The sequence below is a fragment of the Oryctolagus cuniculus genome, chromosome 2 (assembly GCF_964237555.1).
Source record: "Oryctolagus cuniculus chromosome 2, mOryCun1.1, whole genome shotgun sequence".
Classification (NCBI taxonomy): Eukaryota; Metazoa; Chordata; class Mammalia; order Lagomorpha; family Leporidae; genus Oryctolagus; species Oryctolagus cuniculus.
The window spans coordinates 182941659-183013747 of record NC_091433.1 but is presented as its reverse complement, the minus strand read 5'-3'; the positions used below and the strand labels follow the sequence as shown (position 1 = coordinate 183013747).

The window sequence follows — 72089 nt, the reverse complement described above, 5'->3', positions numbered from 1 at the left end:
CAAACCATCCCACTCTTCATTAAGATTAATTTTTAATTATCTTTATATACAGAAGATCTACTTAGTATATACTAAGTAAAGATTTCAACAGATTGCACCCATATAGACACACAAAGTATAAAGTACTGTTTGAATACTAGAGAAACTTTTTTAAAACAAGAATTTGTAGCTGAGTCTGTCTGTGTTGGGATCATCTATATAACTGGGAGTTTCCCAAGTTAACTTCTCTGTAGAATCCAGCATTTGTTAGAGAATTAGTATAAAAATGAGCTTATTTGAACATATGTATGTATTATTAAAACTCTACAGTAACCAAAGAAATCACATAGAAGTTAGAGTTTTAAAAAACATGTTTTTGAAGTAGGGAGCAATTTAACACTGACCTTGGTAATCATAAAAAGCAGACTTGCTCTCAATTGGTTTTTATTATTTTCTTAGATTTTCTACCAGTAACACATCTGCCTATTATTTACTCCCAGAGTGGAGCTCTGCAATTGCCCCCCATCTTAGTCTGTCAGTGCAGTGGGGTAGACAAGAACATAAATCCATAGACAGCACCCAGAATGGGAGGAATCACCTTTTTTAAAAAAACAAAAAAGTTCTGGGAGTGAGAATTTGGTGCAGTGGTTAAGACACCACTTGGGACACCAACATTCCACATTAGGGTGTCTAGGTTCAAGTCCTGGCTCTGTTCCGCATTCCAGCCCCTCTCTAATGCACCCTCTGGGAGACAGTAGGTGATAGTTTGGGAGCCTGAGTCCCTGTCATCCATATGGAAGAGCTGGATTCAGTTCCAGGTTCCCAGCTTCAGCCTTCAGTTGCAGGCCATAGGGGAGTGAACCAGCGATGGATGATCTCTTCTCTCCTGCATCTCAAATATAAATAAATAAATATCTTTCAAAATCCTGGACAGTAGGTCAAGGAATACATAGGAAGATGGTTGTCACAGGAGTAAGTGTTCAACTTAAATTTTTTTAGAATGAACAGTGTAGACACGTGGAAAAGAGACAGTAGTTGAGATGACAAATCAATGACAATGTGCAGAATTTTGCTGGGTAAGTTCACACAACCCTTCTGCTCTTACCTGCCCCAGGCAGCAGCAGTGTCTTCCCTAGAGAAAGATCCAGGGATGCACCTAAAAGAATTAGATGACATGCCTGTTAGAAATGTGTAGCCTACATGAGAGCTGATACCCCAAGGGGGGCTGTCTTCATTCCAGTCCAGCAAAGCTAGGGGTAAAAAACAGCCTGACTGAGATGAATTCTGGCACTCAATTTATCTGGTTATTATAGAGTTTTAAAAATACATGTGTACATTTCAAATACTACTCATTTTCTAAGAAATGTATTCTATAAGGAAGTTGATCCCAAATTCCAACTGTCATCTCCTGCAAGTGTGGGACTGGGGTAGAGCGGGAAGTGGAGACTGCGTGATCTGCCATTAGCAGTCAACATAGTCTTTCCTTCTTAAACGTGAATTCCTACTAAGGCTTCTGGGAAACTTGCAGAGAATTAGCTATTCGAAAAACAAAGGAATAGAATGGAAAAAAAGAACTGAGATGCAAACAGCAGATACCTGAAAAAGAGAATTCATCAAGAGAATTCTAATGAATGGACTCCGAGAGGTGTAAAAAGAGTGGTTGCCCATGAAAGAACAGGTGGCTGTACAAGATGCAATGACAGAAAAAGAAAGAGCTCATGGAAATAAAAACAGTTTTAGATGCTACTTTTAAAAATTATTATTAATTTTATTTGAAAAGTAGATAGAGAAAGACAGCTGTGACAGGCTAGTTCACTGCTCAAATGCTCATAACAGCTGGAGCTGGGTCAGGCCAAAGTCAGGGACCAGGAACTCAGTCTATGGGTGGCAGAGACTCAAGTACTTGAGCCATCACCTACTTCTTCCCAGGGTATGTGTTGGCAGGAGGCAGAAATGGAAGCTGGAACTTTGATATGGGATACAGGCATCCCAAGCAGCATCTTAACCACTGTTCCAAACACATGACAGGAAAAATGTTCATAAAAATTTTCAAGATATAAAGACAGAAACTATATAAGGGAAAATTATACATTTGACATGTCAATATTTCCTTTTTCTTGGAATATCCGGTACTCAACTGGCAATTAATAATATTAATATTCATGAATGAGATAAAGTACTAGAATTTGATCCTCCAGAGGTCTATACTTATTATCATAGAATCACAGGACATTTCTGGTACAAAAGAAAGGGGGTGGGGGTGGGAATATGTAGGCCAGCATCTTCGAAAAGCATTCCACTGAAGCCTAGAATCTGACAACATTTTTCCAGCTTTAAAGGGAAGCAGAGGGGGCTAAGTCCCAAGCCCTCACATCTGATTTAATCAGGTCGACTTTTTTATGTACTTATACTGGACTTCTGTGGAAAACTTCCATCTGCAAAGGAGTTATTTGGTAAAGAACTAGGTGGAGGCCAGCAGAGCTAATACTGCCACATCAGTATCAGACGATACTTGTAAAACGTGTCTTCATTGTCTAGGCAGAAATGCTGAGCCCTACATGAAAGGGGTGGAAACATCGGGCTGCCAGTGTGAGCTCCAGCCCCTCCTCTGTGGTCCCAGGCATCTTGGAGGGGACCCAAACTTGCAGTTTCACAGAACAAAAGCTCTGTGGTGAACCAGAGTCCCTCTCTTGAGAAGGGTTTATCCTCCATCTGTTGTATCTTAAGCATGCTCCTTGGAAATCTCACCCAATATCCCGAAGAGCTTTTGCTAAGATCACATCTGGTACTCTTCCTGCAAGAGGCGCAGATAAATTCCATTTTTCTTCATCTTATTATATTTCCATTGCTGTTTTAACACCTCATCTAGATGGATATCCTGGGCTGCTACTCAGCTGGCCAACCCTATCATCTGGCCCAGGATGTGTAACAGAAATGTTTGATAATCATGAATCGAAATCAAACCTCTTATTTGCAACTCTGGAAAGCAAGTTATAGAAGACAAAATCACTTCACCAAGGCTATGTACTTTCACTATACTATCATGCTCTCTGGTAGTTTCACGTGGGTATATTGTTTCTTCTCAAACTGATGTCAGCTACCTTGGTTAAAGGATCATTGGTTGGATCCTTTTTCTAATTCCTGCAGCACAATGTTAATGGAATGTGTGTTCAATAAATACTTGTTGGCAAATTCATTTAAAATACTTTTTTGAAAGAAAATAGACCTCCACTTTCATATGCTATTGGATACAGTATTCCAACCTTAAGTTCACATTTTATTAATTATTTCTGAGATAACATATTTTGAATTTAATTATAGTCTAGGCTTGACTATAATTAAGGAGTTCAACAAATGAATAAGGAGCTCAACAAATAAAAAGTAAAAAGACCATAGTTCAGCAGGAATATATGCAAGTACTGTACATAGTAATCAAATGAAAAGAGGTTCAGCTTCATTCATCTACAGTAAATTTTAAAATAGTCATATATTATTAAAACTATATTAGTACATAATTCTCAACAATTTGGCAAAGATTTCAAACAAAGTTTGGCAAAACACTATTTCCAGTGAAATTCAAGGAAAAATAGAAAATTAGTTTTAAAGGCATCGGACAATAATGGAAGCAAAAATGGCTACATCATCAAAAATTTCTGGGAAGGAAATGTCCTTCTTGGGCAAGTTGACCAATGCTGATCATTATCTATCTTAGTGGTTTTTGCCTGTCATGGATGATTGCCAGGGTACAGGAAATTTACTCAGGAACCAGTAGAGTTTTAATCTACCAACAATGTAGAAAGATTGAGCCAGTCAAGCCCCAAACTTACAACCCATTTTCACCATGGAACATCTACTGAGGTTTGGGGGACTTCAAATGACTGGTCATGGGAATCAAAACTTTAGCAGGTATCATGGGAGAGCAATGACAACAAAGGGGCGTGAGCCAAATTTGAGTGGTGAAGAACATGTTCTATATCTTGTTTTGAGTGGTGGTTGCTGAGATGTGTCTAATTTCCAAAACTTATCCACCTGATCATTTGAGATCTGTGCACTTTACTGTGTATAAGCTATTTCTATTAAACATAAAAAGGAGTTGCTTGGGCCAGCAATTGCAGAATTGTCTTTATAGCCCTGATTAAGGAGCCAAATCTGAGAAAAACTTTGGCTCCTTAATTCCTGTCCCATCATCCATTCATCTTGTAACACTTCGCATTTTAAATGATTTTTTGTGTATTAATCCTATCTTCCTAAATAAATTACAAATTCCTTGCAGCTAAAACCGTTTAATAGTTTCAAGTGTTGGTGAAACAACTGGAACTCTCATCACTGTTGGTAGGAATTCAGATTTGTACAGTCACTTTGGAAAACTTTTATAGTATTAACTACAACTGAATACATGACTACCCTGTAACCTAGAAAGTACAATCTCTCTCTCTCTCTCTCTCTCTCTCTCTCTCTCTGTATATATGTATTTATACACACACAAAATGCACAAGAGAAATAAGTATGTACTACTACCAAAAGTCATGGACTAGAATGTCCTTAGGATATCTATTTATAATAACTAAAAGTAGAAATAATTTATATTGAACATGAGCATGTTCCATTGAACATGAACAAATTCATATGATTGCATCGGAGGGATAACAGTACAAAGAACAAGCCATACATCACAACATGGATTAATCTTAAAGGCCCAGGTTTAGCAAGGGAATAAAACAAAATAGAAGAGAGATATTGACATCAGAAGGGCACAAGAGAGTTTCCCAGGGTCTGAAATACTCTGTGTCTTGAACTGAATGAAACATGTATCTCCATTAAGTGAACCTAGATGATAGGTTAATTATACTGAATGTGTGTTATCCCTTAATAAAAAGTCATTTTAATAAAGGCAAAAAAGGATAAAATAATTGTAACATGTTTATTGTGGAGAATTTGATGCCTCATTCGAGGAGGCTAGAATTTGTCTCAGGATAATGAAGTGACAAGGTCTATTCAAAATCCTAGAGTTTTAGTAGATAGCAGATAATCAATTATATAATAAGAAAATATGCCTTAGGTAATTGTCATATTGTTACAATAAGCATAGAGTTCAGTAAAAAGGAAACCATCTAAATAACAATGTTAATATACCATCTAGTTGCCTAAAATAGTAGTCCATACTTTAATCTTACATTCTCACTTCCATTCATTCTCCTACCCATTTTATTCTATTGCCAATTGCACCATTAGCTTGATTATGTTAATTAATAAACCTCATCATTTCCAGTGATTATGAACTTTTCAGTCTTACATTCTCTGATTGTCAATACACTTTTATGAATCTCTACTATGTATTAAACACTGTGGGAGACCTGGGAACAAGACAGACAGGTCCCTGTGGTCATGCAACCTGTGTCTTGGAGGCATTGACACGTGACTGAGTGCAAACCTCAGCAGCCAGAATGGCTTTTCCTTACTAGCTACATGAAAATTGCATGATCATTGTTTTCCTTAGCCTCTTCTGATGAATAATGGGAATAATAATATGGCACTTCCTTGCTTGTTGCTAGTTTGGCACCATAGCCACCAACTCTTTTGAGGCTGAGAACTGATTTTCCAAGAATCTCCATCATCAGATGGTTACATGTTAGAATTTTCCATTGAGAGAAACTCATGTGAATTTTGGAAACAGAAGTGAAGAAAAAGGCATTATTTTCAGAAGCTCAAGATATCTCTTCACAAGCTCTCCCTCTGTGATAAAATGTTTTTTTCTCAAATGTGGTCATAATAAGTGAATTTCCCTCTGCATGCCAATGCTTCTGCCTTCAAATCTTCACTCTGGGCTGTTAGCCATTAAGACACCAGTTAAGACGCCTGCATCCCATATAGGAGTACTTGGGTCTGATATCCAATTCTGGTTCCTCAATCCAGATTCCCACTACTGCAGATCCTGGAAGGCAGCAGGTAATTGTTCAAGTTATTGGACTCCTGAATAGACTTCCCTGCTTCTAGCTTCAGCCTAGCCCTTTCTCGGCCATTCTGGATATTTGGGAAGTAAAAGGGGGAATGAGAGTGCTCTCTCTCTCTCCCCCCAGCTCCATTTCCCCACACAACTTTAGCAGCTTCACTTTCCTGAAAGAATCCAGACTGACACAGAGACCTAACTTATAGTATCACCAAGATGAGTGAGATAGTACATTAGGTAGTACTTACATCTGCTTGTTACACAGCAAAGGCTATTCTTATTATGAAGTAAATGAAATACAAAGGAATAAAGTGACTAAAACCGCGTAATGGAGTAGATTGGTTGAGGAAGATTATGCTGAACATGTGACATTTGAGTAGGATAATGAAAGAGAAGAATGGACGACCGAAATGTTAAGGGAAAGCAAAGAGCAAGGAAAAACTTGCTGCATTTTAGGAACAGAATGGAGGGGAATGGAGACCAAAGGAGGAAGTAGAATGAGATTGGTTACAGAGATCAGCAGGGGACAGTTTGCAGGTTCGTACAGGCCAGGATAGAGGACAAATTGAATGTTTTAACTTTACCTCCTTAATATCTCCTTCATCATTTCATCTGCCTTGTTACTTCCTTAAATTCACAAACTTCTGTTACATAGATTGAAATAGTCCAATGATTTTCTTTCTCTGAGCTCTGTCTCCTCAAATCCAGTCTCTACCTTGCCTCTTGTCTATACATATTACTTAACCCAATCTTATTTTTCCTCTGTTTAAAACCTCTATGTAAATAGAATCTTATTTTAAAAATTAACCCAATGTCTTTACAATGTATGTTTAATGGTATATTGAGCTAGTATGTTGCTTCTGATAGATTATCCATAACCAAGGTAATCACACCCACTACATTTTATCGACATGTGCTCTAAGTGATACAAACCAGAATGCCTTATGCTTCCTGCCACCACAGTTAAGGTGGCAATGGACACACTCATCAATGTCTCTCTCTTCTGTAAATTGTAATTTGGTCTACTGAGAGTACCTGTAGGTTAGTAAGGCTGAACAAAAAAAATGAGCCTAGTTTTCAGATCAAATATACCATCGTTTTCTTTGCAATGATTAACAAACTCAAGTCTTTGCACCTGTGGAACAGTGCCCCTGTGAAGCATCTGTTCTCTGTTTGACATCTCTTTAATTTTATTGGTGGCTTATGGACAAAATCACTTGACTTAAACTTTTTCAACTGTAAGTTACTTGGATTCACATGAGCATTTTTCTCCATGTTATAAATCAATGAACTCCGTTAAGATTAACTGCCTACACGTGAGCTTCAAAAGACCCTCTGTGGCCAGACAGAGTTGAAAGAAACACGTAATTCCATAACACACTAAATACAAGCTGATCAAAGTTATTGGAACTGGTTACTTAATGCTGTACTTCCTCATTGTCATAGAATCTGATTTCAAGTAGTTTGTGTCTAAACCATACATTACTAGGTCTAAAACAGTCTGTCTTTAGGGGAAAGGAAAAAACATTTGTGTGTCCTGACTAGTCAAAATGTGTGTTTAGACAAATTTAAACTAAATTTGGAGCTAAAAATTTCTGAACTTTATTTATGAAATCCCATATGTTTTATGAATTAAAGAACACAGAAAGGAAACATAGCTAATATCCATTCCAAACAAGCACAATTCCTACCCAGAATAATCATGGAATCCTGGAAGCCAAAGGAATCATAAATCCTTTGATGTTATGTAGTGAGAATAGCGGTGTTCAAGCCTTTGGAATTCTAAGAAGGTGCCATAGGGCATTCACTGGGGGAGTTGAGGATACCAAGAGATTGGGGCTTGACCAAAACACCTCTTTTTATCACATATATTATTATTTATCTATAGATATACTTCATGTTTTTTATAAGAAATAATTTGAAAAAAAGTTCCACTTCTTGAAAATAAATCGGAAATCTCAAATCTTGTCCAATCTTTCATACAAATCAGTCCCTGGTTCCATGACCTCCTTAGGCAGTGATCCAATGTCTGCTTGAACATGGCTCTCATTGTGAGTTCACTCTCCTGAAGCAGCTCATTTCCATGTCAGAGATCTCAAGTTCTTGGGAAGCTCTTCCTTTCTGGAATGCCAAGTTTTACCTCCCCATAACTTCTAAGCCCTTGTTCTGTCCTCTGGGAGAATACATAATTTATATCTATTACCTCCCTCCTGCATGTGACCCTTCAGGACTTGATGCAAACTGAATGTGCCTGTTCTGTGCATATTAACTAGGCTCAAACTCTTAAAAGATACAGCTTTTGAAATCAACAGTGGAATATTTTCTTCTTTACAGAGTAGTTGCTCCATTACCTTAGAATGCATCATTTTTTCTCTGCCTCCTCTACAGAACAACGTATGACTTGAGGGCCTAGACCAAGTCTCTTTTTTTTTTTTTTTCTCATGTTGGTATCCTCAGGGCATGAGCCCAACAGAGACTTAGTACTCACTCTACATTGGTTGATAATCAAATTCAAAGCTAAATATCTTTTTCCAGTCTAGAAGATTAACTCCTTTATGTCCCTTGAAGTAGAGATGAAAGGCAGTAAGAAACAGCTCCTGAAGTCTGAGTCCATCAGATGGATAAGCCCAGTAGCCACAACGGACACCCTCATTTATCCAAAGTTCACATCCTGGTCCATGCAAAACTCTACCTTTTCCTCAAGACATGTACAGAAATCAGAAAGTTCTCTTGACTAATATCATGTGGAAAGCATGTTTAAAGTGTGTTCTCCATTAACACAATCCAAACCAAGGGAGTTGTTAGCAATTAAAATGCAGCCCTACAATTCCCCTGCACAGATCTCAACCTCTGATAGTGGCTTCTCGAAGGAACAGAATGTTTGGGCACCTGTGGGGCTGGAGTGCCAGCACCACGTAGTGCTGTAACCCATAAGCTCATTTTGGGAATCAGAATCATATGCCAAGGCAGGTGGGAAAATAGAGTAGGTATTCAACTCCTAGTAAACGTCGTTGCTGGAAGCAAAAGCACAGCTATCCAGTTGGTTGTGGGTGGTGAATGTATGAGGAAATTAGAAATAAAATCAGACTATTTTTAAAGTCCCAGAAGTAGAGACCTTGGAGAAAGAAAGTGTAGGCTTTGGAAAAATCCAAGGGTAAAGAAACAGCTTACACCCCCAGGAAAAGTCACTGAGTGCCCTACATTTTAAAAGCCTTGGTGGATAAGAGTGTCAGAAAATGAAGTCCAGACTCAACCTGTGATAACTTTTCAATTCTGGTTCTGTAGGACAAACCTTACCAGTACGAGCATATACACTGGAACATACACACACACACACACACAAACACACTCAGATGCTTCTGTCTAATTCTTGCCAAGACTGAGTTAAAAACATCTTCAGTGTCCTGAGGAAGCAGCTGTCTTTGAGTGGCTTGGAGAATATAGCTTGGTAATTGGAGTAGAGCAAAACAATCAGCAGAATATCCCTCTTCTCCTCATTCAGTTTCATTCATGTCCATGGTTTCAGCTGTACAGAAATGACTACCTAGTTTACATGTCCAGCCCTCACCTTTTCTCTGAGCTTTAGCTCCATGTATCCAACTGCCCATTCTGTGTCTACTCATAGATGACCCAAGGGCACATCACCACTATCATGTGCAAGATGAGTCCATGGTTTCTCTTATCTAGCATTCCTTATCTCAGGAAATGGCACCATCACCTGGGCACCCTGTTCAAACCAAAACGTAGGGTCATGATGCATGTATCATCTACTGCCAGTTGGGTCAGTCCTTACCAACTTCTCCGTTCTGTGCACCTGCCTTCATTTTTCCTGCCACTGCCTTGGTCTTGCTCAGCATACCATCTTGTCTCCCCGTGACTACAGTACCTGCCTCCTAACAGGTGTCCCACATTCACTCTTACCACTCCTTCTGTACAAAGCTTTCCAAGCCTTTCATGTTTTCCCACTGTTCTTAGGCTAAAGGCCAGAATTCTCATCCTGACCACAAAAGCTTTTAATGTCTGGCACTCTACCTTCCCAGACTCAGCAGGCATCTCCTTACTCCTTAATCTAACTTTACAAGACAATATTTCTTTACATCCTTCAGAGCACCTTGCTGCTTCTTATAATAGAGTCTTTGCTGGAGTAACCATTTCTGCCTGGAATTCTCTCCTGAGCTGACTCAATGTTGCTCTTTGGATCTCAGCTCAACTGTCACTTGCTCAGAGAAGCCTTCCTGAAACTCAGGTTGATCTTGGAGCTCTCCTGGCCACTGTTTCTTTTTCCTAACTAGCACTTATTGCTGTGGTCTTCTATTTGAATATGTATCTTTCTGGTGCAAGTCTCTCCTTTCTAGACTATAAGTCCCATGGGTTCCAGGAATTGTTGCTAGTCTTGTCACCATCGTGACCTCATGATGCTTATATTTCCCAACCCACAGGCATTCCATCAATACTTTTATTGTGTGAATGAATGAATGAAAACTGACATCCAAAGGCTCCATGTGTGAGAAAGTTAGTGTGCAGCTATCTACTCATTCCTTTGTGTAGCATCCAGTGTTTTCATACTGAGAACTGACTGACTAGTTGATTATTTGTAAAGTGAGACTCCCCTGGAGGGCTGAGCAGCAATTCCACATGCCACCCTTGAAGCCTGCAGTGCACTGGCTAGGTGGTTAATAATGTAACTGGTGTCTGTATCCTCTTCTTGAAGGGCCAGCTGAGTCAATGGAGGCAAGCTGCAGAGGGGGAGCTTCAGCTGACCTTGCTGCTCCTGGCTTAGCTTAGGGAAGTCATAGTGGCCTTGACCTGAAGGAAAGAAAGGGAGGACACTAAGAACATCTCCCTACCCCAACCTCACCATCTGCCTCAAAAGCCAAGGATGAAGACATCTAAACCTCAGAAGGGGTACACCTTGCAAAGAAGCAATGGAGAGACCTGGTCATGCTGGTCAGAGGTCAGCCTTGAAGGGCACAGGTGTTGGTTGGGCTCATTCTGGTGGGACTCCTGACTTTTCACTTGGCATTCTGCTTGTTGAGTTACCCCTCAGTGACTCCTGGCCACACCATGATGGGAAATTAGCAGAACAATGTCCAGTGGAAAGGAGTTTGGCTAGTACGATCTCAACAACTTCTTAATTAAGCTGAATATCGAATAGATTCACCTGATAACTACGAACATGAGGAATATTTAAAGTCTCAAGTGTCTAGGCTGGACTGAGATAAGAACTCATAAAATGCACAGAAAGATCCAAATGACTCGTGTCTACAAATATATCCCAAAATATTTTTTATGCTTTTTTGGTATGTCTAGCTCTGATAGAACCAGGAAAACCAGATGTTAATAGAAAAAAAATACCGCAAAACATTTTGTCTGACAATTTTTTACAAAAACAAAAGAGATTACATCATTCATTTTTCAAAATTCCAGAGTGCCTACTCCGATCTAAGTGGGGCTGCTTATCTGAAATTGTACAACAAGCATGGTTAATGCCAAATCCCCTTTCCACAAAAGATACGGGGAGCTTTGTCTCATCTCTGCAATAATATTAACTAATATGGTGAAGTACTTCACAATTTATAAATCATTGCTACATCGTTATATCACTGGAGTTCTTCAAAACCCTGCAAGCCCAGGAGGGCATATTTTATGACCATATTTATACGGTAATTGAGGAAGCTGGGACTCAGAGACGTTCACTAGAGATAGTATATTATTTTCATACTAAAGAATTAAAAGTCATGTCCACTCCTCTTTCCATTACTTCACAACACTTCTCCACTATAGCTTTCTTCCCTGATTTTTTAATTGTACCATTTTTTATTTTTATTAGTATAAACAGGAAAGATTTCATGTATTTCATAGGAACACTTCAAAGAAGATAACCATACTTCTCTCCCTCCTTCAATCCCCTTCCTGCCTTCCTTTTTTCCTTTTAATTTTGCCAAGACTTACTCTCAGTCCCCTTTATAAATATAGGCTTAATTCACCACTAACCATAATATTCAACAAGCAAAGAGTAGGAAGACCACAATTCCAGAGGAGTATAAATAAGGACTAAAACCAACAATCCTATCATAAGATGTAATTGTATCATTTTAAAATAGCAATTTATTCGTAGACTATATCTGAGTATATATCCAATGAAGATACAACCACTACTTTGAAGAGATAATTGCGACATGTTCAATGCAGCATTATTCACAATAGCAAAACAGAAAAATAACCTAACTGTCCATCAATGACAGATGAAGAAAATGTAGTAGATGCACACAATGGAATATTATTCAGTGCTAAAAAGGGAGCAAATCCTGTCATTTGGGACAAAGATGAACTGGGAGGCTATTATGCTAAGTCAAGCAAGCTAGACACTGAAACAAAAATACTACATGATCTCATTTATGCGTGAATACTAAAAAAAAAAATCAAACTCATAGACAGAGTCAAATGGAGGTGGCAGGGGGAAGCAAATATGTTGATGAAAGGGTAGATACCTTCAACTTCAGGATGAATACGTTTTGAATACTTGTGACTACAGTTATAACGGTGTACGTATGCTTGGTATTTGCTAAGGGAATAGATCTCAAGTGCCCTCACTAGAAAAGAAAGAAATCTGATGATGACTATGTGACATGATAGATGTATTAATTAGCTTGATAATGGTAATCATTTCACAAACTACACATACATAAAAAACACAGTGTACACCCTACAAATATACCATGTTTATTTGTACTAATACAGCTGGAAAAAACAGCAACTTACTAAAAGGGAAAAAATATGTCAAATAGGAACTTTATGTTGTGAAGATAAACAGGTTATTGACTTTTAAGTATATTTAAGTTTTTTAATTTTAAAAATTATCTTACAGATTTATTTATTTTAGGTCTATGCAGATCTCACAGGAAAAGTGGCAACTCCTGCTAGTTTAATATGAGCTATTTCTTTTTTTAAAAAAGATTATTTATTTGAAACTAAGAGTTACACAGAGAGAGGAGAGGCAGAGACAGAGAGAGAGAGGTCTTCCATCCAGTGGTTCACTCCCTAGTTGGCCACAACAGCCAGAGCTACACGGATCCAAAGCCAGGAGCCAGGAGCTTCTTCCAGGTCTCCCACGTAGGTGCAGGGGCCCAAGGACTTGGACCATCCTATACTGCTTTCTCTGGCCATAGCGGAGAGCTGGATCAGAAGTGCAGCAGCCAGGACTTGAACCAGTGCCCATATGGGATGCCAGCGCTTCAAGCCAGGGCGTTAACCCGCTGAGCCACAGCGCCGGCCCCGAGCTATTTATTTCTATCTCAGTCTGGCCTATTTCTACCTCTGTGTGATTGGGAGGTTGGCTAAAAGTTCTGGATCAGGGCCTGACCTTGTGGTGTAGTGGTTAAAGCTGCCACCTACAACATCCGTACCCATATGGGTTCAGGTTCAAGTCCTGGTTGCTCTACTTCTGATCCAACTCCCTGCTAGTGGCCCGGAAAAAGCAGCAAAAGATGGCCTGGGTTCTTGGGCCCCTACCACCTCACATAGGAGACCTCAAAGAAGCTCCTGGCTTCTGACCCAACCCTGGCCATCGCAGCCATCTGGGGAGTGAAACATCAATTGGAAAATCTATCTTCATCTCTCCCTCTTATTCTGTAGTGCTGACTTTCAAATAAATTTTTATAAAGAGTCCTGGGTCAGTAAGGTCCTATTTACATTTGTATAGCTCATGCTTAGCTCTCCTTTCAGCTGAGTGTTTGTAATCAAGCTTTTTAAAGTATTTAATTCATCAAGCAATTGGTTAAAATATATTTAGTCTCCACCCCATGCTGGAATCTGAGATAGACAGTGGTGTATGAGACTCAGTCTACTCCATGGTTGTTTAGAATTCACAGGGGGAGGCAGATGTATCAGGAGCCAGCACAAGGCACAGGTGCCAGGAATGACACATTTCAGGCATGGGAACTGAGCACAGGGGAAGGGAAGGCAGCCTGGGCCAGGACAGTCAGCAAAAGCTTGTCTGAGAGGGGAAGGTGGATTAGGGCTGTTTGTGGAGACCAGAATCTCAGTCACTCGCTGACAGAGAGCATTAGTACACATCAAAAACCTCAGAGCCATGAACCTGGCATTGGGACTCTGGTCATCCAATTGGTTTTGTTGTTTTCCCATCTGGAAAACAGCTAAGATCCAGAAAAGGACCTTGCATGGGATGTTTTTAATTGGCTGGCTATAACACATTTTATTCTACAGCACCTCTGCTTCTAAAATATGTAGATAGAGATCTCATTCATGTTTCCTGCCATGCCCCAAAGTGTCAAGGCAGGCATGGTGCGCTCTCTCTTCAGAAGGGACAGCCATATGGGGGGGGGGGGGGCTGTGCCTTTGCACACTGCTCACTGTGGGGACAAGCCCTTTCCTTCTTTCTGCTCTTGGCTGCAGACTGATTACCCAAGGGTATGTGTGAGAGAGAGAGAGTATGTGCACACGTTGCATGCTTTGCTTGGGTTTGATTTTTTTTTTTTTTTTAGTATAATCTTCTGTCACTCTTCTCATGCAGACTTCCACAGGATGGAGTTAGAAGACAGGGACTTGGATAAACCTCACAGAAAATCGACCTTAGAATCTTGATACTCAGCATGAAAGCCTAACAGTTTCCTCCAAGTTCACATGAAAAATTAGCCATCTTTGTTTCTACCTCATGACCATCTTATCAAAAATCTTGCTTCAAGAACAGGTCCAGCACAGCTGGGCTATTTCAGGACTGCAGAGAATTCCTGATAGCGCCTGTCATGGTTAGATTCGGGTCATCTCTTTGGAGTAGAGTAAGTGCAAGTTGACATCTGAGGTGGGGAGCGTCCCTCAGAGCCATGGAGTTCAACGGGCTATTTAGATCGCAATTTACGGTTTACGTCAAGCCTAAATCCCTGCAGTGTCTGTTATTCTCTTCTTTGCTCTACACAAATAAAAACAACCAATACAAATACCTTAAACTTGTGCAATACATTTTCATTGTCATGGATGCCCTTACACTTGGACGACTACAGAAGTCTGAATTAAATTTGCTGTTTTGGGGTCTGGGATTGTAGCACAGCAGTCGGTGGCACAGTGCCTTAAGACTCAGCCTATGCTGCCATCATCCATATTGGAGCACCGGTTCAAGTCTCAGTTGCTCTGCTTTCAACCCAATTCCCCTAATATTCCTGGGAAAGCAGCTGAAGATATGTTCTTGGGCCCCTGCCATAAATTGGGAGACTCCATTGGAATTCTAGACTGCTATATTCAGCCTAGCCCAGCTCCAGCCAATGTAGCCATATGGAAAGTGAACCAGCAAATGGGAAATTCTTTCTCTCTCTCTCTCTTTTCCCCTCCCTTCCCATCACTCTGTCTTTCAAATCAATCAATCTTTAAAAAAGGATTGATGTTTTGAATTTAAAAATATCAATCCTCAAAGATATTATACTTAAATTGCATTGTAGTTGAATTGAACTTTCTTACCTGAATTTGTGCTTCCTGGGCAACAGTTGTTACAAACATTAATATTACTTTTATCAAACTCCTTTTTAGCAAGACTCCTTAAGGGAGGGATCATGGCTCCCATTTTGCCATTGGAGCATTTGACACTCAATGAACTCTATTTGCTCCCAGTTCTCAGCGACTGAGGTCGCCCCATTCTGTGTAACTTCCCTCTCATGAAGCGGAGTGGGGTCCTAATTGGGCTAAGGACCTCCTCTCGGAGTGAGAATGGATTGGGATGGGTTGTGAGCATCGAAGGCTTTTGAAAGCATAGGGTGGGAGGTAGGTGTCTGAGTGTGCAGTTCTCTAGAGCACAGAGCTGCCAAACTTGCACAAAGAGCATTGATTGGTTGGCTCTGTGGCCCGCAGAGAGACACTTGCATGCCACTCTTCTTGTTCCAGCTGTCACTTAATCGACCCTTAGAGAAGGAGAGGGAGCTTGCTCTCCCAACAGGACAGCCCTTCCCATAGGGATGCCTGCATTCCCCACAGCCAGTTACACAGAATGCTTGTTCCTGCTCACAAGGTCCCACTCGCCCACCTCTGCACTTCAGCTGGGTTTCAGATTGGCTTTGTTGCAGCTGCCTGCTCAATTCCCTCCTGTGAATAATCGGGGGAGGTCTTTTAATACAGCAAACACTTTCCAGGGTCGTGGATGAGGAAGGAAAGTGTGAACAACACTTCCCACTTGGCCCTCAGGAATTCCACCTAAGAATTGACCCCCCAGTTAAAGGGCAGCCTGAGTCGGAGGGCATGATTTCCTGTCTGGGTTCCCTTTTCTCTCCATCAGACTCATTCATCTGATTCTCTTTTGCTACCACCAGAGGTTTTATTTTGCAGGAAACAGTTCCTGAACCCCCAGGCAATTGAACTCACTTAGGCTCTTAGGGATTTCTGCTTCCAAACCAGCAAACATCATACCATCTCTGCATCGGAGGAAACCCTCCCTGCCTTCCTCTAGACCGTTGAGACGCCAATCTCTCAAGAGAAATCTGTCTTCTGCATCTCTCAAGTGCTGGGGCAAGGTCACCAAAACTTGTGCTGCTTTTGCTCCTTGGTGAAGTGTGGCTGCTCACCCCTTTTCTTGCCATCCCCAAGAGTCCCTGCCACTCACTGGATGACACCAAAACCCATGCTGTTGCAGACTTCTCTTCCCTCCAAGGCGAACCTCACAAAACCACTTTGTGAGTACACTTACCATGGAACTGGCAATTACAAAAACTCAGGTTTCCTCATTTTAAGTCAATGGATTGGACTTGGACCAGCATGCTCACGCCACCATCTCCTCCATGGATGCCCTCTGCTTCAGGGAGCTCACGCCCACAGTCTGGAACACTTATTCTCCTTTTATAGCAGACCCTGACTCCACGTTTCCTCAACCTGCTCCGGAAGCACATGTGTAAATAACCTCCCATTACCCTTTCCTCCCAGATGGCAGACAGAGTCAAATGTGTAGTTTAAACATAATGGGAATAATGAGTTTTGTGTGCTTGAGGAATTATCCGGTTGGAGTCCTGTTGTGATGGGTAACATACCTCCCCTCAATCTGTACATCTGTGCAGGTGCACACTCACTCACACCCTCAGTTCCAAGGCTAGACTCTAAGTGGCTCAGTCTTCTCCATCTGCAAATTCGACCTGTCTTCATCAGCGTTAGTTCATCCTTCAGGGCATAGTCTCTGCTTACCTCCAGGATAATTCACATTCACCCTCTGCAACTCTGATTTATCAATTCCTATCACCAATAGTTTCCTAAAACCTTAAACACGTTAATCCCGCCTACACGGTTTACCTGCCTGGAATACTCTCCAGCCTTGCACACCTTTAAACTCACATAGCTCAGCTGGGAGTCATGGGATTGCTGATTCCTGAGTTTCCCTGATGCTCCTGTAACTCCCAGCCCTGAGTCTTACAGAAGCACTTATCACACTGCACTGAGATGGTGGGCTTGCTTACCTGTCTCCCTGGGAGGAAGGGAATGATGAGCTGCTCTGAAAATACTGTGTCTTGTATAGTGTCTGTCTGGCATGTAGATACTATTCAGTAAATACTTATTAAAATGAAGAATTATTGAACCAATTAATTAATCAACTGTTTTTATTCTGAGAACCTGATCAGAGAGCCCTATTCTTCTTCCTCTGCTATAACGTCTGACTACATTTTACTCCTTGCCGGAGAACATGATGCCTTTACAAGGAATTGAGATCAGAGGTGCTTGCCAGCTCTGTGGTCTAGTGGCTAGGCCTCGCCTGTGGCGCTGGCATCCCATATGGGCACCAGTTCATGTCCTGGCTACTACACTTCTGATCCAGCTCTTTGATATGGTCTGAGAAAGCAGTGGAAGATGGCCCAGGTACTTGGGCCCCTGCACTTGTGTGAGAGACCCAGAAGAAGCTCCGGCTGTTGTAGCCATTTAGGGAGTAAACCAGTGGATGCAAGACCTCTCTCTCTCGCCCTATTTCTGGCTATAACTCTACTTCTTAAATAAATAAATAAAATAAAGTCTTTTTTATAAAAAGATTAGACATGCTTACGAAAGTGTTATGGGTTTCTTTTGGGGTGGTGCAGCTAGATTCCTTTTCTTTCTTTCATTTTCAACTTTCAAACCTGTCTCATTTAGCCTGCCTGGATAGCAGGTAAGGATCATGACAATAATGTGGCTGCCCCAAAGCCAGGGTCTGGCCTCTACAAGTCCTTGATGTTTGCACACGGTCTGAACTTCCACTCTTCCTGTTTCCAGGTTCAGTTATATTTCCCTCTGTTCAGAGCTCCGATAATCTCTCCTGTCTGTATTTTCCTAAATCCATCATTCTAGACAGGTTCTTAAAGGTTCATAATTAGACATCCACAATAAATTTGTTCATTTCTTCTTTGAATAAATATTTACTGAATATCTGCCTTCGGCCAGGCATTCATTGTGCAGGCACCCTATTTGCTCCCAGTCCTGGTCCCTCCACCCTTCTGACACAACCAAACCACACTACCCAAATCCCATTTGCATGATATCCAACCCCTTCTAAAGGCCTCGTGGATAAGTCTGCCTTAGTCCATGAAGATGAGACTAATAACAGGTTCTTTTCATCCAACCAAATGTGCAGCCATGCAGTGAGCACAGCGTCAGGCTTTGATTGTCACCACCTGCCAGCTCTAGAGCCACAGGAAGGAAAGTGGAGAGTGTCAGTCCCAGAGAGAAGCAAGAATTGAAGCTTTCAGAATTCCAGATGGGAAACAATTGTGTGTGTGTGTATATATCCAGCACACATGCATACAATATGTCAGGGCAGGGACAGACATTAGGGGAGTACTAGGCACCTTCACAAGCCTACAATACCCCAAGGAATATCAGGATGCTTATTTGAATCATTTCCTTCACAGTTTCAATGGTTGTGCAAAGAATAAGAGCAGAGATCTGATGTCTTCTTGTGTCAAGTTGTTCTGAGGAGGGAGCCAGAGGTCCTCCCTCCCTGTGGAACTACCTAGGCATTGAGATTCACCAAGCATTGACAGGCTAACTTGTCCAGAAAAAAAATCATCCCATAAAAAACTCTTAATGGGTTCCACTAGTCACCAGTCAAATCTTTATCATCCAAACTGCTTATGCTCAAACTCAAAGAACTGCTCAGTATCACACTTTTATTTTTTCACTTAACACAGGGGACCACAGGCTTCAACAGATTTGGAGACCATTCTGGTGAATGGAGAGAGAAACTCATTACAAGGTAGAATTCACCTGGAGGAATAGAATCTCACAAGGGGTATTGCCACATACGTCTGCTTCAGCGAGTTCAAAGGCTCCTGTCTGGTGTTTGATGCCTTCCACAGTGAGGTCCTTATCTGTGGTTAGTAATGGTCCTTTACCACCATCCCCCACAGCTCCCCCAACACATGCCCCATACCCATGCTGGCTTTGTGCTGTCCCACCAGTGCGTCAGTCTGCTTGGGGTATGTGCTCAATCGCATGGTTTCCCAAATACTCTCCCTGCTCACCTCTACATGTCTGAAACACCCATCCTTTACCACTCAGCCCCCGCCTCACTTCTTAAGAGACAGCATGCACTATTCCAGTTCTCCCGCACTTCACTCCTTTAGTTCGTACCTGTTTTCTAACTGCAGTTATCAAATGCTTACTATGTCCATGTACTGTTCTAAGTGCTATAAATGTATTTTCTCTTTTAACTTTCATGATAATCCTTTGAGGTAAGCAAAATCACATCCCCATCTTACAGAAACAACTAAGGCACAGAAGGATTGAGTTTCTCGCCCCAGGTCTTTGCTCTCTTCATCTATTGCTGCACAACAAGCCACCCCAAATATAGTACCATAAAACAGCAACCATTTTATTGTGGCTGTGGATTCTACAGCTCAAGTACAGTGGGAATGGCTTCTGTCTGCTCTATGGGATGTAGGGCTCAGCTACAAACACTGGACTGGCTGAGACTGGTTGGAAAGGAGAGAGTTGCAGACTCCCTGACTCACATGTCTGGCGCTTGGGCTCGATGACTCAAAAACTGGGCTCCACTACCACCTGGAGCACTTACCCTTGGCAGCCGAAGGAGTCATGGCTTCTCACAGCCTAACAGTTGGCTTCCTAGAGAGCGTGTCCTGAGTGGGAACAGCCTGAGAGCCAGGAGAGATGAAAGCATTAGATTTAAGCCTTCTTCTAACCTGTTCTCTGAGTCACGCAATGTCACTTCTGCTTCAGTCATGCAAGTCACTGAGGTCATCCCGGATTCAAGACGAGCACCAGACACCACCCATGGATGGAAGGATGGTGAGGTCACACAGCAGAAGAACATGTGGGGTGGGAGATATCACTGTGGCAATCTTGAAAAACTACAATCTGCCACAGTCTGAAAGCTTGAGTGACAGAGCCAGGCTGCTGCATATTAGTTAATTTTTTCCTCCTAAGATAAAGAGATAGTTTTTTCAGAACTGAAATCATACCATGAGTTTTCCACACTATATGATTACAGTTATAAGCCAAAATAAATATTTTTGAAATTATTTAAAAGAGGAGTGATCATTAAGTGGTTTGGGCTGTTTTTTAGGGTGATAAAATGTTCCAAAATTGGTTATACTGATATTTGTGCATTCATGTGAATATACTAAAACCTCTGAATTTTACAATTGGTATATGAACTGTTCAAAAAATTGCTTTAAAAATAAAGTATAAATTAAAACATTCCAGGATAAACAAAAATTAAGAGAGGTTAATTCTAGCAGATCTTCTCTATAAGAAATGATAAAGGGGGGATGCTGTGGTATAGCGGGTAAAGCCTCTACCTGCAGTGCCAGCATCTCACATGGGTGCCAGTTCGAGTCCCGGCTGCTATACTTTTGATCCAACTCTCTGCTATGGCCTGGGAAAGCAGTAGAAGATGGCCCAAGTGCTTGGGCCCCTGTACCCATGTGGAAAACTCAGAAGAAGCTTCTGGCTTCTGGCTTTGGATTGGCACAGTCCATTTTGGCCATCTGGGGAGTGAACCAGCAGATGGAAGACCTCTCTCTCTCTCTCTCTCTGCCTTTCAAATAAATAAATAAATCTTTTAAAAAAGAAATGATAAGGGACGGTACACAATAACTTCCCGTGGACAAGTGAACTCCAGTAAAAGAAAGTATATAGGAAAATATAAAAGTATGCAGGAACTCCAAAAAGTTTATACAAAAATGAAAAGTTTATTTTTTAACTTCTATTTAATAAATATAAATTTTCAAAGTACAACTTCTGGACTATAGCGGCTTTCCCCCCCATAACCTCCCGCTCACCTGCAACCATCCCATCTCCCACTCCCTCTCCCATCCCATTCTTCATCAAGATTCATTTTTAATTATCTTTATATACAAAAGATCAACTTAGTATATACTAAGCATAGATTTCAACAGTTTGCACTCAAACAGAAACACAAAGTATAAAGTTCTGTTTGAGTACAAGTTATGCCATTAATTCCCATAGTACAACACATTAAGGACAGAGATCCTACATGGGGAGTAAGTGCACAGTGACTCCTGTTGTTGATTTAACAATTGACACTCTTGTTTATGATGTCAGTAATCACCCGAGGCTCTTGTCATGAGCTGCCAAGGCTGTGGAAGCCTTTTGAGTTCACAAACTCCGATCTTCTTTAGACAAGGCCATAGTCAAAGTAGAAGTTCTCTCCTCCCTTCAGAGAAAGGTACCTCCTGCTTTGATGGCCTGTTCTTTCAGCTGGGATCTCACTCACAGAGATCTTTCATTTAGGTTTTTGTTTTGTTTTGTTTTGTTTTCTTTTCTTTTCTTTTTGCCAGAGTGTCTTGGCTTTCCATGCCTGAAATACTCTCATGGGTTCTTCAGCCAGATACAAATGCCTTAAGGGCTGATTCTGAGGCTAGAGTGCTGTTTAGGACATCTGCCATTCTATGGGTCTGCTGTGTATCTCGCTTCCCATGTTGGATGGTTCTCTCCCTTTTTAATTCTATCAGTTAGTATTAGCAGACACTAGCCTTGTTTATGTGATCCCTTTGACTCTTAATTCTATCATTATGATCAATTATGAACTGAAACTGATCACTTGGACTAGTGAGATGGCATTGGTACATGCCACCTTGATGGGCTTGAATTGGAATACCCTGGCACATTTCTAACTCTACCCTTAGGGGTAAGTCCAAGTGAGCATGTGCCAAACTGTACAGCTCCTCCCTCTCTTCCTACTCTTATGTTTAACAGGGATCACTTTTCAGTTAAATTTAAACACCTAAGAATAATTGTGTGTTTATTAAAGAGTTCAACCAATGGTATTAAGTAGAACAAGAAAAGTATATTTTAAAAAAAATTTACTTTATGCAAAAACATTTCTAGATCTATGCATAATTTTTTCAAATTTTTTTAATTTTGAAGAAACTTTATATACAATATTTTTAAAATATTGCACCAAAATAACATCTTTTAATTCCATTGTCCATGAACTTTTTGAAGTTCCTGCCTATTAATGTATTTTTCTCCTGTAATGCCTCTTTTTCTTATATAACTTGAAACACAACTTCATTAAAAATACTTATAAATCTATCTGAGGACACAATATATAAAATATAATTAAACAGGGTGAACTGAGCTTTATATGAACAAAGTTTTGTAGATTATTATTGTATAAATTAAAATGTAATAAGAAAATAACTAAAACAAATGCATAGTAAAAGAAATAAAGAAAGAATCAAAATGGTATACCAGTAAACATCAATTTAATACAAAAGAAGACAGTAAGAGAGAAATTAAGGGACAGAAAAGATAATCCACATGTAGAAAAAGTAGCAAATGGCAGAAGTAAGTTCTATCTCACCAGGAGTAACATTAAATGCAAATGGCTCAAATTCTCTAATTAAAAAGGAGGCATGATGAATTTAAAAATACCTTGTCCAAGTAAATGCAGTCCATTAGAGATTCACTTTATATACAAAATAAGTTGAATAAGGAATCATAAGATATGAGCTGCATTATAAATCAACTAGGCATAACAGATATCTACAGAATATTCCACCACACCCATTACCAAGAGGACATACATTCTTCTTAAGTTCACATGGAACATTCTTTAGGATAGCCATGTGTGAGATCACAAAATAAGTCTTAATAAACCCAAAAATGTTGAAAAATATATAAAGAATCTTTTCTGACCATAATGAAATAAAACTAGAAATAAATAACAGAAGGTAAACTGGAAATTTCACAAGCATATTGAAATTAAGCTACATGCTCTTAAACAACCAATGCATGAAAAAAATCACAGGGAAAATTATAAAATACTTTAAGACAAATTTAAATAAAAATATGGTATACCGGGGCCAGCACTGTGGCACAATGGGTTAATGCCTTGGCCTGCAGTGCTGGCATCTCATATGGGCACCAGTTCGAGACCCGGCTGCTCCATTTCTGATCCAGCTTTCTGCTATGGCCTGCAAAAGCAGTGGAAGATGGCCCAAGTCCTTGGACCCATGCACCCATGTGGGAGACCTGGAAGAAGCTCCTGGCTCCTGGCTTCAGATCAGCACAGCTCTGGCCTTTGCAGCCAACTGGGAAGTGAACCATTGGATGGAAGACTTCTCTTTCTCTCTCTCCCTCTCTCTCTCTCTGCCTCTCCTCTCTCTGTGTAACTCTGATTTTCAAATATATAAATAAATATTTAAAAATCTATAGCATACCAAACCTTATGGGATGTAGAAAATGAAATTGTTCAAAAGAGAATATACAGCCATAAACATCTATTTTTTGAAAGGTTTTATTTAATGAATATAAATTTCATAGGTACAGCTTTTTGGAATATAGGGGTTCTTTCCCCCATACTTGCTCTCCCATCCCCACTCCTGTCCCACCTCTTACTCCCTCTCCCATCTCATTCTTCATCAAGATTCATTTTTAATTATCTTTATATACAGAAGATCAACTTTATACTAAGATTTCAACAGTTTGCACCCACACAGACACACAAAGTATAAAATACTGTTTGAGTACTAGTTTTACTGTTAATTCTCATAGTACAACACATTAAGGACAGAGGTCCTACATGGGGAGCAAGTGCACAGTGACTCCTGTTGTTGACTTAACAATTGACATTCTTTTTTATGATGTCAGTAATCACCCGAGGCTCTTGTCATGAGCTGCCAAGGCTGTGGAAGCCTTTTGAGTTCACAAACTCCGATCTTCTTTAGACAAGGCCATAGTCAAAGTGGAAGTTCTCTCCTCCCTTCAGAGAAAGGTATCTCCTGCTTTGATGGCCTGTTCTTTCCACTAGGATCTCACTCGCAGAGATATTTCATTTAGGTCATTTTTTTGCCAGAGTGTCTTGGCTTTCCATGCCTGAAATACTCTCATGGGCTTTTTAGCCAGATCTGAATGCCTTAAGGGCTGATTCTGAGGCCAGAGTGCTGTTTAGGGCTAAACATCTATTTTTTAAAAGTAAGATCTCAAATCACCAATCTTACTTTAAACATTACAGAACATGAAAAGAAGCAAACCAAACTCAAAGCCAGAAAAAGAAAAGAATAAAGACAACAGCAAAGTGAGGTAACAAAAAGCTGATTCTTTGGGGAAAAAAAGTTAACCAAATTGGCACACCATTACAATGTACAAACCAAGAGAGACGGGATTCAAATTACTAAAATAAAAAATGAGAAAAGGGACATTACCACCAACCTTACAGAAATAAAAAGGATTATGAGATATGAATAATTTTATGGTAACCAGCAGCCAGTAATAAATCTCAGATGAAATGGACAAATTCCTATAAATGTACACATTTCCAAAACTGACTCAAGAAGAAACAGTAAATCTGAAGAGACCTATAAAAGTAAAGAGAATGAATCAGTAATTTTAAAAAAATCAAGAACACCCAATTTCTAATAAAGAAAATCCCAGGGCAAATAGTTTCATTGGTGAATTTTACTAATTCCGCTGAAGTTTGAAAAAACAAGTGAACATCAATCCTTCTCAACTTTCCCAGAAATTAGAAGAGGGTGGAATAGCTCTTGACTCATTCCACAAAGCCAGTATTCCCCTGATACCAAAGAAAGAAACTACAGACCAATATCCTTTAGGAATACAGATGCAAAATTTCTCAACAAACACTAACTGATGCTAGCAGCACATTTAAAGGATCTTACACCATGAGTAGTGCCAGGGTAGTTCAGCTTACAAAATGCAATCTAGGTAATACAACATATTGATAGAAAGATGAGGCGAGCAAAACCACATTATCTCACTGACACAAGAAAAGCATTTTTTAAAGCCCAACAAGAAAAAGAGAAAAATCACTCAGCTACAGATAGAAGCAAACTTCCTCAAAATAGAAAGGAACATCGGTGAAAACCCATATATAACAATCTATTTAAAATGAAATACTGAAAGCCTCCCCTTAAGATCAGGAGCAAGACAGGGATGTCAAATCTGGCCACCTCCAATCAGCACAATACTGGAATTCTAGCAAGGGTAATTGGATAAGAAAAAGAGGAGTCACACTACTTGAAAGACGTGTAAAACTGTCTCTTCACAAATGGTATGATCTTAATTATAGGACATAGTACATATAAGATGACAAAAAACACTGTCATAATGTTAATAAACAAATTCCACAAAGTTGCAGAATATGACATCAACATTCAAAAGTCGGTTATATTTCTATAGATAAGCAATAAAATTAAGAAAATAATTCTATTAATAATTGTATAAAAATGAAACATTTATAAATAAATTTAATAATAGAGCATAAGACTTGAACTGAGAATAATCAAAGAATATTAAAAGAAATTAAAGAAGCCTAAATAAGTAGAAATATAACCTGTGTTCATGGATTGAAAGACTTAATTTTGTTAAGATGACAATACTTACAAAAAAATACTGACAATTTCCAAGCTTATTATCAATCTTGGTAGTATGACTAAAAAACCTTAAATCAATAGAACTTGATCAAAATTTAAAACTTATATGCAAAGATATTATCAAAAAAGTGAAAATACATCCCACAAAATAGAAGAAAATATTTGAATATCATATATCAGGTAAGTGTCTAGTACCCAGAATAAAAAGAAATCTTAACAACAAACCCAAACAATCTAATTTAAAAATTAGGAAAATGGCTTGAATATTCATTTTTCTAGAGATGGTATTAAAATGGCCAAGAAGGACAGGAGTGGCAGGGTTTGGGTAGATAATGGCCAAGGATGCATAATTGCAGCTACATAGGAGGAATAAATTCCAGAAATCTGTTGTGTTACATGATAACTGTGACTAACAACAGTATGTTTTGAAAGTATTATAGGGTAGCTTTCAAGTGTCCTACCACAAAATGTAAATATGTGAGGTAATGCATCTTAATTAGCTCAACTGAGCCGTTTCATAATGTATACATATTTCAAAAAATCATGTTCTGCATTATGAATATACAACATATTTATTTTTTATTAAAAATAGAATGAACTTGATTATGCTTAAATAATAAAACTAAACTGGCCAATAAGCAAATGAAAAGATACTTTGATATCTTTAATCATTAGCAAAATGCAAATAAAAAAGCCACAATGTGATACTGTTTCATTCTCACTGGAATGGCTCTGACACAAAACAAAACCAGAAAGTTACAAGTGTTACTGAGATTGTAGAGAACATATAACATCCATAACTGGCTGATGAGAATGCAGTGGTACAGTTACTTAGGAAAACAGTTTGGTGGTTTTACAATAAATTTTAAACATAGAATAACTGCATGATACAGAAATTCTACTCCTAGGTGAACCCAAGAGAACTGAAAAAGAAATTCAAACAAAAATTTGTACACAAACGATCACAGCAGTATCCATTAGTAGTCAAAAACCGGAAACAACCCAAATCTCTATCACCTGATGAATACATACAGAAAATGTGGTGTAATGTAAAATGGAATATTATTCTGCCATGTAAGGAAACGAAGTCCAGATGGATACTACCATGTGATGATCCTTGACCACATTAAGTCATTTGGGCATTTGAGATAGCAGCTAAGTCTCCACTTAGTATGCCTAAATCCACATCACAGGTCTGGTTTGAGTCCCATCTGCCCCAGTTACGATCCAACTTCCCAGTACAGCACCCAGGAGGCACCAAGTAAAGGCTCAAGTACTTGAATCCCTGCCATCCACATGTCAGAACCAGATTGAATTCTGGCTCCCAGCTTCCGCTTGGTCCAGCCCTGGCTGTTACAGGTGCTTGAGGGAGCGAACCAGTGGATGGAAGATCTCTCTCTACCTGCATATCTGTTTCTCTCACTCTGTGAGTATCTCTGTCTTTCAAATAAAATGAAATTAAAAAGGTTTGAAAAGAAAACATTAAGCTAAGTGAACAAATCAAAGCACAGAAGGTCACAAACAATATGATTTCATTTATAGGAAATATCCAGAGTAGGCAAGTCAATGGAGACAGAGGTAGACTTTGGGCTCAGGGGAGAGGGAAGTGTTGTACGGATACTAAATGGGTTCAGAGATTCTTTGGGGAGTGATAAAAATGTTTTGGGATTAGACAGTAGTGATGGTTATAACACCTAGGAATATATTAAAATCCATGGAATTGTACACTTTTTTTTTTTTTTTTTGGACAGGCAGAGTTAGACAGTGAGAGAGAGAGAGACAGAAAGGTCTTCCTTTTCCGTTGGTTCACCCCCCAAATGGCCGCCACAGCTGGCACACTGCACCGATCCAAAGCCAGGAGCCAGGTGCTTCCTTCTGGTCTCCCATGGGGTACAGGGCCCAAGCACTTGGGCCATCCTCCACTGCCTTCCCAGGCCACAGCAGAGAGCTGGACTGGAAGAGGAGCAACCGGGACAGAATCCGGCGCCCCAACCGAGACTAGAACCCGGAGTGCTGACGCCGCAGGCAGAGGATTAGCTAAGTAAGCCGTGGTGCCGGCTGGAATTGTACACTTTCAAGTGAACAAAATGATGAATTCTATGTAATGTGAATTTTATTTCAATTAAAAATTTAAATGAAGAAACTCAAGGTGATAACATAATCAGGTAGGACTAAAATAGAAGTATTTACAGAACAATGTTTTTCTCATTTCCTCACTGGTTTTCCTGGAAATCACCATATGTAGGGAAAGCCATGTTTTGACTGCCAGCTCAGGCTCTCTGATGAGACAGGGGGAAAAAAAATCCAGAAATTTCAGTGCAAGTTCTAGCTCTTACCTTAAAGAGCCATAAGACCCTGGGGACGGCTCCTCATTTATCGGAACTCCAGTCACCTCAGATGGCACCGCGATGTCCACCTGCCCTGTTAGGGGCTGGGCCTGGCCTGGACCCAGGGACTGCACAGGAGGGCAGTTCTCAGAATTCAGTTCTGAGCCTGACTCATCACGAGATGGGCTAACATGAAAGCAGGAGGAGAGAGAAAACAATTCACAGTTTTTCCCAAGATTTCCTCCGAATTATCCTCATCTGTGGGCAAAATGCTCAAGAACGCTATTTTTAAAAGGGTGACGATATTTGGTTAAAATGTCCTTGGAGGAAGGGGAGGCAAGGACTGAGAAAAGCGTGCCCAAACCACAGGGCCTCCGGACTGCAGTCCACATCAGCAGCGGCAGCCCTAATGAGCTCTGTGCTGGACTCTCCCAATTGAATTACATAATACATTTCCGTTTCATTTCATGAATCACAACTTGGGATACAATGTTCCTGGGTTGCAGTTGATATATTTCAGAGGTTACCGAAGATTTCAAAAAGAAAAATCTATTTTATTAAATTCATATGTAAAATGTCTGAATGTCAGCCAACTTATTTATTTTCAAATTTGGGATTTTCTTAAATGCTGTAGTTAGAACTCAATGTCAAGAGAGTTCCCGATAAACCCATTAATGAATGGTAAGACTGCAGTGGCCCCTGGATTTTTCATTTCTTTTGACAGCTCAGTTCCTGCTTCCCAACGGTGGGTTTTCTTACAGCTGCCCCTGTTGAGTGAGGGTGAGAAAAAAAGTAGCAAAGCCCCAGAATGTGGAGCAGGGGAGGTGAGACTCACAGGGACAACTAGCTGTGCTCAGGCCACTATAAGATCATAGCCCTGCAACTGAACATCAGCTCCTTGGTGGATACAGCGTGTCTGGCATCCACCAAGGTCCACTCCTCCTTGTTCAGTTATCCAGGAGCACGAGGATGGATTCTGTGAGCAGAAAGACACAGGTTCAAATCCTAGCTTAGTCATGGTTACCTGCAAAAGGCCCAGGAAGGTCACTTGACCTCTCTAAGCTTCCATGTGTTCAGCTGTAATCTGGGAATAGTAACAGCCCATTTCACACAGAGATGGAATAAGGAGCCTAGCACACAGTAAGGAGTAGAGGATTGTTAGCCATGAGCTATTGTCTTTATTCTAGAAGCAGCTACTTTGAACTGTAATTGGATTTCTGCTCATCCTGCATCCCTTGAGTCTTTGCCCATTTTCAAAACTTAGGATCAATTCATTTTTGTGAAGGTACATCGTTCCTAGATGTGGTCTGGATGCACACCATTAATTCATTTATTCATTCAATCACTTACTGAATACGGGCTTATCATTTTTGTGCCAGAGAGAATGGTATACCTTAGGAGAACCAAGTTGAGAAAAACAGCACAGTTTCTTCCCTCAATGCTTTAAGCTGTGGAGAAAGGCAAGACTGGAGAGGCAGGCAAGCTGGTTTGGTGAGTGGGAACAGAGAGGAAATGCATTTGGACCAGAGTAGGTTCTGAGCCGGAGTGTGACGCTGGGCAGAGCAGTCTCTTCCCTGCTAGGCTGCCCCTGACATGCGATGGGAGCTGTGGGGAAACAGAGAGGCGCATGTGAGGAAGATGACCTACCTGAGGAGAGCCAGACAGACTACTGCCAGATAGGTGAGAACGGACAGGAGGAACTGCATGTTTTTAGGATACCAGACATCTGAACGTTAGCCATTCCAACAATGCAACCCATTTCACAGAGGAGAAAACGGAGGCCAGAGAGACTTTCTGGTCCAAGATCACCAGAAGTCACTCAGATTCTTCCCACAGTATCAGACCTCCTCCTTATGACATCACTCATTTTACAATCAGGCCCAAGCTATTGGTATTGATTGGAAAATCCAAAGTGGCTTTCCTCGGTCTTAGGAGCTAATCATTGTGCCAATCAGCTCTGAATGGCATATGGGCAGCACAAGCAGAATTTCTCCCAGAGCAGCTCCGAGCAGGTGATAAGTCACTGCTGTGGTCTGCATTCTCACTCCCCAGGTTAATTTTTCTAACAGAATGCAGGTGTGCTGGGGTTGTTTTCAGCTCATATGAAGGAAGACAAAAAAACAATTCTTCATTTATAAAAAGAATAATGTCAGTCTATTAGAACGATTGGCCTTTGCAACTCTTTAACTCCCACTCATCCATAAATAGAGCTATACCTGTCACTTAGGCAAACACATTATTGTTAACAATCAAAGATGGAGTTTATAGTGCCAGGGGCTGGGTGTTTGTCTGTCTCACAACCCCACCACTGCCTTAAGCTAGTCTGGCATTTACCACGTGTTGCACATTCTCCTTCTTGTTTGATGCTCACAGCAACTCTGGAGGGGCATAGTAGAGATATTCCCACCCCCACCACCCCACTCCCGCCCAGAGGGCTCAGGGCACCCGCACAGAGTAATGAGGGCCAGTGCTGACCCCTGATGGCCTGCCTCCCAGTCCACCTCTATTCCCTGCACTGTGCCGTCTCCTAATTGCTCTGTCCACTTTGTACCTGTGAGGGTTAACCGGGAACACAGGAGTTCTGTTAAATATCACAGTAGTTAGTACATTTTAATCCTGATCCCCAGCCTACTGTAGCTGCTGTAAAATATATGGCAATAATTTCCTGAGGCAGGGTAATGTATAAGGAATGTCAGGCCAGCCTCTGGGCACATTTGCCTTAGCTCAGTTTTATTAAAGTGAAACTTTTATTAAGGCATGTGGTGAATTGAGCAATCGGCATGATTCATGCCGTTATAAACCCATTGCTACACTCACAATAAATCAATGAGCCATTGTCGTACATTTGCTGTGGAGTTGGTAGAAACAAGGAAAAAATCAATATGGGGATATTATTCAGACCATATGAAAGTATTAAAGTGTATTCTGTGTGTATTAAACCTGGCCAAACCATATTTCATGTGTACATTTTTCCTGTAAATATCTCCCCTAGAATCCTCTACACGAGTCTATTTGCTAATCCATATGCTATTGTGAAATAATTAAGGGGAATATTTAAAATTCCACATAGGCCTTGTGAGTTTTTGAATTTATTTCATACTGCTCAATATATAAAATAAAATTATCTTGAAGAAAAAGCATCCACAATAATTTAGAACAATGGGCCACTTCCTTAACAAACATGGTATAGCTGTAACTCCACATAATTCATTAGGTAATGTGCTCTTCCTTTGGGACAAAAAAAGATCAACCAACAGGAGGAAGCTATTTGAGCCAAAGAAAGGGCACTTTTCATTATCCCTTTCCACTTGATAGGGACAATCATTGAACCAGCAGCATTCTCCACCTATCTGGAAGCTATTACCATATTTTCGTTTACCTGGAACCTCCTCCAAATGTTGCAATGTGTGTCTGTGACAGCCGTCTCCTTGTGGCTGTAGCGTGTGATCACCTGCATTTCTGCATCAGGAAGTTTCAGGATCCTCTAGAGGCTGATGTGAGTTGGTCAGAAATAAGGTCCAGCAGCAGCTGGCTGCAAGCTCAAGCTACAACGTCACTGAGATCCGTCTGTTTCAGGTAGCAGGAAGCTGGGTCATTTACTGCCATCTTCATTACTCAAAGGAGTTTCTGTGGTTCTCTCATGCTCTCTCAAGCAAATGCTGAATTTCACAAACATCCATGGGATTCAAGGCCCTTCCCTAGGCCCAAAGAGAAAGGCAGAAATGAATGTGTACATTATTACAGTCAGTACGTCTAGGCAGTCTTTAAGCAATGCTTGAAGCACGGAGCACTTTGGAAACCAAGAGTTCAGAGAGAGTTCCAACCAGAGTACTTGAGATTCCCAGGGAAGGCTTTGAAAGACGGTTTGGCAAGTTAAGAGTTGGTGAACTCAAGGGGCTTCCATAGCCTAGACAGCTCATGGCAAGAGCCTCGGGGGATTGCTGATGTCATAAATAAGAGTGTCAATTGCTAAATCTACAACGGGAGTCACTGGGTACAGGCTCCCCACGTAGGATCTCTGTCCTTAATGTGTTTTACTATGAAACTTAAAAACAACACTACTAGTCAAACAACACCCTATACCTTGTGCGGTTGTGTGAGTACAGCCTGTTGAAATCCTTGCTTAGTGTATACTAAGTTGATCTTCTGTATATGAAGGTAATTGAAAATGAGACTCGATGAAGGGAGGGATGGGAGAGGGAGTGGGAGAGGGGAGGGCCACGGGAGGGAGGGAAGTTGGTGGGGGGAGCCACAACAATACAAAAGTTGCACTTTGTAAATTCACATTTATTAAATAAAAAAAAATGTAAAAAAGAAAGACGGTTTGGTTTTAACTTGAATAAGCATAAGACCTGAACCAAAAAATATTTTTCCCTGTCTTGTTGGCTATTTATAGCTTGTCACCTAATGGTTATCTTTGGAAGACAGAGATGCAAAATTCACACAGTTACACACATTGGAACAGTCAGTGGGGAATCTCCTTATATGATATCATTTTACATTATCCAGAATAAGAGATACAAATGTCCCTGGCACCAGAGACACGAAGGGAATTATGTGATGACCCTAATAAGGTTTGGGACCTTTAGCAATCAATTATGTTCATCCCCAGGAAAACACGTTTCTGTCCCTTTGTTTGCATTTTGCAGGTCTAACAAGTTTAATATTCCTTATTTAACTACTTACTCAAGCTGCTTAAAGTTAAGGGACTTAATTTTGCTTGAGTCTAGAAGAAATGAGAAAGAGAGAGAGAGGAAGCGAACAGCAAGGTTGAGTGAGAGTCAACCCTGCGATACGTGTGGAGTTGGGGGGATGAGAGCTGAGCCTCCCCTTGCCAACTCGTCCCTGGCTGTTGCCAACTGTGTGGTGACCTCGCTGCTCCCAGAATACAGCTGCACGTACTGGTTTTCCGAGACCTTCCAAGCTTTCATTTGGAGCCCAACCTATTGGCGACATCAGCTTACATGGAGAGACCAGAGTGCATGTGACATAATCTTTGGCTTAAGTATGGTATGTGTGTCTTTCAGGGCATATGGTCTGAGATGATCCATCACGGCCTGTGATGTCAAATTATCCACTGAGACTCAAGCTGCTTTGCAGAAATGCAATTACATTCAGATAATGGTATTTCCAGTTGTTGCAGTAGACAAGACTGATGCTGGGAAGAAGTGAGTGGTAGACCACTGGATGATATACGTACAGAACAGACGGAAGAACGAGGCATCGTGAAGCTGTTGGTGAGTTTTGTGTTTCTTTCCTTGCCAGCACATTTCTCAGCAGTCACCACTGGTTCCCACCACAAACTCCATTGTCAACCATTCCACAAAGCTCAGCCTAGGAGCCTGGCAAGTCCCAGGCCACTACAGTGATGACCTGAGACTGTGCTCGCGCCTCCAGCTGCACATCCCCTCCTCGCTATATTCCTCATTACTTCATAAACCAGGAGGACCTTTCTTCTAAATTTTAATAACCCAAACCATTTCACTCTTACTCAAAATCTTGATTTTGTGTCGCTACTTTTTCTACTTTTCATTCAACTCTATTTGTTTTCTTTTTTTTTTAAATATTTTATTTATTTTATTTGAGAAGAAGAGTTACAGACAGTGAGACGGAGAGACAGAAAGGTCTTCCCTCTGTTGGTTCACTCCCCAAATGACTGCAATGGCCGGAACTGCACCGATCTGAAGCCAGGAGCCAGAAGCCTCTTCCAGATCTCCCATATGGGTGCAGGGGCCCAGGCACTTGGGCCATCCTCCACTTCTTTCCCAGGCTACAACAGAGAGCTGGATTGGAAGAGGAGCAGCCAGGACTAGAACTGACGCCTACAGGTGATGTTGGCGCCACAGGTGAATTAACCTACTGCCCCACAGCGCTGGTCCTTCAACTCTCTTTGTAAAATGTTGTTTTTTGGCCGGCACCATGGCTCACTTGGCTAATCCTCTGCCTGCGGCGCTGGTACCCCGGGGTTCTAGTCCCAGTTGGGGCACTAGATTCAGTCCCGGTTGCTCCTCTTCCAGTCCAGCTCTCTGCTGTGGCCCGGGAAGGCACATGGGGGACCAGGAGGGGGCACCCAGCTCCTGGCTTCGGATTGGCGCAGCACTGGCTGTAGCAGCCATTTGGGGGGTGAACCAACGGAAAAAGGAAGACCTTTCTCTCTCTCTCTCTCTCTCTCTCTCTCTCTGTCTCTCTCTCTCTCACTATCTAATTCTGCCTGTCCAGAAAAAAAAAAGTTGTTTTATTTTCTTACACTTTTCCTCTAACTCTTCTAGACACTGCCTTGAGCATTCTGGCTTCTAACAGTTGGTTGAGAACAAACAGGAACCTAAAACCATGGAATGTTCATATAATCACTTCACCAGAATTAACTGAGAACCCACAATTTCCTGATCTTTGCAAGGTATTAGATATACAAAAAAAGCAGTGCAAAAGCAGAAAGATAGCCTTTAAAACCAATGAGGTCCAGAGCCTGCTCTGTGGTGTAATGGGTAAAACCTATGAGGTCTGAGTTCAAATAGCTGCTTTGGTGCTTCCTGAGCTATGTGTCCTTGGGCACATCACTTAAGTTCTCTCAAACTTGGCTGCTGCTTGTGTCTCAGAAGTTAGGCATGTAAAGGACGAAAACACAAGCATACACTGCAGGGAAACCATTATCTCTATTATTATTTCTAAACTTTCATCAAGACTCTCACCAAGTGTTTATTTCCTAGGCGCATGGTCTTCTTGCAGATGCTTTGTTCTCTGTTCTCAATGTCTTGAAATTTGCTTAAAGAATTGAAAGATTTTTATGGGGTTTGCGGATCCATAGATCAGTGCAAAACATAGTGAAGTCATTTGCTTTTGCTTGATCATTTTCCCCCACTCCAAACCCAGGTTCCTATTTTCTGTCCTGGATAAATGATACAGAAGTGGAGGCTGAGAGTGTTGGTCAGCTGTCCTCAGTAAACATTTGAATTAACTTTCCCCTGCTCTGGGCATGCAGATTCTAATAGAAGACATTTTAAAACCAGACTGCTCTTGTGACTAGAAGGAAGGGAGGTTTCTTGGCAGATCTATGGGCTGTGGAGCCCTCTAAGCCACACAAATCAGAATCTCTAGGGAGGGGCACAGAAATCAGTGTTATTAACAAGTACCTTATCATAAGACAAGTTGGGAGCCTTGACCTAAATACCTCACAAGACAATGACTGCGCATCCTCAAGGTTTCAAACTTTGTAGGGACAAGCAGAAATGTAAAAGTTGGAGATATGCGCTTGGCAGGGGTTATATACTATTAGGATATTATAATATGCACATGTATATATATACATAAATATAGACTTATATACACATGTAGATGTGTGCATACACACACATGGTAAAAAGATAACTCACCCTGCAAGCTTGTCATTAAAAGTAAGAAATCTGGAGCAGGCATTTGGCACAGTGAATAAGACACTGCTTGGGATGCCAGCACCCCATGCTTTAGGGCCTGAGTTGGAACCCCAGCCCTGCTTCTGACTCCAGCTCCTGCTAATGGACGACTTAACAGTGAGGAGAGCAAAATGATTCCAGGCAAAAGGCGTGGCAAAAAATGGACTGAAAAAGTCTCACTGGGAGGAACTAATGTCATTAAAGTTATCTATGCTGTGCCAGGTACTTTCCGAATTTTGCCCCACTTAACGACCACACCAACATAAAAGAAAAGTCTCATTATTTCTTACTTTCCTGAAGACAAACCAAATGCTCCAAGAGAATCAGCAATCTGCCCAACCTCAGACAGCTGCAAAGTTGGCCAAGGTGGGTAACTTGGGTCTGTCCAACTCCAGGATCTGTGCTTTGCTCACTAACCCTGGACCCTCCTTCTTGCCTAGGACTTGGTTAATCCTCTGCCTGCAGCGCCAGCATCACATATGGGTGCCAGGTTCTAGTCCCGGTTGCTCCTCTTCCAGTCCAGCTCTCTGCTGTAGCCCAGGAGGGCAGTGGAGGATGGCCCAAGTTGCTTGGGCCCCTGTACCACATGGGAGACCAGGAGGAAGCACCCGGCTCCTGGCTTCGGATCGGCGTAGTTTTGGCTGTAGCTTCCATTTGGGGGGGGGGGGGTTGAATCAGTTTGAAGACCTTTCTCTCTGTCTCTCTCTCTCACTGTCTGACTCTATCTGTCAAATAAAATAAAATAAAAGTCTTCTGTGTTGATGGGGCTTGTGTGTGGCACAATGGGTTAAGCTGCCACCTGCAATGCCAGCATCCCATATCAGTGAAGCACGTGTTTGAGTCCCAGTTGCTCTGCTTCTGACCCAGCCCCCTGCTAATGTGCCTGGGAAAGCAGCAGATGACAGCCCAAGTAATTGGGTCCTTGCCATCCAGGTGGGAGACCTGGGTGGAGTTCCAGGCTCCTGACTTCTGCTGGGGCAGCCTGGATCAGCCCATGCCATTGTGGCCATTTGAGGAGTAAAATAGCAGATGGAAGATCTCTGTGTGTGTATGTGTGTGTGTGCGCACATGGGTCTCCCTCTATCACAATGTCTTTCAAATATTTTTCAAACATTTTTATGAACTTCATCCTTATAAAAATTTTTAGATGCAATGAAAATAATGTGGACTATTGTATAAATTTGGAATAGAAAGAAATCCAACACAGGGTTTTTTAACATTTTCCCCCACATGTTAGATAAATTACAGGCAGACAAAGGGTCTTCAGAAATGCTATGAACAGGGCATACATGAAAAAACTATGAATGGATTTCAAAACATTTTACACCAAAATAAATGTATCTTTTAATTTTTTATGAACTTTTTGAAGTATCTTCCTATTTTTCATACTATTGTAATCATATCTACATATATATTCTAACTTTTAAATTTAAAATTACATCATAAATAGTTCATGTTATTTCATCATTTTATCTGATCACATAATAGTTCATCTAGTAGATACTATGATTTATTTTTAAAAACTCTTTAATGGTAAACATTCAGGTTCCTTCCAATTTTGTAATATAAATATGGCTACAATCAACATTTTTTCTTTTTTCATTTATTGAAAGGCAAAGAGACAAAGAGATGAAGACAGAAATAGAAAGATAGATTTTCTATTCCTCAAACGCCCATATCAGCCAGGCCAAAGAGAGAGCCCAGAACTCCAACTGGATGTCCTGTGTGGGTGGCAGGGACCCAAGTACTTGGGTTATCATCTGCTGCCTCCCAGGGTGTGCAATAGCAGGAAGCTGAAATAGGAAGCAGGGTTGGGTCCCAAACCCCAGCCCTCCAACATGGGAAATAAGTATTTCAAGTTATGTCTTAACTATTAGATTCATTTCCTGCCCCTATGATGAACATCTATATAGGTTTATCTATATGAAGGCATCTTTTATATTTATTTATTTATTTTAGTTATTTGAAAGGCAGAGTCAGAGAGAGAGAGAGAAAGATCTTCCATCCATTGGTGTACTTCCCAAATGGTTGCAATGGCCAAGGTTGAGCCAGGCCAAAGCCAGGATCTTCATCCGGGTCTCCCACATGACTGCAGGAGCCCAAGGCCTTGGGTCACCCTCCACTGCTTTCCTAGGAGCAGTAGCACGGAGTTGTATCAGATGCAGGACTCGAACTGGCACCCATATGGGATGCTTGTAGGCGGTGGCTTAACCCATTAGCCACAATGCCAACCCTAAAGCATCTTTCTTTAGGAAGGGGTTTAGAAGTAGAATTATAGGGTAGAAACATATGAACCCAGTGGTTGCTGTTGATGCTAAGTTCCAAATATTTCCCAAAGGATTCTGTCAATTTACATTATCACAAAAACTGTAAGGTAGGTTGCACCAGCCATTGGTGGATTCTAAGTAGGAAAATGAAACCAGACTCTGAATGATATTAATAGACATAAGAGATTTGAGCCTGATCTTCACAGTAAGGGGGTAATTGGAGGCTTTGAACAGGAGAGTGAGGTAAGGCTCATCTGAAGTCAGAGCTGGTGATACTGAAGGAACACCACACTAGTAGTCGGGGCTATGATTCTTGTGCTTGTTCTGTGGAAACCCTCTGTGGCTGTGAGCATGTCACTTCTCATTAGATGTTGCTTTCTTCCCCGGTTACACGAGGGTATGTAGGAAACAATCTCCATGGTTTTCTAGCTTTTAGGTTGCATGATTTACCTGAATTCTGAACATTTACCTATAGATACTTGAAATTCCACAATTAATTATTCATTCCTCTAAATTACAATCCCTAGGAAAATCTCAATCTTTTAGGAATGGAGAATGCCTGGCACGTGTGCCACTATTTCCTTTCCAAACTAATGACTTGGTTCTCTGTCTGGCTCAGAAATCACCTTCCACACAGGGTCAGGCAGCCTTTCATTCACAGTCAGTGACACACAAGGGGAAATGCATCCACCCTGCAGGATCTGGGATGATCCCATCCCTAATTCCTCAGCGTCCATGAAGGAGCAGGTGGAGAGGGAGAAAAGCAGTAAGGGACAAAAAGGCACACAGGGTGAACACTAAGATCATGCTTGCTGTGATCCATTGCTGTTCTAAGAACTTTCCAAGTACTGCCTCACTGGATCCTCAAATGAGGTAGGTAACTATCTACTCCACAGTGAGACTACTCCTGAGGCCCACAAGCTAAGGAGCATGCCATGGCCACGCAGCTGGTGGGAAATGGCAGAACTCAAGTTCAAACCTTGGCACACCAGCCTCCGGACTCTGGACTATGTCCTTCCCCACCTGTCACATGTGAATGGAAGAAAGAGCATGCAGAAGAGGTGGGGGAGGAGTCAAGACAACTGATTCTACAGTTTTGCACAAGAAGATCGTACAGTTACTATCCATTTATTCTCTCCATCATTAATTCTATAAAAGCAGAAATCCTGAATTTCCAACTGCTCGAGACAATAAATGACCGCTTCTCCTTCACAAAACAGATCAACAAAGTTATCCAATGCATTATTCCAAGTGCTGTTGCTGCAACCCTGGATTCTTCCTACTGTGACTCCTGTAACTGTAAGGTGGTGTTGGGGGAGGGTGTTGACAGCTTAGTGATATGGTGCAATGGTGATAACAAAGGTGAAATGAATTTTACCTTTGTACTTCCCTAGCGTTTGAAAGTTGACAGGTAAAGAAGGGATGTAAGCCACTGATAATAATACCAAGTAGTGAGCAGAATGAGAGGGAAACATATAGTGATCAGGAGGGAACCCTGTGACGTAGCTGCAGTGGCCAAAGGAAGCTCCATGGAGCAGGGAGACTTTCACCCGCATCTTGAGCAATGGAAAGGGTGCTCTGGATTCATATAAGTAAGGACGAAGGCTCCTGGGCACCTGGGCAGAAAGAGCAAGGTGCACAGGTAAGAAGCATGTATGTGGAATAGCAAGTCTGACCTAAATCAGGAATTACAAATGAGAGTAATTTAAAGTTGAAAAGACAATTGAAGCCTGGATTAGTCAAGATAACATTAACTGAAACAAGAAGAAATCCTGAATTTCCAATTGCTTAAGACAATAAACGACTGCTTCTCTTTCACAAAACAGACCAACAAAATCACCCAAATGCATTATCCCAAGTACTGTTGCTGGAACTCAGGCTTCTTCCATCATGCGACTACTCTGCACTGAAGGGCACTGAATCCTTAGCTTCCGACAAAGAATGAGAAAGAGGGAGTAGGAAAGGTGCACCTTTCTTAACAAACTAGTTTTGCTCACATTGCATTTGCAAAACTCGTTGCAGGTTCAGGGCAGGGAGCTGCAGGAGGAGGAAATGGTTCTCAGCTAGGCAGGTGCTTCCAAGCCAGCATCATGGAGTCAACAAGTTGGCTTCAGAAGGGTCTTGGACAAGGGAATTATATCATCCAAGATATTTACTTGAGAAAGATAAGTCTGGCAACGTGATACCTCCAAAGGATGGAAACCACTTAGGAAAAGGGAAGTGTAAGGAGACCTAAAATAACCCAGGCAAGAGGCAATGACCTGACTGAGAATAATACAAGGGATCTTTGAAAAGTTCGTGGCAAATACATGTGATTGAAAAACTATGTGAGAATTTCAAAAGGTTTTGCACCAAAATAAACACGTCTTTTAATTTCATTTTTCCACAAACATTTTGAAGGCCATCACTGGGTCTCCCTTCGCCCCCATCTTTGGCCCTCCCTCAGCCATGGGATGATCGAGAAGACAGAAAGAAAAGACAGGCAGGGGCCGGCGCCGTGGCTCACTAGGCTAATCCTCCACCTTGCGGCGCCGGCACATCGGGTTCTAGTCTCTATCGGGGCGCCGGATTCTGTCCCGGTTGCCCCTCTTCCTGCCAGCTCTCTGCTGTGGCCAGGGAGTGCAGTGGAGGATGGCCCAAGTGCTTGGGCCCTTCACCCCATGGGAGACCAGGATAAGTACCTGGCTCCTGCCATTGGATCAGCGCGGTGTGCCGGCCGCAGCGTGCCAGCAGCGGCGGCCATTGGAGGGTGAACCAACAGCAAAGGAAGACCTTTCTCTCTGTCTCTCTCACTGTCCACTCTGCCTGTCAAAAAAAAAAAAAAAAAAAAAAAAGACAGGCAGGTTTAAACAGAGAGAGGGCAGGGCAATTGGGAGGATGAAGGCATAAGGAGAGAGCAGCCAACATGGACACGCTGCTCCCCATACAAAAGCATGACAGGGCTCCCAGTCCCTTGAATTGAGGCAGGAGGAGGAGTGCCTTCCTCTTGCTAAGGGATTGCAGAGGGAGACAGGCCTTAGCCCAAAGATACTCAGCTCCATTTGGTTTGGATGGAGCCAAAAGAAAAACACGGAACCTATGAGTTCCCCAGCAGATCTTTCCTGGACACGTCCCAAAGACAGTGTCCATCCAGGCTACGTCTGCCTCTGGAGCGCCAGGGCCTCAAGAGCCCGCTGGTGGACCGTGGACGAGTGCGGTTGCCAAACGTGGCCGAAGCTGCCACCGGAGATCTGTTTTCACAGGTTTTGTTTGGAAACTCAGTGTGAGGCTTGGGAGCAGCTGGGAGTTTCTGAGTAATTGCATACCCTGGGGGTGGAGGGAGGCCAAGCACAACAGCCTGTCCCAAGGACCCAAGTGAGGGCAATGCATGAAGTCAGGTGAGGCTGCCCTGAGGCTGGGGATCCAGCCACTGAGGACCAAGCCACAGCTAGGCCCTGCGCAGACCCCATAGGCCCTACAGCTCTGAGGACAACAACTGGGTACCCCTGATCCCTGCTTTCAGCTTGGGGTGAGGGGTCACTTTCTACATCAGCAAAGTTTGGATGCTTTATGTACCTACTAGTAACCCTTCCTTCCCTTAATGTAGTAGACCCATATAACCTGAAACTTAAATAGACAAATGGTTGATTATTTGCTGTACAATGTGTTTTCCCTTAAGGCTCAGATCAAATATCAGCTTTGGAAGCTTTCTTTAACCTTTTTCTTTTCCATACCCCGGAAAGATTCATCAGCCCCTCTTGTCTCCAGTCCCAGCAGTTCCACCACCAGCCTAGTGTCTAACCATCCATATTCAGTCTCCAGCACTGGGTAAATGCTCACTGGGGACTAGGATCTGAGGACCCAGAGATGAGCCCCCTCCAGTCTCCTGTTTGGACTGTGAGCTTCCTCCAGCAAAGAACTTGCTTCTCTCTTTGATCATCTGCTTCACTCAGATTGATAGAATCAAATCAGATTCACCACCGTATTCTGTGCTCTTCAGAGGCAATTGCCAAGAGATGGCTCAAAGTAGCAAGCTGTGCTTAAAAAGTTGAAATCAACCATTTGATCTTCCTGGCCCTGGAAAACTTGATTCCATTTTGCTGCCATTTGAAGGGGACTATACTTTGCTTCATTGTATGAACTGAGGTGTCACATTCCATTCCTGAATTACCCAGGGTAATTAGTGCCAAAAATCCAGTAACTCTGGATTTCAGGGTAGGCTCATGAATATATCTTTGTTATCAAGGGGTAATTTATCCTCACACAGGATAAGGGAGTCCTAGTGCCAAAATGCCCCGAGTTCCAGTCTAGCCCTGAGACAGGAGTCCTGTTGATGTAGGCTGAGTGGCATGCTCCCTCCAGACTCTGACTTCCTCACTTCCTTGCCAGTGCAATGACATTTGCTTCTCAGCCCAAGGCTCGGCTCCGCCCTGATTCTAAGATCTTGTCCCTGGATCTGACTTGTAGTTCGCATTAGCCTCCTCCACAGTTTAGACCCTTTGTATTCCTCTTACTTTTCAATCAAGGAATAAAAAGAGCCGTTTTGAGAGACAGCCAAGATTCCCAGGTAGACTCCTCTCTAAGAGAAGCACATACGTCTGTCAAGATTCTGAAAAATGTATCTTCAATCCCTGTGTTTCTCTTTAAAAGAAAATATATAGAAACCACAAACATATTTATACCGTTCCCATCTGATGCCTTAATACTTGAGGAAGGATTGGATTTTCTTGTTCTTTGGCTCAAGAAGCCATGAGTGACATCAGCGAGCTAAGACTGCAAGTTCTAGTGCCCTTTCCTTATTAAACCTCAATGTTTACTTCTCAAGGGATTGGCCAAGAAAAGGCCATTTGGGCTGGAACGCAGCATATTTAGTCTCAGAATTAAGGTAATTTCTTTGGAAGCATTTCAACCAAATCAATTTATTTCTGAGATGTTGCTGTTGGTTCTCTTTTAAAAATTCCAAAGCCTCAGGCTTTTGCACTGTACCTGTTCTGTTAACGCAATTCTAAGCTGGTTCCCATGCTGAGAGCCACACGCCCCAGGTGTGTGGAACTTGGTGATGTGGGCTGTGGGTGCACTAGAATAGGCTATAGTTTTAAAAGGTAGGGCTGGGTGGCCTCTCAAGGATACTAGCTTGAGGGATCAGGACAAAAAACCACTTCTCTTCTTTATTCATTCCCTTTGATAATAAAACACATTTACACACATCTCCTCATTGGCTTCTTAAAATGAGGCAGACATAGTAGCTATTTTCATTATATCTATTTTCATAAAAATATGCTGAGGTGTGGAAATACCAACTGCTTGGGATGGTACATGATAGACCTGAAGTGAGGCCTTCTCATAAGCCTGCTCCTACATTCTAGCTGTCCTGCCTGTGAGACCAGGCAGAATAGTGGGGACAGAGCTGTGATCAGTGGCTGCCCTAGAAGATGCCCAGCGAAAGCCTAATGGAGAAGTGCCCAAGTAGGGTTGGAACTCTAGCTAGAAAGCTCCTTCATGGAAATGCTTCCTCCGCTGACTTGTTGGTGATGATCAAAATCCCACTGCTGGAGCCACTTCTTGCAGTACAGAACTGGGACTCTCCTAACCCTCTGTGTGTCAAGGGAATCCAAAGCCAAGGGATACCAAAGAGCTCATGGCCTTGTCTAGCACTTTGCGAGCAGCACTTAATTACGGTGACACGAGCGAGCATTCTTTCCTTGTCCTGATAAGCATATTTTATCATGTCATGGAAGTAACTATTATTCCTGTTTTCCTGAAAGTTCCCAACATAAATCATCCTTCCTAGCCAAGTCGGCCTTTTTACTGCCCCTGAAACAGCTAGTGACTGCTCCCCATGGCACCATGCCTGTGCTCTCTCAGGTTGCTGCATCAGGGTCTTATCTGTCCCAGTTCTAGAGCTGCAAGTCTGGAGATTACCTGTTCTTATTCTGTGTTTAACAGACGAGCAAGGAGATCATGGAGGTTGCCAGGACATCTGAATGCTAAACCTGCGACACCAGCAATCTGTCAAACTAGATGTTGCTTCCACATATAACATCCGCAACCAGGACAATTCAGCACTGCCTCAACTCCTTATTCTTTTCTGTGTGCATCAAAAGTCCCACCCCCTTCACTGCATTATAAAGGATCCATGAGGATTTATGCAACTAGAAACCATCCAGCTCTATGTCAATGGATTTCTCAGGAAGGGAAAATAGTATCTGGCTCACACTTTGTTTCTTTAAAGATCTAGGGATTCCAGTAGGAATCCAGATCCTGACACTAACTGACTGTGTAACAAGGAAAGCCACCATTTCTGCATCTCAATTTATTCCTCAAGAAAATAAGGTGTATTAACATTACTTTGATTGAGCATTTCAATTCTAAAATGCTATTACTTAACAACCTTATACTCTCTGGAAAGGTGAGCAGAGCAAAGAACAGCCGGCAGGATCTCTCAGGCCTTCAGAAAGCTCTTAGGACCTACTTGTTGGTACCCAGATGAATGAATCCACATGACTGAAGCATTTCTTCTCCCAGCAAAACTGACTGTCTACAAACTCACGTTCATGCTGAAGTGTGAATGACTGGCAGCCAGGAGTGGGATGAAGCAGCTGATGACAACAAATGGGAATCAATAACCCACAGAAGGGCAAGAGCAGAACTGAGCTCCCAGAAGAGGAAGCGGAGAGTCCTAAAGGTGGTCTTTGCCATGGGGTGGCCTTGGGCAAGTTAGAGGGCAAAGGCAGCCCTAAGTTTCACCTTTCAAAGCTTAAAATAAAACACCATGGAGTCTGACTTTCCTCCTTTGCCCAAACGGCTTTCCCCTTGAGTGCAGCACTGCCTGAGATCCATCAGTCATGGAGGTCAGAAGGTTAATGTTCCACCCTGACTCAGGTCGCCCCTCAACCCCCTCTCTGAAACTCCAGCTCTACATTGTTAAAATGCATATAATAAAACTTGACCCTGAGGTCTACCCCATTAAAGGATAAGAACGGTAATCCAGATACATACGACATTTCAGATACACGGAGGCTCCTTTGCCTCTGTTGTGAAATGGAATGCCGACAGATTTATGATAATTTGGATATTGTCTTTCTTCGTGTATTAAACTGCACTGCAGAGGAGACTGGAAAGTTGTAAAGAACCTCAATTGTCCTGGTGAAAATATGTGGCAATGCTTAGTGAAGTCAAGAAAGGACTTTTATTTCTCCCTATGTTACATTCTTACAGAGACTATAGAAACAGGTTATGGCCCTAAATGTGGTCATTTAAACCATTTTTAATGCCATACTAGGCACAGGTTATAGATACTATGAAGAAGAAGCAGTTCTTTCTTATTCAACTTTGAATCGACCACAATGCCCAGAAGTTTCTGACCCACAGTGCATGGCGAGTATGTACTGTGGTTGATGAAGGAACTTGAAAATGGCCCTTGGAGAGTAGGGCATTTTATAGTTGATGAGCACTAGACTAGGGGAGTGAGGATGCCTGGGTTTTCATCATGACCATGCCACTAGCCTGCTTGACCTCTCTTTGCCTTGGTTTCTTCTTGGTGTGACTAGGACATCTGGTAGACTTATAGTTTGCAAACATGACCACAACAGTTCCCTTCATCCCGCATGCCCCTTTGCAATGTGACTATCAGTTTTCTAATAAGAACAGTGAAGTCTATATCCCATCCCCTTGTACCTGGGCAGGCCTTGTGATTTCTTCTCTTCAATAGAATGCATCAAAGGGGACCTTGTTGGCTTTTTAGACTAGTTCTTAAGAGGGCTTGTAGCATTAGAACCTTGCGCTGAGTTTGCCATGTGAAAAGCTGGTCTAGTCCACCAGAGGCTAAGAGGTGATATGAAGCGAAACAAGAACTCCCAAGCAACAGACAGCATTGAAGTCCAGACAGTAAGGCCATCTTGGACCTTCCAGTCAGCTGCCCCTCCAGCTGAAAGCAGGACTATTAATGAACCCAGGGAAATCATAAGAGGGGTCGCTTGGCCAACCCATAGAATTATGAGAAATAGTACATTAGTTTGTTTTAAGCTATTTAGTTTTTGTGTGGTTTGGTACACAGCAAAGGCTAACTGAGCCAGGGAATCAGATTGAATAACTTCTAATGTGTCTTCAGCTTTATGATTCCAAAACCTTTGTATAGGACTAATTTTAGTGAAAATAAAATGACACCCCTAGAAGCGTCTATGTTCTATGCCATCAGTTTCGTAGAGGAGGAAATTGATTGAAAATTTGACCAAGTTTGCTTCACATAGTGCTTGATTGTGTAGCAGGGTCTGTTAGGAAGGCATGCAAGGCCAGCCCGTGGTCCACGCCTGCATGATGGACACTCCTCACTCCTAAGAAGCTGTGTCTTCTGCTGTTTCACAGATCAAAGAATCCACCTTTGTGATGAGTCCTTTGTGGAGAAAGCCCCAAGAAGTGAACCATTGTGAGGGATTGTCCCTCAAAGTTTTGTGAGCTCGAAGCTTGGTCTCCAATACGACAGTGTTGAGAGCATTGGAACCCTAATAGAAGCTTTAGTGGGAGGTAATTAGGTCATGGGGAACCCCCAGGAAGGGATGACCACCCATCTCATAGGAGCGGGTGAGGTCTAGAAGGACTAGATTATTTACTGTGATGCAGAGTTAATATGGAGTGAGGCCACCCCACACGTTTGCCCTCTTCCACTCTCAAACATGCTCCTACCATGATGCATCTGCCATAAGAGGACACAGTCAGAAGCCCAGAGGCTGAACTGATAGAGCCACCTGATCTTGGGTTTCAGCCTCTGAAATGCTGAACTAAGTAAACCTCTTTTCTTGATAAAGTGAGTAGTCTCAGGTATGTTTGTATAGCAATGCAAAACGATCTAAGACAACCGTCATTCTCTTTGAAGAACCCTCACCCTTCCCACCGCTATTTGGGACCAAATTCATATGTAATTAGAGAGTGCAGCTTAAATCTACAGAGTCTCTGGCTTTGTACCACACACTTGCAATGCCCATTTCATATTCTAAAAGTGAATTTCTACTCTCTCCACCATATCTATTCCACCTGCCTGAAGGAATGATCACTCTAGCCTAACCACAGGCTTTCTGCTGCTTTTATCTGCGTCTCTGAAAACACTCATGAAATTCTCCTCTCTGAAGCATGAGCCATTACTAACATACTGTACAGTCTGGCATTGATTTAGAGCCAACCTGGGAATTTCAGGGCTGGGCTTGGATTTATCTGAGAGCAGTTAAATGTTTAGGGCAGGGGTGGAGTGCTGTTCCAACAAAATGGCAAAAGTAAACTTCAGGATGAGTGTCAGAAGAAAGAATTAGAAGAGACAATTAAATAAATACCTGGATGGAAATTCTGGGTCTGGTGCCATCCACAGAGCACACAAAACCCATTTTAGACACATTCTAAAGACAATTTCAATAAGTCATCTGAGAAGATGAATCAAATAAATTCCAAATCTTAAGAGCAGATTGGTTGCTATGTGGCTTCTTGCAAGTGGACCATTAAATCAACTTTTTTTTAAAAACTAGCAGTTTCTCCTGTCATCACCAAGTGAAAAAGTGGAGAAAAAAAATCAGTTACCAAAGGAATGACATTCAGATGCTGAAAGGGTGAAACCTGAGGAACACTACCAAACCTTTGCTAAAAAACAACAAGAAGCTAGTGTTGAAAATGAAGACACAAAGGAAAGAGTTCTCCAAGGCTTAGCACATGGTCTTGTGCCCACTCTTGCTGATTGGCATTGATGATTTGCCTAAGAAAACATAGTAGCTGCATTTCTGCTAGCACCTTCTCACCTACAGTTCTAACTACAAGTGACAAGGGTGAAGTCGGGGAGGTGAGGATGATGGCCTGTACCTTCTCACACATCACTGTCTGGCACTTCTGGAACCAGCAGTTATCGAAGCCCCTAGGCTTACATACAACATACAACACTGTTGGCTCTCCCAGCATGGGAGAGGATACACTGGTCTGGGAGGTTCCATGCATACCAAAGCTCATGCCACTAGAGAGAGTAACCAGCACCCTCCACAAATCCAAATACATAGTATTTGGATTAGTGATAGTGAGGGGGTATTCAGTCCTGGGATAAACTATGTGACTATATGCAAAATCAGAATGATGGAGAGAGAACTGCAATAAGAATGAGATGTAGAGATCAGCTCAGGTGTGCCAATAACTGCCTGAAAACCCAGGAGTATCCTTTATTGCTCTGAACTCTATTTCCTGATCCCAAAACAAGACATCTAGACTAGATGATCTTTCTCAAGTCCCTTGCAGATCTATGAAGGCAGAATAAAAGCATCCTCCCGTTGAAAACCTTCTCCTTGACGCCATAACATATCAGCTACAGGATCTTAGTCCACTCAACTTCAACCCTGCAAATTCTCATGTCCAAAGTCATAGAGTTGTAAGGATGATGTGAATTAAAATATGTTGACTTTAGGAAAGATCTGACATATATGTAACCAATGTTCAATATGGCTGCAGAGGTAAATAAATTAAGGATCTATTGTTCAACTTACTCAGAAGAAAGGAGAGAGCCATCCAACCCTCTGATAACATGAATGTGTCTGAGGTTCTCATGGGAACCTGCTGTCCTTTCTCAGTGCCTCGATAATATGTCTCATCTTTTATAGGACATTTTTATTACACATTAGCTTTTCCCTGTTAATATCTATAGAAGAATAATCATTACAAACTTACATAAATAACTTCATTTGCTTAAAGAAAATGTGAGTATTTGTTTATTTGATATCAGTAGTATCTATTCACTTTGACTAAGTTTTATTGACTAGAAATTTAAAGTCATGTCTATGAGAGGAGTATTGAAACACATGGAACCAACTTCTTGGTGTTTATCTTCCTAGAAAAAGAGACAGTGAACCTAAGAACTCAGTAATTAACACCTCTTACATTGAGGAAACATTTGTTAGGAGCCAAGTAATTTATTCAATTCCTTATTAGCCTACTAAATTCAAATAAAATTAAAATTCTCTAATGTTGAATAGTCCTTGGATAATAGGATTAGAGTGAAGTTCATTCTTTCTTTCTTCCTTTTGTCTTTCTTTCTTTCTTTCTATTATTTTAAAATTTCCAAGTTTTCAAACATTCATGTTTATGGCTTTTAAAACAATAAAAAAGAATATTGTGTTTTAAAATATGTATGAGACCTGTATGAGTATACTTCAAAAAGCTCATGGAAAATGGAATTGAAGACAGATTTATCTTGGTTAAAAAAAAACATGATATGCATTTTCCACAAACTTTTTTAAGATCCCACAGAGCTATAGGTCTCCATTTTCTTCGTTGTAGTGTCCCTTTCCTGGGGGCCTCTAAGCATAAGGAAGAGACAAAGTTCATTGATAAAATAAATTGTAATACACTTAACATCAAGCAGAATTTTTCAGGGTAAATAAACCTAGATCAAGGGAAAGACCTGGTGCTTCAGAGTTTCTCTCTAACACTACCACCTCCAACCTGCATTTACTAATTTCACTCTAAGATCCGAAGCCAGTTGCCCAGTGGACTCGAGGGGCATGGTGGTGAATAAGATACCTTCTTGTCCTTCTCAAAGTTACAGGGTAGTAGGAGAAAGAGAAGGAAAAACAGAAGGAAAAGGAAGGAGTTAGGGTTGATCATGCTTCTAGGGCTCTTTCATGTCCCTATGCATTCAAGAAGAATAAACTGAGCAGTTTTCCTGTGTCAGCCATGGACAGAGAGGAAGAACTAAGACAGTTTCCTCAGCAGCATTTCTGCAGGAGCTGTCTTGTGTACCTTACAACCTCCAGTGGGATGGGCAGAGTGGGTGTCACCAAGCTCAACCTACAGAAACCTAAGACTCCCCCTCACCTGCCCACGTCAGACAGCTACCAGAGGCAAATCAGGGCTGGGAGCCAAGAGCCCTCTTCCTTTTTGAGCCTTTGCCTCCATGTGTTTGTTTCTTGCAGGAGCAGATGCAATTTTGACCTACCCTCATAGCAGAGGTGAGACTTCTCTGACAAATGAATGAGCCTAAAAATCCAGCATGTTAAGGACACCAAGAAAGCTTTTTGTGTCACTGTTCACACCTTCCTTCACCTGCTCCCTCATTTACCTAACAAACACTTCCCAACAGCACCTGGCTGCTGTAGCTGTGACCCAGCTGTGGGGGCCTGCAAAGGCCCTACCCATTCAGAGCCCATTTAGGTTCCCACATCAATGGCATTTCCTGCCTGCCTGGACAGGGGCATGTGGTCAGCCATCAAAGTGTGGAAAACTAATGTGATTCATTTATGTGAGGCAAGGGTGCTCCAACCTGTGAGTTGAGACCCACAGAATTAATTTACTCCATTCAGGAACTGTGGTTTCGGTGATGAAAGGTTCAAACCGTCCCTGCTAGGAGAGTACTTCTGCAGCACCACTCACTCCAGGGAGGGTCCCCGTGCAGGGGTGGCCCTAGATTCCAGGAACGAGGCCTGCTGCTCCCTTCCAGTTATGAATGGTTGTGAATGGAGGAGACTGGGACAGGGGTCCAGGTGCCACTCTCTTCCATATGCTCTGCAGTGTCCCCCACTGAGTTGGAGGTGCTAGGAGATTCTTGTCCAAGTCCCCCTGGGAGGCAAGACGACGGTCAGGAAGTGTGGGTACTCACCCTCTGGGCTTGCAGGGTGCTGTACTGTGCTGGACATCAACTCTCTCTGCTGTTTGCTTCTCATGCTTCAAATCTTCCAAGCAGCTGAGTGGTCCAAAGGGAGAAAAGTGCTGGGCTGAGTCCCAAAGCCAGAGTTCACAGTAACTATAGAGTACACAGTAACTACAGATGCCCGTGGGCAAGTCACACTGTTCTTATCACACCATCATCACCTCACTTCATCCTCACATCCTATAGGTGGACACTATTATTATTCCCATTTTAGGGTTGATAAAACTGGGGCAAAGAGAGGTAAGCAGCATGCCAGCTATAGAATAACTAGTTAGATGAGGAACTGGGGGTCACCATCCAGGACCCCCTGCTCAGGACTTGACCTGACCTCTCAACCATCAGAGTTGAGTTATAGTGATGATCACAACCACTCTGCCAAAAAGATGATAGAATTGATAAACCAATTCAGTGAAGTTGCAGGTTACAAAAGAAACATACAAAAAAGTAGGTTTTTTGTATGCTAATGATAAACTCACAGAAAGAAATCCCATTCACAATAGCCACAAAAAAAATACAATATTTATGAATAAATTTAACCACAGGAGTGAAAGATCCCACAATGACAATTATCATATATTGATGAAAGAAATTATCAAGGACACAAAAAAGGGAAGATATTTCTCACTCATGAATCAGAGGAATCAATATCATTAAAATGTCTATATTATCTAAAGCAATCTACAGATTCAATATAATCCCTATCAAAATTCTGATGACATTCATTAGAGAATTATAAAAAGCAAACCTAAAATTCATATTGAATCACAAATGACCCAGAACAGCCAAAGTGATCCTGAACAAGAAAAGTCAAGCTGGAGGCATCACAATAGCTGATTTCAAAGCATATTATAAAGCTATAGTAATTAAAACAGCATGGTACCTGCATAAAAACTGACACATTTATCAATGAAACAGAACACAGAGCCCAGAAATTAATCCACATGCATACAGCTAAATGATTTTTGACAAAAGTGCTCAGACCATACAGTATAGTAAGGACAATCTCTTCAACAAATGCTGCTGGCAAAATGCTGTGTATGTCTAGAAGAATGAAATTAGATCCACACTTCTCACCATATATAGAAACCAATTCAAGGTGGATCAAAGACCAGAGACTATGAATTGACTGCAAGAAAATGTAAGGGAAACACTCCAAAACATTGGTGTAGAGGGTGATTTTTTGGACAAGATCCCCATAGTACAGGCAACAAAACAGACTATATCAAACCCAGAAGCATTTACACAACAAAAGAAATGATCAATAGAGTGAAAAGACATCCAACAAAATCAAAAAAAAAAGTATTTTCAAGCCACCTACCTGACAAAGGATTAATACCCAAAATATATCAGCAACTTATAAACAACAACAAAAGCAACCAATCCAGTTAGGAAATGGACAAAGGACTTCAATAGACAGTTCTCAAAAGAAGAAACACAAATGACCAAGAAATATATGAAAAAAAATGTTCAACATCACTAGCCATCAAGGAAATGCAAATCAAAACCACAATGACATATCACCTCATCCCTGTCAGAATGGCTGAAGTCCCAAACACAGAGGGTAACAAACGCTAGCAAGGATATGGACAAAGGGGAACACTTACTCACCATTGGTGGGAATATAAGTTAGTGCACCCCCTGTGGAAATAGTGCAGAGATTTCTTTAAAAAAAAAAAACTAGAAACAGACTTGCCATATGACTTGAACACATTGTTTCAAAGAGACGCCTGTGCCTGCACCATGTTCATAGCAGCACTGTTCACAAAAATTAAAATATGGAACCAGCCAAGGTGTCCATCATCAGATGACTGGATAAAGAAAATATGCCATGTATATACAATGGAATATTATTCAGCTATAAAAAGGAATTAAATTCTGTCATTTGTAGCAAAATGGACACAACTGGAGGACATCATGTTGAGTGAAATAAACCATACCCAGAAGATAAATACTGCTTGTTCCTGATTTTATTGGGACAGCTTTGTCTGCTGCTCTGCTGCAAACAATGTTAGATATTGGTGAGGTTTGCACCATTTCAAACATTTTTTAAAGGATCCTTCAAATTAATTTTAACATTATCATTTTCTTTGAAGTCAAAGGGTCTTAATGATTCCATGCAATAAATATTTGCACATATTAGACTTAAAATAAAGCAAAATGATGAAGTCTAAGGGTCCCAGTGTTAGATCCGTAGTGATATCCAGATATTGTTAATATTAATAACCACCTGGATGTTCGTTTGTTTGTTTTTAAAAATGCTGGAGCCAGTATTGTGGCACAGTAGGATAATCCTCCACCTGCAATGTCAGTATTCCATATGGACACCAGTTCTAGTCATGGCTGCTCCACTTCCAATCCAGCTCTCTGCTATGGCCTGGGAAAGCAGTAGAAGATGGCCCAAGTGCTTGGACCCCGCACCCGCGAGAGAGACCAAAAAGAAGCACCTGGCTCCTGGCTTCGGATTGGTGCAACTCTGGCCATTGCGGCTATTTAGGGAATGGACCAACGGAAGGAAGACCTTTCTCTATGTTTCTCCCTCTCACTGTCTGTAACTCTACCTCTCAAATAAATAAATAAAATATTTTTAAAAATTTAAAAAGGAAAGGAATGAGTATTATTGAATGCCTTTTTGAGCTTTTATCGATATAAGTAATAAGCACCCAATATATGCCAGACACTGTACTAAGAACATTATATTTGGTATTTCACTTCATAAAACCTACATAAAGTAGAAATGATCATTATCAGTTATACAAGATTCATAAGATGACTTATCTAATGCTTATTTTCAATCCTCTGAAATGTTTATGTGGTATTATAGTTAGTTCATATTTCCCAGTTAAAATAATTCACTAGCAACACTATACCTTCTTGAAAGTGATAGTTTAACAAGTTTTAAAACTTCTTTCTTTGGAGAGGGGGTTATCACAAAAGCACCAACACTTCACCTTCACAAATAAAAACAGTAAATGTGTTGTTTTAATATACATTAGGATTGTCATTCATGCTCAATCAGACTTGCCCCAAATGGTAGAGTTAGAAACGTGCCAGGGGATTCCAATTCAAGCCCTTCAAGGTGGCATGTACCAATGCCATCTCACTAGTCCAAGTGATCAATTTCTGTTCACAATTGATCATAATGATAGAATTAAGAGTCAAAGGGATCACAAAAAGAAGACTAGTGTCTGCTAGTACTAACTGATAGAATAAAAAAGGGAGAGAATGATCCAACATGGGAAGCGAGATACACAGCAGACTCATAGAATGGCAGATGTCCTAAACAGCACTCTGGCCTCAGAATCAGCCCTTAAGGCATGCAGATCTGGCTGAAAAGCACATGAGAGTATTTCAGGCATGAAATAAAAAAGCCAAGACACTCTGGCAAAAAAAAAAAAAAAAAAAAAAAGAGAGAGAGAGAGAGAGGACCTAAATGAAAGATCTCTGCGAGTGAGATCCCAGTGGAAAGAACAGGTCATCAAAGAAGGAGGTACCTTTCTCTGAAGGGAGGAGAGAACTTCCACTTTGACTATGGCCTTGTCTAAATATGATCAGAGTCGGCGAACTCAAAAGGCCTCCATAGCCTTGGCAACTCATGACAAGAGCCTCGGGCGATTACTGACATCATAAAAAAGAGTGTCAATTTGTTAAGTCAACAACAGGAGTCTCTGTGCACTTACTCCTCATGTAGGATCTTTATCCTTAATGTGCTGTACATTGTGATTTAATGCTATAACTAGTACTCAAACAGTATTTTACACTTTGTGTTTCTGTGTGGGTGCAAACTGTTGAAAGCTTTATTTAATATATGCTAAATTGATCTTCTGTATATAAAGATAATTGAAAATGAATCTTGATGTGAATGGTAGGGAAGAGGGAGCGGGAGAGGGGAGGGTTGCAGATGGGAGGGAAGTTATGAGGGGGAAAAAGCCATTGTAATCCATAAGCTGTACTTTGGAAATTTATATTAATTAAATAAAAGTTAAAAAAAAGATTGTCATTGAATAACTTTAGGGTCATCCCTTATAGAATTAATTACAATAATATTTATTTTGCAAATATCTGCAAAATAAGTCCACACAACAAAAATTAGAACAGTGAAAAATATGAATATATTTTATGTAAAGCAATAAACAAATTAGTGGGGGAAGATTGAATGTTCTTAATAACAAAATCTTCAGATTAGTGAGTTCAAAAATCTATGTACAGTAAGTGAAACAAAAATAAATGACATAGAAAAATTAAAAGACAAAGGATTTGTTTAGATGTGTCAGATAAATGCAAATAAAATCAACAAGAATACAAAAAAAGACAAAACATTAAAGGAGTAGAGTAATACTTTTGTATTGATTATTAGCAATGATAGTGTATGTCATAAAACTTACGTGTTACCTGACTTCATATTTAGGTAATACTTTCAAAAATATGTTTTAATTGTAAGCAATGCTATCATGAGAAAATTTAATATGATACTCATAATGTATGATAATCAAAAATAGAATGTTACAGAGTAAGCCACTTAATTAGTAAAATTATGAAAAGAGATAGATGACAGAGACAGGAGGAGGGTGAGATTAAACTTGACATTCCATTGAGAATATATCCTTATGAAGTATTTTGAATTTGGATTCACGATTAGGCAATAAATAAAACTTTCCAGAATTCAAAATACATAAGTTATAGCCATATCAACCAGAGTTCGATAAAAATAGAAATTACAATAGCATTCCCAAATTACTGAAATTAGGAATGAAAGCTATAGAAAGTTTTTTTTTAAAAAGCCTCTGAAGTAACTTTATAGTCAATAAAGAAATTCAATCGATAATTGCAAAGGCAACGAAACTTGGAAGGAAAACATTAAATATAAAAGATAAAGCCAACATAGTACTCTTATTCTAAATAGTACTCTTACTCTAAATTCTTAGCCTAAATTTTGTTCTACCTGAAACACCAGTAAAGCAATCTCATCCAACCATGTGGAATCTGTCTCTGCTGGAGACAACTCTGACATGACAGTGAATTCTCCATATGTCAACAGCCATATGTTTCAGGAGTAAATTCCAGAACTCCACAAAACAATTTTTGGAAAAACAATCTCACATTTGCACAGAAAAGCAATTGGAATCCTGTGCATGGAAGGCCCCTATGTCCTGATTTCATCTCCAGCAACTACCTCTCTAAGTCAAGATGCTACCCATGCCACCTCAATATAATTCCCACCATGCTTTGTCTTCTCTTATCATGCACCACATAGCTTTTTTCTTTTTAGTCAAAATCCTATCATTGAGATTTCAGAAATTCTAGCATGAGCATTTGGCACAGTGGCTAAGTCACCACTGCTCTGATCCAGCTTCCTGTTAATGAGCACCTGGGAAGGCAGCAGGTAATGGCTCAAGTACTTGGGTCCCTGACACCCATGTGGGAAGACCCTGATGGGGTTCCAGGCTCTTATTTTGGCCCTGGCCAAGCCCTGGCTGTTGAAAGTAAGTGGGAGTGAAACAGAAGATGGAAGCTTACTTGCTCTCTCTCGGCCACTCTGGATCTCTGTGTTTTTACCTCTCTGTCTCTTTCTCTCTAAAATAAAATAAAAATAAATTTAAAAACTTTAAAATATAAGAAATTCTTTGGTATTACAGCATGTGATAGGCATTGACCCATGTTTTTCATATTTTTGTAAATTTGTATATTTCATTGGTCAGTTCAATGGAAATGAGGAACGCCAACATCTTAGTATCTTGTTCAGAAGACTCTGTGTACAGCACTCACAAGGAAAATATCCTTAAATAAAACCATTGCTCTGATCCCACCACAATGGAACACTAATGAAGGCTGAACCTCAGCACAAGGTCAGGTGGGTAGGTGCCTCCTTGCAACACACATGGTTTAATGTGGCTTTAGAGAGTAATGACCAAGAACATGCATTCTGCAATCATACAAGTCTTGGTCTTGTTATTTTGTGCCTTGACTTCCTATCTGGGGTGGGTGGTATTGGCTGCTGAATAATCACCAGATAAGACATTAGAATATTAGAGCCACCCAAGGGTACAGTAAAGGTGACTGCTGCAGCCAAACACTTTGAGGTCTGCTCTGGCCAAAGGCTGAGCAGCAATTACCCGTGAACAGCAGATCTGTGAAACATCAAAACCCAAGACATGCCCAGGTTGAGATGGGCACAAATAGAATAGCAGCTTAAGTGTCAAAGGGGGATTGAGCCCTCCAAAACAAATTAGCACACTTCCACTCTTTCCAGCCTGGAGTTTGTAAATAACACTGTTTACAGATTAGAATTAAGTAAACATTCCTGTTTTCCTTCCCTTTTCTCCTTCATTAAGAGAACGGAAAGAATCCCAGAAAACCATCTTGGTCTAGTGATTGTGCTAGAAATTTATTTTGGAGACTAAAAGAGAGTCATGTCTTCAGGGGGACACTGATCTGAAAAGCTGGGGGTGAAGAGATGTCTAGGAAGTACATGACATCCTAAGATCCTGTGTTCATGTACCCATGCCATCCATTCAGAAACATCTGCTGGGCAACTCTTGTGGGCCAGACACAGGGAGCGAGAGAACAGCAGAGGAAGATGGGTTGAGATTCATATACAGCTAACCACAGTGTTCCATGGGGAATAGGCAAAGGAGAAGGCATTTCTGGCTAGTTGCTATCCCAGGAGCTGGGCTTTGATGAGCACCAAAGAGGAAAGGCCAATCCTGATGACGCATGCAGGGTCAGTTAGGCCTTTGAAACCACCAAGAGTCAATGTACTGAACTCGTGTGTGGCCAGATTGGGGCCAGAATTCAGGCTATAGGTTAATGGTTTTCAAATTTGACGCACATTGGACTCACATGAGAAGCTTTGAAAGCTATTGGAGCCCTAGTCCTATCCCAAGTTTCAACTGAGCTGGGCTAGTCTGTAACCTGGGCAGCAGGATTTCTGCAAGCTTCCAGAAACTTATTCCAGCCACGAATGAGAATGTTCATTCTAAGTAATTTTCCCTGCTATTGGTACCCACAGCAAAAACAAAACAAAACATGTACTTCAACCGGTATCCTTGGCACACTTAAGCAATCCAACAGGTGACCAGGGCTTCACATTTGGGGGAAGGGTGGGTGGTGGCTGAAACATGCACCCACTCTGTCTTGGTTTCACTTTTGTCCCTACTATTTGGTGATTTGGGAAAGTACCTTCCCTCGGTAGCTTTAGCTTCCTTGTAGTAATAAGACAATTATTACAAATGACCACATAGAAAGATCCATGATGGTGGGTTAATAAAATCTGTATTTATTTATGTGAGAGGCAGAGAGAGACTAAGCTCTCATCTGCTTGCTCACTCCCCCAAATACCTGCAATAACTGGGACTGGGTCAGGGCCAGAGCCAGGATCTGGGAACACGATCCAGGTTTCCCACATGGGTGGCAAAAATACAATTACTTCAACCACCACCTAGTGCTACTGGTAGGAAGCCAGAATCAGGATCTGGAGTCGGGAATCAAATCCAGATACTCCAAAGTGGGATGCTGGCACCTTAACCATTAAGCAAATGCCGCTTTCTCATGATAGCAGCATTGTAACCTCTTGGGTCATAGATCTGTTTGAGAAATTATACAAACTTTGCATCCCATCTGCAGGAGAATGCATGTGCCCATACATAAATTCAAATCCCATTTCAGGGGTAAACAGATTCCACAAAGATTGTCCAAGAATTGAAGCTATGCATGCACCCATTGAAAGGGTCTGACCTGTTCACATCTCTCCAGCTATTGAAGTTTTGCTCTGGTTAAATTTTGAACCATACCCAAGCTCTTCTCAATTTGTCCAACCCTATTCAGGTTTTCTGTGGATGCTACTTTATTACAGGAAGTATGTAGTAGAGGGCAAAACTGGTTAGGAACTCTGAGGTTCAAATAGGCATAATATATACGTAAACACAGCAAGGTGAAAGTGGAGACCAGTGCATCAGGAAGAGAATGAGAACCAGATGCCTCTATGCAGGGAGGCGTGGAGGCAAAGACAGCAGCCCAAGGGGCCTGCTCTGTGGCTTTACCTCTAATCAGGGCTCACAAGGAGCAAAACTAGAGGGAGGCGAGACGGGGAATGGCAGCCTTGGAAAGTCTGGCAGTGAGAAGATGGAGGTGACTGAGTGCCGAGGTCAGAAAGAGAAGACAGGCAGCCTTTCCAGAAGCCTTAAAAGAAGACCGTGGGGGAATAGGACAGAACTTGTCCATCAATAGGTATTACTGGTTTCCTAGCAGAGCATCAGGCACGGTGTGGATTAACTAAGTGGGAGAGCACCTTCCCTGAGGAGTCATCGGACAAATTCCTGTTCTGTGTCCATAAAGGTACAAGGCACTGTTTCAAAAAGAGAGGATGTTTTATGAATCCACCAGTGCAGATGGCAAGGTGATTGTTTCTCCTCCTGGTATCCAGGGCTCCCACTGGACTCCGAGTTGGGCTCATTTCCTCTGCATCCTCAATGACATCCCATTCTTGCTGCACCCTCCCCCTCCCAAGCTCACACTCGTTTCACTCGCCCTCTGGCTGGGCAGACCTTGTTCCTCCTTCAAGGTGGACTGTGTGTGTTCTCCACCTCTGGGGAAGGCCTCTCAGGTCCTTTCCTTGCACCCCTGGACACACAATGCTTCTTACCCTCTGGACTCTAATGACATTGATTTGTCTGTAACATTCTTTTGACATAGTTCATACACTGTTTGGTCTTAAAATATAACAGGATAAAAGGGATTCATTAACCCAGCGAGTTTTATAGCAAGAAAGCTATTTTAAACTGAAGCCTCTCTGGCTCTGCTGAGCACCTTTGAATAGAAACGTTTGGCAGCAGACAGGGAGCAAACGGAGCTGCCTTAAAGCAGTGTTTGTAACGGTGAGGGTTACAGACACAGCCTAAGAATCACCCTGTCTCCTTAATCAAAACTACACAACAAAGTCTTCGTGGAAGGGAGCACAAATGTAGCAAGCAGAGAATAGGCCACACATTTAATTCCCAAAAAATCCCTGGAGAGGCATTTGGACATCCACAAGGTAGAACGCCCCAAATTCCCCTACCTCTGTAGGAGTCAAGTGCTCTGACTACCCTCCAGATGAACTCCTGCACTTAGAACATGACACCTGCAAGTGGATGCCACAGCAATGGACAAGCTGCTCAAGGAGAGTGTAAAATCACTGAGAATTGGTTCAAACACAAGCCATGTAGACGATCTTGTGAAAGAGAAGAAATCAGAAAAGAAAAATATTCCAAGGCTATTGACTTAATTTGGGGAATCAACATTGTGTTAGTCCATTTTTATGACTATACTGAAATACCTAAGATAAGCTACTTCAGAAAGGAACATGCTTATTTTGCTCACAGTTCTGAAGGTCCAAAGGACACGAGGCTTTGAGGAAGGCCTCATGATCACAGTGTGTGAAAGGGGAAGTCACATCACCAAACAGGAAGGCAGAGCAAAGATTAGGGTACCACAATCCTTTCTGAGGGCACACCCCCAATTACTTAGAGACCTTGTCCACTAAGTCCCCTTCAAGGATGCTGCCACCTCAATCAACACTGCCACACTGAGGATTAAGGCCCAGCACATGAACCCTTGAATGAATAAACCTCATCCATCTCAGCTTAAAAAAGTTATCCATGAGTACCATCTTTAAAAGAATGTATAGGGGAAGGCATTGTGGCAAAATGAGCTAAATTGCCACCCAAGAAGGCTGCACCCCACATCAGAGTCCCTGGCTTGAGTTCTGGGTGCCCTATAGTCCAGTCCACTTTCTGCTAATGCATCCTGTGAGGCAGCAGACGATGGCTTATGTGTCTGGTACCCACCACCTGCATAGGAGACCTGAATAGAGAAGAGAGTCTGTGTTTCTGACTTCAGCCTGGCTCAGCTGTGGCTGTTGCTCTGCCTCTCAAGTACATGAAAATACATATGTACATACATACATACATGATTTTTTAAATGTATGTACCAAATAAGAGGTAGAACAAAGGAACAAATTCATAGTGGGGAGACTAGTTACCTAATTATCTAACATTATATGAACAAGTCAAAGAAAGAAGCTCCAAGCCTTCAATCACAATGTCAAAAGTAAAGGATAATATTGATAACCCTGTTTTGATCAATAAACATTATGTACATGTATTTAAATACCACACTGTGATTCATAAATATATATAAAATTTTTCATATATATACATATATAGAGAGAGATAATAAATTAAAGTCATTCTGGAATATCTCAAAAGTTATTTCCCATAATTTTATAGCTTTCATTTTTTACAATTGTGATTCACCTTTCTGTAAGCAGTATAATTTGGAAGTACTTACTCATTATTAAATTTGGAGGTGAATAATTTCCTATAAAATATATTGACTTTATCAGTTGTTTCAAACTGCCATCATATCTATCATATTGAACCTAAACAAATTATAGCTTTGGCCTATAATCTAGATGGCAAAATGTCAACCTTGTTCAGTCTCACAGCTCATGTTTTGATCAAGTGTCCTTGAGTGTTAACATGTTGGAGGGGTTGATCTTTTCATTGGTCAGTGCTGAGTAACAACGCTTCAAACTCATGTGCCTGCTCCAGTGCACAGCCACTGAAAGGTCCCTGGCACAAGCAGGAGAGCAAGTTCAAAGTAAAGAACATCCATAAGTTTCTACCATATCCACTCTATTACTTACAACCTGAAGGAATATTGTCGAACCACTAGTTGAAGTTTGATACTGCCCGGACACCTTCATCTGTCACATTAAAGGTTTGATGGTCATACAACATTTAAGTACTTTTAATTCATAAAAAATGCAGGACAAGGATCAAATTTTTTCATTATAGTTCTTACAATTTCCTAAATCAAATGAAACAGACATGAAAAATGTGGTCATAGCTCTCAAATCTTGCTCCAAAATCATCCCCATGTGTTCAACTTTCCCAGTTTATTTTAATTATCAACAAAATACATTTAATGAAAAGTTTTTTCGGGGCCGGCACTGTGGCATGGCAATTAAAGCCGCTGTCTACAGTGCCAGCTTCCCATATGGACACTGGTTAGAGTCCCGGCTACTCCACTTCCCATCCACCTCTCTGCTATGGCCTGGGAAAGTCATGGAAGGTGGTCAAAGTCCTTGGGGCCCTGTCAGGGACTTGGAGAAAGCTCCTGGCTCTTGGCTTTGGATCCACGCAGCTCCGGCCATTGTGGCCATCTGGGGAGTAAACCGTGGGTGGAAGACCTCTCTCTCTCTCTCTCTCTCTCTCTCTAACTCTGCCTTTCAAATAAATAAATAAATCTTTTAAAAGAGAGAGAGAGGTTTTCAATCAATGAGAAGAGAGAATTCTATACCTGACAAGTCCACTCTGGAGCTCATCACCCTCACGAGGGTGGAGGACATTCTCACCATCCACCCATGACTTCTTTGGGGGAAGCACCCAGTCTGTTTTCCAAGCTTTCACTGAAGAGTTTTCTACTGCAGTGTCCATGTGGTCATAGCCTATGGGTTCTTGGAATGACCCAGTTCATGGCACCTTGGCTTTGGAAACCTGTTCATGAGTGTGCAGCTGCCTGTCACTGGGGCTCTGCTCATTTGCTCAACTAGACATCCTGTACCCTAAGACATTGCAAGCAGTGCAGCTCAGAGAGAAGTTGCAGGGATAACGAAAACCAATAACACAAAGTGTTAAGTGCTACAACAGATGGATGCACAAATGCTGCAGATTTCATTTTGCCTACCCAGAAGAGGTGAAATCAGGTTGGATGTTAAATGATGAGTGATGAAGAGAAAGTTAAAGTTGAAGGGTTGTCATATGAAAAGGGTTGGAGGCACACAACAGCACTGGAAAGCAGAGGGAGGGAGAAGATGGAGAGGGAAATGCTGGGACATGAAGCGAGAGATTAAGACCCAAATGACAAGGACCTTAAATGCCAAAGTATGCAACATGGACTTTTCCTGGAAGCAATATGGACATAGTAATGGTTTGAGAATTAGGAAGTTGTTTGGTCTATCAGGAGTGAGTCTTTAAAAGATAACTCTGACCTCACTGAGAAGTATGGGGTAGATTGGAGAGATATAGAATCAATGGCAAGAAAATAAATGGCAAGAAAAATCTATTGGAGAACTGAATTTAAATAAACCAGAACAGAGGATATCAGTTCTCATAACTGACTTGACTTGGAAAAATATTCATATGCATGTATTAAATTAAACTGGGCTGTTAACTGGATTTGCGAGTAAATGTGAGCGACAAAGACAGAGAATTATTGTGCTTGTGGTATCATTAAGCTAAAAATATGTGGTATCCAGAAAAGTTGAGAAGAGTAGACATTGAGTGAATATTTGGCTGGGAATCTTTGCCAAACCTGTTGATGCCATGGGAGAAAACAGGATTGGATTTGGAAATGGAGCCAACACTGGGGACAGGACCCTGGATGACATCCACATCAAGGGAGGAGTATGTGATACGGCCCCAAGAGGAGAGTGATGGAGGTCAAAGAAGTAGAGAGTGTCCCAGAAGAACAAACTAGAAAGAGTCTCAGGGAGAAACTCAGCGAGGTGAAATGCTATCCCAGGCCACTTCTTCAGTCTATGTCACATTGAGCAATGATTCTGCATGTCCCCGAGGCAGAGAAGAAACAAACAGGACATGCATGCCAAACACAACGCTAAGCTTTTCCACACACTAAATCTAAGAGGCAAGAATGACTGTTCCCAATTCATGGATGAGGATTCTACGACATGAAGACATTTAATAACTCCCACTGGTGAAATGGAAGTTGACCAGGAATCCAGACCTGGAATCCCTCTCAGCACTGGCACTGTTTCCTCCATTGTGCCACATCACATTTCTGGCTTCTTAGAGAAGTTTCCAGTAACCACCCTTGTGCATTCTGGGGAACCAGGCTGTGGATGCCGGGAGATGAACAGACTTGGGGGGTACTTCCTAGGTGCCCATTCAAAGAGCAAGACTTGGCTGTTATGATCTCACAGCCATGTGGAGGGACTTCAAGGTATCAACATAGACCCAGAAGCCAGCTCTAGGCAACCCTAGGAGGCAGCAGGAAGAACACTACCAGCTGTCTGAGGCAGCTGGGGGTGAAGCCGGGGAAGTGCTTCAGTTGAGGCATCCACTGTTCTGGCTTGCCCAAGACTGAAGGACTCCACAGGACACAGGAACCCGGCCAGTCGCCAGGAGCAGATTCTTTCCAAGCCAACCATGAGCGCAGGTGATTGTGGGAACCAGAGAGCAGGGGGTGATTGGAGATGCAGTTCCAGGCCTTGGCTCTGTAGGTTATCACAGCTTGGTATCCAGGGCACATTTCTGCTCCATGTCTGTCCCCAGCCCTAGCAGCCTGCAAGAGTTGAGGAGGTGCCCAGCAAGGATTCTGTGTCCTCAGGAGCTGGACAGGCCCTGCGTCCTGCAGACCTCTGCTCGAAGCAAGTGCTTGGGATCTGCAGGCTGAGTTCAAAGAAACTCAGGGAGGAGGACTTGTCTCCCTACCTTTCTCAGCCCAACAGTTTTGTGAGACTTATCCTCAACGACCAAGTCCCCCGGGTCATCCCTTTTCCCATGCCCACAAGTGTAATCCTCACCTCTGCTGGCTGGCACCCAGCTATCTGCACCCCTCATGTATCCCTCCCTCCCTGCCTCCTTGCCTCCGTACCAAGAACCAACACAGCCACTTCCACCACCTGCTGTAGGCTAGGGCTGTGCTCCTCCCAGAATGCTCCCCACTCCCCTGAAGAGGAGTCATAATGCGAAACAAGCCTGGCTCAGTGCAGTGCTCAGCACAGTTCCTGGGTGTGTGTTGGGGGGGGGGGGGGTGTGGATCCCACTCCCACATCTCCTCATGTGATGAGAACGGCTCACTGCAGCAAACCCCATGGCTCCCAGAGCCCAGGGACTGCTTTCCATTCTCACTCACCCCTCACATCACAACCTCCCTTTTCCTCCTCTCCCTCTTCCTTATCCCCATCCTTCACCCCCCAGTGCTAAGGAGGAGACTGATATTAGGAACAGATTGTGGTCTCTTGTCTGAGTCTCCATGGGCTGCAAGGGCTCCCACAGGCCAGTCGCCAAAGAAAGGCTCCTACCTCGAAGGTGGGAGGGAGGAGGATGGCCAGAGGAGGGTGCAAAGAACAGGGATTTTTCTCCTCACTGGGCAGCACTTAGCAATTTGGAAGGAGACCGACCTGTGTCCTGTCCACTCATCTCCATCCGCTGGTCCTTCACTCTCTGCTCAGCACCCTGCTGCTGGGATGGGTGGAGGCAGTCTCTTCTCATTCAAGTATAATTTTGTCAAGGGAAGGTAGATGGTACCTCTAGGGCTCGCTTTCCCGTGTTTATTCTTTCTAACCCAAGAGTTTTAAAACAATCAATTTTAAGGTACCAATTAAAATCCCTTCTCCCGGCACATATTTGGTTACAGTAGTCCCCCTCACGCTCCCCTCCTTGCACGTGTGTAATTGCCCTGCAAGCAGAGTCGCCCAGAAGGGAAATTGTAACCAAATCAAACCTAAAACGCTCCAGAGGTAGAGCAAAGAGAGCTTGATATGTACAAAGGAACACACTACATAGAACCAGGAAGAATGCACACGCACGCACACACACACAGTGCGCAGTGCACTTTTGCGACTGCTAAAACTATAACATCTGGAATGCCATTCTGGAAAACTTCCAGATGTTTTCCATGAGGAACACTTTGTAAAAATTGTTAGCCTTCTAGGCATTTGTGAGTTTTGTAAGGAGAGTGCACTCCCAGGCCCACATAGGAGCAAATATAGGATTATAAAGTGCTAAATGCTTTTCACAACTGTATAAGCAATAATGCGCTTTGGGTAAATATTCAGGGAAAATTATTTTTACAGACTAAGCGGATGGATATGTTCCAATCTGCAATTAGATTTGTATTTCAGAGAAATCAAGGAATGCAGGACAGCTCATCGTAAAGCAGCCTGCCTGGGAGCCAAAGCGCCTAACCTGGGAAACGTCACACGTCCTGGTCATTAACGTCCCTGTTTGTAGCCTTTCCAGCGCTGGAAGAGACTAACGTGGTTTCATAGCTTGTTATATTTATCTTCCTTCCCGAGGATTTTTATATTGCATTTTATAAATCCGGCTTCGATTTATGTGGAAGCCTCGTAATCATTAGCATTATGTTCAAGCAAAAGAAAGGAAAGGGGGTGGGTGGGGGAAATGCTTGGGAAGCAAGAAACCACTCCAGCAACAGTGCTTGGGAAACCCTTGGAAGAATTGCTCGTGTTTGAAATGCATAATATATAAACATCTTCAAGGAATACCCAGGGTTTCGTTTGAAATCAGAAATTATGTGAAGCAAGGAAAGACTCATAAAAGCTTATTGATTTCCCGAGCCCACAGAGTAGGAGTATTTTTAAACCATGATTCACATAAGGGATACATTTGACACATGCAGAGAAACTGGAAACCAGGCTCCGCGCGGCCACATCAGATCCTCTCCGAGCCGAGTTTGTTTACCATTACAAAGTGAAAAGAAATTTGCTTTTCCTCCCCTCTCCCTCTCCCTCTCCCTCGAGAGGGGCGATTTTTCTTGATGCTGTCCTTCATAAGAAAACTGTTGCCATTAGAATGAATTGGGCATCTTTGCCTTTTCATTCTGCACATCACAACTCAGCCTTCTCATGCAGGAGTTGGCCCCAAACCTGGAGAGCCCCAGCCCCTGAAGCATTTTTGTGTGAGGTAATCCAAGGCTTTCTGCTTTCTTAACAGATCCCTCAGTTGGGATCTGCAGGATATTTCCAGGGAAGAACTGAGGAGTCACAGCAATTAAAGCCCCCTTTGGTAAAAAAGAGGAAGGAGGGTTCCACCTCGTGGTCACACTGTGGCCCCAGGGAGGACAGGCCCAGAGCCTGCCCAAGGGCCAGGGGGACCTCAGCCGGATGCTGGGCCTCCTCCTTAACCTCCGCTCATTGTCACCACCCTCAGGGAATTTCCATGAGGGTTTCCTTGGGTAAAAGCAAATTGACAGCCAAATGCTTACCCAGCCAACCACCGGCAAGAGAATAAGGGCTCTTCCATTTTTTTTAATTCCCCCAGGGTCCTGGGGAGCCAGCCCTGGGATGTGTGTCTGGGTGAGGCTCACTCACATCCATGGCCACAAATGCACAGAGAAGAAAGAGACCTACTACTGGTCACTGGAACTCCCATTCCACCAACTCCACAGACACGTGCTTACATGCTTTGTTTGTGGACACCATGCTTGGCACAGGGCACTCCAAGCACTTGCTTGCTAATGTCTGAAAAGAACAGAAAGCTAAAACCATCCCAGTTCTACCCCAGGGCTGTTTCAAAGACAAAGGCAAAGAAATGAGAAATGGGAAAATGCCCAAGGAATCAGAAAAGAACACAAGGTCAACCCACCTAGTGTAAATCAGCATGCACAGTTCCAGAGGGTCGCATGGAAACCTCACGCTCAGGTTTAATTTGCCCATCCTGAAGTATTTTTCCTAGTAGTGCCAAATGCCATAATGCTCTCTGTCAGTGATTTGAAATTATTCTATAAGCTACATATCGGGTACACTATTGTTAATGAAATGCACACACGATGATGAACAACTTCCTTTTCCTGCTGGAGCCCCAGCTGCAACCAGTGCCTGGATCCTTCGGGCTGTAAATCAGCCCTTTGTACTCCAGGAAGATTCAATGAGCTGCAGGTGTGGGCTTGTGGAGGGCCGCCTGGGATTAGGTAGCAGCATTTGATATGAGATCCCAAACAGCACTGGCAATCTACACGCCACATGCGGCCACAGGCTTTGGAGAAATAAAGGAAAAACGCTGATGAAATGTGGCACGGGACCATGGAATGCGATGTCAAACTTTCACATCTGCAGGGAAAGAAAGAGAGTTCCTAATTTTACAGTGATGATGTCATTGAGAATTCATGACAGTGGAAATGATAGGCCAAGGTCTGCAAACTTAACCACTTAGGAGGTTGCTCACCGAAGGCTGTTTTTCAAGGGGCAGCGCTGGTTCATAGCAGAGGCTGATTTGCCCTCCTGGCCGGAGGCATCATTGGATCATTGGTGTGTGTGTGCATTCGTATTCGCACACAGGCTCTGGAGACAGATGGGGAGAGAAAACAAGGTGTATTTGAGAGTTATGCTTTGCACAGGCATATAAAGCTGATCCTATGCATGCCAAATGTGTCCTTAGAAATATACTGTCTCTGTTTAATTCAGCATAAAACACTGCTAACTGTCCTTAACAACAATATATTTTTAAAAGATTGATTTCAGACACTCTCAAAATTCACCAGCCAAGAAAAGCGATCGTCGTTGTTCACTTTCTCCCTGACGTTAACCACCAAAAAGGGCTTCTTTTTAAATATTTTTTTCTTACTTGGGGATGAAGAGATGTAAAAATAAGCCTGGTTTTGTTATTAGCATACGGATAGAATATATATTGAAGAAAACACATCTTTAATTTTTTAAGAGTCTGTTTTTCATTAGCTTATCTTGATAGTTTAAGTTAATCATTATTTTCAACCATATATGATTTAGATATTATGTCATTAATTCATGTACAGTCCATCTGAGTAATGATTGTGGTTTTCTACTTTACAAATTCATCTACTTCACCAAGAAACCAAAAGAGTCAAATTCCACACAACATCTGGTTTCCATTGAATGTAATTGCCATTTGCAGAGTTATAATCATGTGTTATTGTAAGGACCACAGTGTCAATCACGCTCCTAATGGGGAAAATTCAATGCCTAAATACCTGCGAGAACAAGAAGCTGACTTAAACAGGTGCATGCAGACACTGGGTTTTAAGTAGAATTCTAGCCTACCCATTTAAATAAATCATTTTAAGGAGAAACAATATTCTTTCCATCCCCTGTAGCAAGGCAAAGCATAAAACCCAAGGCTCCAATCTTCTTAGTTCAATCCCAATACTATATCACGTTTAATCTTCGAAAAAATGTACAAATACATCCACATCCTACTGATTCCTTATGTTCATACGCCGGTGGGAACCGCCAAAGGCTGGGCAGGATTCCTGGAGACACTGTAGGGAAAGGGCATCTCCCGATTCTTCAGTCCTCTTTCACATAATGAAAATAAGCCAAGTTTGAGGTAAAGAAAATATTAAATCACGCAAAACTACAATGTCATTTTATTTCTTTCTAGACAATGGGGCTTGGGTGAGGATAATCACATAAGAGATTGGGAAAAAAAAATCATGCCGTACTGTCTTAGTGTGCAATATGCAAGCCCTTTATGGCAAAAGTGAACCACATTTCCCTAACCTCAGTCCCCATTGTATTTACAAGACAAACCTTGTTTGAATTGGTAAATGTTCAGCCATTCATTCAAAAAAACATTTCCTAAGGCAAAAATAACATGCCAGGAATGGCACCAGACATTCAGGATGCAAAGATAAATTAGACACAATGTAGAGAGCAAGAGAGCATATAAGCAGGTAATTATAACATGGTTCATGCAGTAGAAATAAGCCCATGAATTACTGCAGCAGAGATAAGCATTTTACCCAGTCTGATTGAGTGTGGGTAGGAAGTCCACAAAGGCCACCCAGAGGAAGTCACAGCTGAACCTAGTTCAAGGACGGCCAGAAGTGGAAAGCATGTTCTAAGTTAGTGGTTAAAAGCATAAAGGCTTTTCATTTTAGCCCCTGGGGGTGAGCTTTTTGACTTAATAGAAATACTGTTAAAAGGGAATCTAAGGGCCAGTGCTGGCCACCTGCAGTGCCGGCATTCCTCTGTGGGCGCCAGTTCGAGTCCCAGCTGCTCCACTTCTGATTCTGCTCTCTGCTATGGCCTGGGAAAGCAGTAGAAGATGACCCAATTCCTTGGGCCCCTGCACCTGCGAGGGAGACCCAGAAGAAGCTCCTGGCTCCTGACTTTGGATTGGTGCAGTTCCGTCCATCGTGGCCATCTGGGGAGTGAAACAGTGGATGGAAGATCTCTCTCTCTGCCTCTGCCTCTCTGTAACTCTGCCTTTCAAATGAATAAATAAATCTTTTTTTAAAAAATGAATCTAAGTTCCTTTCAATTCATTTTCATACTTATATATAGGACATTTCTTGAATTATTCATTGTAATTTGAATCTATGACGAGCAAGAGAAGCATAAAGGAAGTAGCAGTTCCAGAAGTTATTTTTCTATCATTTTATTACATTATCATTACCATGACACCATCTTACATTTGGGGAACACTCTGCAGTCGACAAAAGGCTTTCAGACCTGTTTTAATTCCTGGTCACAGCAAGGCAGGAAGTGTAGGCCCTAAGATCTGCAAGTCAGATTTTAAAAGGTCACGGTGAAGAAAGGCCCAGAATCCAAGGCTTTAAGCTGTATTTCCAAGACAAGACTGATAGTCTTCAAACAGGTAGCTTCTCACCTAGAGGAGGAGGTGTGTGTGGGGGGAGCTTAGAGCCTGGCAAAGCGTAGTCAGCGCTCACCACAATTGAACCAGTGAGTACCTTTTCAGACCTCAATTAGAAATGCTTATGGAGAAGGCTTTTCTCCAGAAAATTTAGCCCAAGAGTGAACGTTCAGCACCATTTCTATTGGTTTAACACACACCTTGCAATTCTCCTGGCAGGAGTTTCGTTCTCCCAAATTTCCTTCTTTGCATGCCACCAGTCGGGGGTTTCCACATTGCCTAAGCACTTTCAGACTTACTGCTGGTGCGATAACCCAGAAATGCCCGCCGAGAAGGCAGGACGAGATAGGCTGGAATGAATAATAAGTGATGGGGAACAAACACTTGCATAACTCATAAGCATTTGCATAACTCATAACCTTCAAAACAGGAAGGAAGGGATTAGAGAGACAGTGTGCATGGGTAGCACTGGTTCCAGACGGAGGCACCTGCCTTCAGTTTTATCTCCCGGTTTTATCATCTATATATATCACCCTATAGGAACTGCAGCCTCCCTCTATCCTACCCTGCCACACACTTGTTGAGAGAAGCAATAGAAATGTCTAATACAAAGCTATGCAAGTGTAAAGCAATGAACAGAGGGAAGAAATTCAGAGGTGCCTCCCTCCCCACCCCCAGATTGGTTTATAACATAACATCTGTCGGGCTGAAACCCCACAGAAAAGGAGGCCTAGAGAGGCAGGAATCTGAAGTCCAGATGAAGGCTGTTTGTCAGAAAGCTGCTGTTGCTTTTCTGCTTTTTTATTATTTGTTTGACAGATGATTAGATTCTAAGGGTGCGTTAAGACTCCTTGCAAACAGAATCTACAGCTACCAGAGTGCCCGAGTGTGTTCTGAGACTCATACAATCATACATAACCATGCAGTGAGAACAGAGCAGGTGACAGTCACAGGAAGGCTCCCTGACATTGTATTCTACAGCCCCTCGGAAGACAACCATTAAGTTCAGCCTGGCAGGGATGCGTTCATCCACAGGATCAGCGACTCACTGTCTTTGATTCATAGAACCCATCAGTAATTACTAGGAGAACCAACACTCACCCCTACCACCACTGGGCACACACACACACACACTCACATGACACCTTTTGACAATGGACAAACAGGAAATATGAATGATGCAAGGCCCCTCAAGTGCACTTTGTCCCAAGACAATAGGGCAAATGAGAACAGTGATGTTGGCCCCACCAGCAAGAAAGAATTTCCTCTAGGATTGCTACTCAGCACACCTGGGATCAGTGCCAGGCTGTGCCAATTATCAGCTGTGGGGCATCGGATACGTTTCATGACTTGTCTTGGCCTCCGTTCCTACAACTAGACAATAGAGGCAATATTTCCTGCTATGATATTTCATGTGATTTTTGTAGTCATTAAATATGTAAATTATCTGACAATGTAGCAGCACAGTGGGCCAACAAACATATATATACCACATGCTTTATAACTACATAATTATGAGTAATTATAGATGACTATATTGGATAATATGAGCTGGCATTTGTTGCATGTTTGCCATATCTTGTCGCAATGCTAGCTCATTTAATTCTCACAACCAGTCAACGTAGGCGCCAGAGAGTGTAAGTAAAAAGTAACACGGATTACAAGTCGGGCAGCCATAATTTGAATCAGGAAATTTGGCTCCAGAGCTTGTATCCAGAAACCAATGTGCTGTGCTATTTCTCGTTCATGGAGGAAGATATATGCGCATACCTGTAAGTTTAGATGCAGTATTTTGCAACAAGACAATCATATGTATGGAAAAGTTGCAGAAGTAGTATAAAGAATTCCTATTTTATGCACCTAGATTCCCCAAAGATGAACACTCTAAGCCATTTGTTCTACCCCTCTCTCTCTAAACATGTAACACACACATTTACATTTTACTGAGCCGTTTGACAGTAAGTTGTGACCATGATGCTCCCCTACATCCAAATACCTCTACATTTTCTAAAGCAAGGACATTCTCCTATGCAGCCACAGTTTTGAGTTTGAAATCAAAAACTGATATTGACACCATACCATTATCTCATCTACAGATCACATTCACATTTTTGCTAATTATCCCACTAGTATCCTTTACAGCAAAAGTTTTGTGACTCTTAACTTTCTCTTCCTGGATCCCATCCAGGCTCACACACTGCCTGGCCCTGACATTTCTGAACACAGCTGAGCTGGGGCTTCTCTGATGTTTTCTCCTGATTAGTTTCGGGCTATGCATATTGGGCCAGCATACCACAGAAGTGATAGTA

At 41.9% G+C, this 72089-nt stretch overlaps 1 long non-coding RNA gene across 1 annotated transcript; it reads right to left on the bottom strand.

The window, feature by feature from the left end:
• Positions 1-29243: 29243 nt before the first annotated feature.
• LOC138848715 (uncharacterized) lies at positions 29244-67700 on the bottom strand. The gene is made up of 4 exons (XR_011386810.1): positions 67375-67700; positions 50357-50440; positions 31465-31783; positions 29244-29690 (listed from the first exon to the last, which is right to left on the bottom strand). It is a non-coding gene; the product is annotated as an uncharacterized lncRNA (long non-coding RNA).
• Between the last annotated feature and the right edge of the window lie 4389 nt (positions 67701-72089).